Here is a 71,255-nt window from a genome sequence, read left to right on the forward strand (position 1 = left end):
GTAGTGCGTGCCCCGGCCCCCCAGATCTTTATATAGCGCAGCGCGACAGGGGCCCGCCAACCATATTGGGTTGGGCGCCCCCGATCTGGGAGCGTCAGATCTAGGCCCGGTGGGCCGTTGGGCCCACACGGTGGGAGATCACTCTAACAAAATGAACATATATCATTGATTTGGCAAGCCCCGTTGGGTTGGTTTTGTTTGCCCGCGGACAAAAACGGACGGATGGCATTGATTTGGCAAGTCCCCTTGGAGATACCCTAACTTTTCAACGGACGGCACATAATGTTTCAAGAGTTTGCACCAAACAAGTATATTCTTCCATAGAGGATTTGGAATCCGTCGAGAGATGAAATATCGCAACCTCTTAGCGGAACAGTCGACATATCGTATTTGTTTAGATGTGGAGATACACTCGGTACTATAACCAATTTGGGGTTTCTATGGCGCAACAAAGTCGTCACAGATATATGACGATTTGGACACAGTGTCACATGTCCATCCAAGGTCCCACTTTGTAACGAAAATCAAATATCGTTATGAATAGAAAATCACACAGATGGTGAAAACTCTTTTGCACCTCTTTGTGACATTCTTGAAAGTTTTGTGACACTACGTAAACTTCGTCATAAAGTTAGACCCAAAAACAAGCCAATCGACAAAATCCCTTTTTATTTTCCAATTTTTAAAATGCCGTAATATAATTTCCGGCATCGTATCGGACCCACATGCAAGGGATACTTTGGATGCTCACATGTTAGACACCACAAAAAAATAATGGGCAGAATAGCTTGTGACCGGGACCCAATAGGTAGTGTTAGAAACCACCAAAAATAATGGAATAATTGGTGCTCCACAAAAAATGAAGTTACTGTGGTTAGTTTCTAGGTTATCTATATATAGTATAAGAACCAAGGCGAAATATCCGGTGAAAACCCTCGTTCGGTGCAAACCGTGCAAACTCCACAAAAATCACGTTTAGGAGTTTCAAAAAAATTCTAAAAAAATACCATATATTGGGACTGTGATGTTCTACAAACCTGCAAAATTTCAAATTCAAAATCAAAAGCATTTGGGAGAAATTAAAAAGAGAAATTTACAATGAATAGTGTCAAACACTGAAAAACCACTATTCATGCAGAATTTGTCTTTTTCGCTGCTACCAAACGAAATTGAGTTTGAACTTGAAATTTTACACATATATAAAACATCACTTTTCTAACATATTTGATTTTTTTGAGAAGTTTTTGAACTTTTTTCGATGGAGTTTTCACAGTTTGCACCGCAGAGGTGATTTTCACCGGATACTTCGCCAAGAAACCAAATGTTATTGATTGAAAAATTACGAAGAATACCAATAAGTACGATGGAACATACAACATGGCACGATTGCCGAATGCGAAAAGCATGATATGCAAAGTAATACTTTCGAAAAGAGTTTGTTCACTATTCAGAAAATAGCGTCGGGGCTTAGGTTATGTTTTCCATTTTGCATGTTTCGGGTAGGATCTTTTTAGATGTTTTGAAATCTAGACATGAAGTCATCAAAACAAATTAAACCAAACAGGTCCTATGCGTGCATCTTACTGGTTTCGAGATGTTCTAAAATCATAAACATGGAGTTGGTTATCAAAATATTTTCTTTCAATCAAAAAATAGGAAATGCATTTTCATTCACATAATAGTACCATATTATGGAACTGGACATTATTATTTAGTCAATAGAAGTTTTTTGAACAAGTTTCATTTTTTACCAGTGCATAAAATAATTACTGTGATTATTGTATTTATTTACAAGCAATAAATCACATAAATAGATTTATAGTTCAAAAATTATCAGAACCAGCCGGGCTTGTCTAGGGGCTTAATTAAATACGAGTCCAACAAAATTGGTTGAACATTTTTGGGGGTTCTCTATAGAATATTCTGAGAATTTATTAAGCATTCTCATATTTAATAAACATCTAGTTCGAGATTTAAATCATTGCTTATAAAAGTTATACTTTCCAATTCTACAAAAATACTATTCCCTCGGATCCATAATAAGTGTCCCCATTTTGTACTAAGTTAGTACACATTTATATAATCTATAAAGTTGATCTCCACTAAGGTGCAATTAATGTTTGCAAGCTCACATGCAAGGTGTCCACACCATCATCCACATTACGCACATCATGAGCATGTAAAGTGTCCACATCACCATCCACATGTTGTGTTGTAGACCACTAGAAATTTAATATTTTGATACCTAGGATTTTTCACCTTCACGTTGGATATAAAGATTTCACCAAATACACATATTTCATGATATGTATGTCAATATTTCTAGGATTTGCAAATATTCAGATTGACGAACCTTCACTTTTTGGTTTCCCCGAAGTGTTATGAATGATAAAGTCGTTTTGTCCTACAATATTTATATTTCTTTTACATTAAATGATTATTGTCATTTGTTCCTACCATCATATCCAGATGTGCATATAGAATTTTCCGCAGCAACGCGCGGAAAATCACCTAATTTTTTTACTAAGTGAGACACTTAATGGATCGAAGGGGTTATAGTAAATTGGATGAAGATATGACGCTATGGGCACTGGTTTCTCATTTTTATGATCTTTCTACAATTACTTATGCAATACATGATATAGACAGAAAATCTAGGTTACTTGCACCGACAGGTGGGGTCCGATCCACTGACAAGATCCGGGAAAAAGAAAATGGGCAGGACGGATCTTCGGCTGGGTCGACTAGTTCAAGCCCGGTTTTGCTTTCAAACTGGGCTGGGGGAGTAGGATTGCTAGGCTGAGCCATGTGGCGGCCCACCATGGACAACATCATTTTGTTCCAAAAGAAATGTGGGAGGCGGGGGCGGCGGCTGTTCACAGGCAGCAAGCCAGCAACTGTGGCGATGGCACGGCGTGGAGGAAAAGGTGGTGCTCAGTTGCTCACCGAAGGCTCGTAAGGGAATGGATGGTTGTGGGAGAACGTGACGCAGTGGAGAGGATGAAGAATGAATATAATTCTCTACTTGCAATCTTTATACCACCATAGCCACCATACTTTATACCTCTCTACTTGTAATCTCAATTCCGATACGATCGAGGACACCGTAAGATTTCCAATCATCAATTTCGAATTACTGATCAATATAATGTCTTGTGATTCCATCATGATGCATGAGTAGTCCTTACGGGATGAGAGCCGAGGCCGATCCTCGCATCCCCATGTACACTTGAAGGTAGTATTGACGGTGTGATATATTTCATATACTTGTGCAAAATATTAGGCTCGTGTCTATTTTTCGATTGCTAGGATTTGCATGTACCCAGGCAACCGAAGATCGGTACAAGACAGAGGTAACGTCCATGAATCATTGAGAATATCAGGTGCGTCCATTTAAGTGATGAATGATGAAGGGGTTGAGTATGAGTGTTATTTGGATCTCACACACTGTTTGTGCTTTTATCAGTAGTGCTGACGGTGACGGTGATACTTGTGCAAATATTTGTCCCATGGCTAAATCTATCGGTACCGGTATACGATAAATTCTTATATAACCGAGTCAATAACGCAAGACAAAAAAAGAACCAATTTGTGACAATATATAGAATCCATGATTCTTTGACAACACGGTCGTGGTGTTACAAGGACGCATCAACCGCTTATGCTTTTGTCAATTATTTATTTAGTGTCAACCCTATTGATAATACTATAATCCATTTACTAAGCTGCAGTTGAAATATATGTTTCTCGTCCGCCAACGATGACCGGTCAAGGATGACGGATTTTGTAGTAGTAAGGACTTCTTTGATCCAAAGAATTTCTCAGTAATTTTATACACCTTATTGTCCGTGTTTCGATCCCTCAAAACTTGTTCCAGGATAGTGCACGAGGCTAGAATCAAGATGGTTACACACGTAACGAGGATTTAGACAGGTTCAAGCCCTCTAGGAAGAGGTAATACCCTACTCCATTGGTTTGCTGTTCGTATATGCATGAGAGGTGTTCTAGAGATCGCAAGTGTTTCTATGTACGCCAAGGATTGTATCGATTGGGTAGATCCTCCTTCGCCTTATATAATAAGTGGCCGGAGGTTAAGGTTACAAGGAGTTGTTTTCTAATATGTTACAATCATATTTTGAGTATTACAAGTAGGTTTTATCCCTATTTTGTACTCTAAGTCGACGAGGTGTCTCGTGTAGCATCCGAATCACGTGTAGATGACTCACCCACCCTATGTTCAATGAGTCGGCTTTGTACTCCTTGACTATACCCGGATGTTGTGTCATCGTTGTCCTCATGTATTTTTTATAATCTTGTTGGTTGGTTCAAAATTTTGGGAAGCATTTATCAAGCAGATTTTTCACTAATTCATGCATGTCTAAGTGAAGTCAATCAATGGGTGGAGAACATTGTCATTGCCACATGTCTTGATTGTCCCACTGAGTTTAGGACATTTAATCTGCCGTCTCTAGCAACGCAAATCATGGAGGATGTTTGCTTGAGATGGAGAGTTTCACCCACATAGATCAACCTCGTTGCTGTTACCATGGCATGGTTGCAAGTGTGCCGCTCAACTGAGACAGGGTAAATCCCGCCACCAAAGCCCACAGAGGAGTATAACCAGAGGCAAAACCAACCAGCAAAGTCGCTTGCCACGACGCATCTACGATCGCCGTATGCAAAGGCACGTCGTTTTTATTGTCTCCGAAGACTTGTGACACATGATAGTGGAATGTAAAATGGTGAAGTAGGAATGACAAAGCGGAAGCGATATCAAAAGCTTGAACAAGAGGAAAAGAAGCAAGCGTCGTGAAAAATAGACACACATCGAGAAGATAAAAATGATTATTTACCATACACAATCTTTAAACAAGATGCCTTTTGGTTGCTTTAATGCATGGGTACAGGAGGCCACTCCCAATGCATTTTCCCTTGAGAGTTGTAGCCCACAATAATTGCTAAGGAACCATATCCAATGCAATGTCTGTTAATGTGATATTTAAACTAGCAGTTATTTTATAGCTTTGTGTGAGAAATAGTTTTTTTAAGCCTCTCTTACAATACAGCTGTAGTATCTGAACTCACGCACACCGCACTCACACACCTACCCCTACTGTGCAAGGGTTAATGACTTTGTGTTCGTTTGCATGAAGAGATGGTCGCTAGCATAAGAGACAATTTTTCATCATTAAGAGGATGTTATGTCAGCAAAATGCGTAAGATGAGGTGCTAAGAGACTAGCATTGGGATTGGACTTACTGTAATGGTTATGGGTAACTTCTAAATAATGTGCATTATTACAAAAAAAAATTAAGCATGTAAAGTGTCCACGTCATCATCCACATGAATACACATAGAATATTCTGAGAATTTATTAACCATTCTCATATTTAATAAACATTTAGTTCGAGATTTAAATCATTGCTCATAAAAGTTATACTTTCCAATTCTACAAAAAATACTATTCCCTGGGATCCATAATAAGTGTCCCCATTTTGTACTAAGTTAGTACACATTTATATAATCTATAAAGTTGATCCCCACTAAGGTGCAATTAATGTTTGCAAACTTCACATGCAAGGTGTCCACATCATCATCCACATTATGCACATCTTGAGCATGTAAAGTGTCCACATCACCATCCACATCATGTGTTGTAGACCACTAGGAATTTATCTTTGTGATCCCTTGAATTTAATATTTCTCGACGGTTCCATCTTCAGACGACAAGTTGTCGACTCAGGCGAAGTCGATGACCTTCGGCTCCTTCCACTTCATCGCCCATCCTCTAGCCAGGCGTGCGATCTTCGACGTGCTCAAAGCCAGCGTGGATCTCGTGTTTGGGGATTTCCATCTCCGAGCCGACCGCTCTGGCATCCTTCGACTGCTGGATCCGATTGCTCCTACAATGGAGGAGTTCCTTTCATCATCCTCGCCCAAAACGGTCCTGCCGCTGGATCTGACGGGCCCGTTCGACGAAACAGAGTCGATCTTCGACGCGATCTACTCCAACCATGAAGCCAATCGCTCCCCGCGTGCAGAAAGTCCCATCCCTAGCAACGCTGGCGACTGCTCCGAGCAAGAAAGCTGCCACAGCAGCAGCTATCTCATGCCCCCGTGCACCGTCGCCCAAGTCTTCATGGCAAGCCCGGTTGCTCCAAAGTCGACGCCACCGCCGGCCACGACCAGCACCCAAACAGCGTAAGCCAGCTGCACAACAACCGAAAAGGCCCAAGTCCAAACAGTTCTTGACACCTAGGTGCCCCTAAAGGACTTGAGCCCTCTGGAGTTGCAGCTGTACATCAATTCCCGTATGAAGGATCGCCGTGATCTAGTCAAAGAGAAGGAAGAGTTCGCGAAACTGCAGAAACATGAATTCAAAAGGCTGAAGAAGCTAGACGAAACTACAGAAACACGAATTCAAAAGGCAGAAAGACTCGTCCAGAATCATTTGACGACTCGGACGGGAACACTTCCTCCTCATGGGGACTCGCATTGCAAGTCTCGGTTCCACGATCTACCAGAGGCAGACAGGACCCACGCAACCCTCAACCTCGCTTGAAGCTTCATGTCAGTTGACGTTCACGGCGACATGATACATGAGACTCTAGAAGCCGCTCTCCTTGCGGCAAACACTTACTTGCAGTCGATCCAGCCACTCGAGAATGACCCTCGCTCTCGTATCCGCAAACAGATTCTGGAAGGATTGAACAAACCAGGAGCCTCTTGCATCAGCCAAGACATGACCAATCGAAGACCACCCCGGGACAGGACTCCACCCCGTGGTGACAATGAAGCTCGACACAGCTGCCGCTCACCTCACCCGGTGTCGTACCAGTGGCCCACGGGGTCCCACTGATACGGGACGTGTGGGTAGCAACTGACGAGATCCCGCTAGGCTAGCTCCCCGGGAAGGGCAAACGCGGGAAGCTCACCCCCGAGGAAGTAGCTAAGGGGGGTTGTGGAAAGACGCTCACTGGCAAGACCATCACACGGGAGGTTAAAAGCTCTGACATCATTGACAAAGTCAAGGCCAAGATCCAGAACAGAAGAGATACCCGCCTCAGCGACTACCCGGGAACCATGGTCCCGGCAAGGTAATAGCACGTTGCCCCCGCAACGGACTGGGCGCCAGTACTCGGATGCTCCCGACAACTCGCGCTCGGGCCTACACGTGGGGACAGCAGGACAGCGGAACAGTGAAAACAGGGGAGACAGTAGAGGGAGTGCATTTAATGCACCGACAGGAGTCACATCGGCAGGGCTAGCCTTGCTCAGTAAGGCAAGAACGACTACCCTACGGTTTATTTTATTTACCGTGTACAGTGGCCTGGGCACTGCATGAAGCCCAGCGTGGATCAACAGTAGTGTGAGCTTTATGGCGAGGACACGTGGGTGGCTAAGGTGTCACACTGCATGCATAGGCACATGTGGTATCCCCTTGGCTATAAAAGGAGGACCAATGCCACCGGTCAAAGGGTTCCAATCCCAGTCAAGAAAAGAACATAGCTTAGCATTCACCCAAATAGCAAAGTTCCTTAGAGGGACAAGTATCAAGCCTGGGTACTCCCAGGCAACCTGTACGCACTCAAACTTGTAAATACAACCAACAGTAGGACGTTGGGTGTTACATCTTCGGGTGGCCCAAACCTGGGTAAATCTCATGTGTCGACACTTCGTGTCTTTCGCCACAGCAGCGATCGCCAAAGCGATCCCCTCGTCCCCCACCGAAGCAAAAAGGGTGTGTCCAACATCCCCGGTGCCAGACTTCCGTGCTTCGACATCTGGCGCGCTAGGTAGGGGGGCGTGCAGAGAGCTTCAAGTGACCACCGGCGTCATCGTCGACGTCGTCCTCGTCGGCATCGCCTTCATCCGCTCGCCATCCCGCCCAAGAAGGCAGACGAGCCTCGGTTCGACTTGCGCGACACTCTTGCCATGCGTACTCGGTCCCATGACGCCGCCAGGACGTCCCAAGGTCACAGGGACCAGGGGTCCCCCTGGCGGCAACAACCCCAGCAGCAACCGCCGCTGCCACCGCCAGCCCCTCGGGCGACGACGGACAACCATCCGAGGGGGCCCTCGGTGCCTCGCGCCGGAGCCAGCCAAATGGGCGACTTCAACGCCGCCCGAGCCAGCCAGCGGGGTCGCTCGTGGGCTGAAGACGGGCAACAACAGTCGCGTCACATACGACGCCAGTGGATTCTCGGCTCTCTCAACCGAGGGCCCCGGGGGATGGCAGCAGGTCCGAGAACCGGCAGCCTCCCGCCCAGACCCCGGCGGAGGCTATCATCGTTGTGCGTGTCATGGTGCATTATGAGCCACCGCAAGGCACGTCGGCGCATAACGCGTGGAGTGCCGATTTGGACGCACTCCTCGCGCTCGCCGCCCAACAACCGCAAGGTGACGGTGGCCCGGTCGGTTCAGGCCAAGGCCAGAACCCGAGACGCGGGGATGCTCCCCGTGCCTCGAGACAAGGACAACGTCCTCCACCCGCTGGGGGACAAGATGGTGATGATCCCGAGGATTACTCGGACTCGCCACCAACCGTCACGGCAGTTGACGCGCGTGGCGTCCTGAACGCCCGCTAGCAGGAAGACCTCCGCCCGTGCTTGCAGTGCCGGCGCCAGCGCGAGATAGAGCGCCAGCGTCCCGGGGAGAAGGAAGATGCTCCTATGGGCGCTGACGACGGCTGCACCGCATTTACCCGCGAGCTGCGCCGGGTGACATGGCCTTGCAAGTTCCGAGTGCCGGCGCGTACGAAGGACCGTGAATCCCAAGTATTTCCTCCTGACCTACACATTGGGCATGCATGCTATCGGTGCCGATGACAAGGTTAGGGCCAGCTGGTTCCCCATGGTCTGAAGGGAGCAGCGAGATCTTGGTTGCTGAACCTGCCCGCCGGGTCCATTGCCTCCTGGGTAGATCTGCGCGAGCAGGTCGTGAACGCGTTCCAGGGCGGCTACAAGCGTCCGGGAACAATGGCAGAACTGCAGACAGTGGTGCAGAAGCCGGGGGAGACGTTGCGGGACTTCACCAACAGGTTCTCCAACATCTCCTACTCCATTCCAGAGGCGGAAGCGGCCGTCATCATCAACACATACGCCATCAACGTCCGTGACCCGAAGATGCGTGAGAAACTGAACAAGCACCGGATCAGGACTACCGGGGATCTGTACGCCCTCGCGCACAAGTGCGCGATGGCCGAGGAATGGCGCCAAACCCACCCGAGGGCTCCCGGAAGCGCGGCGGGAAGCAAGTGCTTGTTGTGGAACCGGGGGCTCCCCAGAGGCCCACCAAGAAGGTTGCTTCGGCCGGCGCATCGGGGAGAAAGCCGTCTACAGCCGCTTGCAGCCCCATCCACGCCAACGCCACGCACGACGTGCAGGACTATCGCACCCTCCAAACCATGAAGGAGAAGCGCGAGCAACGCCACGAGGAACGCCGTGCCGCTGGAGCCTGCTACAACTGTGGGTATATCAGGCACCTCTCCCGCGACCGCCCGAACAACCCGCGCAACGGAGCAGGCCGCAGCGCGGCCAACAGCAGCGACAAGGGAGAGCCCGCGAGGGGTCGCGGTCAAGGCCGTGGTGGCAAAGACCGGCCTCCCCGGGGACGCGACACACCCCATGCTGATTAGCGTGAGGACGACTTCAGCGACGATGTCGACAAGCTCGGCTTCCAGGAGCCTCGCGACGTTGCCTGCATCCACGGGGGAGCATACGCTCTCACATCTCATGTCGCCGTGAAGCGGCTCACCCGTGAGGTGTGCACCCTCCGCCCCAGCATGGAGGCCCAACAGCCGTTGAGGTGGTCGCACCTGCCGATCACATTCAACTCGGACGATCACCCGATCCTTCCCTTGGGGTCAGTGGTTCTACCCCTCGTGGTGTCATCGATCATCAACAACATGACGGTGACCAAGGTTTTGGTGGACAATGGAGCGTGTCTTAACCTTCTGTCCGCCAAGTTAGTGGAGAAGCTTGAGCTGCCCCTGGAGCAGATGAAGCCCACTGACCCGTTCCAGGGGATTAACCCCGGAGTGGTGCAGCCCATGGGGCGAATCACGCTCCCGGTGACTTTCGGGTCCCGGGAAGCGTTCCGGACTGAGCATGTGTCTTTGTCATGGCTCACACCCCGTTGTCGTACAACGGGATCATTGGTCGGTCAGCGATGATCAAGTTCAGGGCGATGACTCATTGCGCCTATGGCGTGATGAAGATGCCGTCAACGTATGGGGTATTATCCATCAAGTGTGACCTGAAGGACGCCGCTAGGTGCGTGGGCGATGTCGTGAAGACCTCCGTAGTGGCAGATTCCGACGACTTCGACGTTGCCGTGAACGAGGATCCAACTAGACGTGCGCCCCGTCAAGCAGAAGGTTCGCGGGCAAGCACAGGAACGCAAAGACTTCATCCAGCAAGAAGTGGAGAAGCTCAAGAGTGCCGGGGCAATCAGGGAAGTGTTGTACCCTACTTGGTTAGCAAATCCTGTTGTAGTCCCTAAGGCAGGAAATAAATTGCGCATGTGTGTAGATTTCACTAATCTTAATCGTGCATGCCCTAAGGACCTTTTCCCTGTACCCCGTATTGATCAAATAGTAGATTCCGCAGCGGGTTGTGAGTCGTTGTGCTTTTTGGATGCTTGTTCCGGCTACCATCAGATCAAGATGGCAGTCGAGGATGAGGAAAAAACAGCGTGCATGCCTTTCGGGTTGAAGAACGCGTGCTTGACATTTCAGCACGTTTTGCGCGGGTGTCCGGGACCCCAGCTAGGCCGCAATATCGAGGCCTACATGCACGATATCGTCATCAAGTCGAGCCGTGGGGACTCACTCATCGGCGACCTGCAGGAGACATTCGACAATCTCCACAGGATTAAGCTCAAGCTTAACCCCGAGAAGTGCATGTTCGGCGTGGACTCGGGGCACTTGCTGGGCTTCTTGGTTTCTCACCGGGGAATTGAGGCCAATCCATAGAAGATCGAAGCGATCGAGAAGATGGAGGCACCCGGCAAGGTCAGAGATGTCCAGCGCCTCAACGGTTGTGTTGCGGCGCTCGGGCGTTTCATCTCAAGGTTGGGCGAGCGAGCCTTACCTTTCTTCAAGGTGATGAAGAAGAAGGGCCCAGTCAACTAGACCCCCGAGGCAGAAGCGGCGTTCCAGGACTTGAAACAGTATCTAAAGTCACCGCCGATCCTCGTCGCCCCTAAGACGGGCGAGCCGTTGCTGCTTTACTTGGCAGCGACAGACCAGGTGGCGAGCTCCGTGCTCGTTGCCAAAAGAGAAGAAGAAGTCCCGGGGGCTGAGGCGGTGGAGCAGGGGGCTACCGAAAATCCTAAGGAACCCCCGGCTACCACTGCTACCCTGGGAGCCGAGGGGCAGCCCACTCAAGCTGTCCCCCGCAAGCGGCTAGTGCAGCACCCCGTGTACTTCGTCAGCATGGTGTTGCACGATGCCTGGGTACGGTACCCGTAGGTCCAAAAGCTCTCGCGGGGGATCTTGCTCGCTTCACGGAAGCTGCCACACTACTTCCAGGCGCACAGCATCACGGTCGTGTCCGGGTTTTGCCTGGAGCGGCCCCTCACCAACCGTGAAGCCACCGGGAGGCTAGATGAAGGGTACTGGGTCATGTACTTCGACGACGCCTTCAGCTTGCAGGGCGCCAGCGCTGGAGTAGTGATCGAGTCACCCACAAGAGATCAACTCAAGTTCATGATTCAGGTCGACTTCGCCAAGTCCACCAACAACACAGCGGAGTACGATGGATCGCTAGCCGGGCTGCGTGCGGCAATCGCCCTCGACATCAAGCGCCTGGTCGTTCGCGGGGATTCCCAACTCGTGATCAATCAGGTGAACAAAGATTACGACTGTCCCCAGATGGCAGCGTACGTGGAAGAAGTGCGAAAACGGGAGTCCAAGTTCAAGAGACTGCGGTTTGAGCACGTCATGCGCAAGTACAACTTTGTTGCGGATGAGCTATCCAAATGGGCAGCGGAACGCAGTGAGGTGCCTCCTGGAGTATTCGTGCAGAGGCAGTCAAAGCCCTCTGTCGATCCCAAGTCGGTTGCTGGGAAAGCCCCTCCGGCAACTCAAGGGGATCCTGCAGCCGCGGGGCACCATGCTACTGAACTCGTGGCATGCTTGAGCCGGGTACCGCCACCTTGGGCCGCGGATATCATTCGCTACCTCAAAGATGGAACCCGTCCAGGAGAAGACCTTGCCGCGGAGCGAGTAGCCCGGCAAGCAAAGATGTACGCTCTGGTGGACGGAGATTTCTACCGGAGGCGTCCAAATGGAGTTATGCTCCTGTACGTGCTCCGAGAGGAAGGGCGCATGCTGCTAGAGGATATCCAACGAGTCACATGCTCGCATTGTGTGGCCTCCAGGGCGCTAGCTGGGAAAGCGTTTCGGCACGGCTTCTACTGGTCAACAGTATTAGCCGACGCCGAACAATTAGTCAAGACCTGTGAAGCATGCCAGTTTCACACGAAGAAGAGCAACCAACCAGCTCTAAACCCTGCAAGTCATCCCGTTCTCGTGGCCGTTTGCGGTCTGGGGACTGGATATCGTCGGCAAGATGCCGAAAGCTGTGGGCGGCTACTATTACAAAAGAATTAAGCATGTCGTATTTCTGGCAAACTAAATATTTCTGAAAACTTCATATTTATCATTGACCTTTGGTTTTCCTGAAAGAAAAACCTTGACCTTGGATCGGTGGGCGCATATTTGCCTAGGCAGTGACCATAAGAAACGGAAAGAAACAACCTAGCGGGCTAGCGGCGATGAACTGACGATAGTCATCGTGGGACAGCAGCCAACGACGAAGCGCCGACCCGGAATTCCAAAACCCCGTTGTACGATCTCAGCGGCTCAGCCCCTGCGTCCCCTCCTCCTGGTCTACCTTCTGCCGCCGCTGTCCGCTGCCGCCGCCGCCGCCCTGCGGCATCCCCGCCGGCAAGATGAACCCCTTCCTATTCTTTCTTGTCCTGCTGCTGCTCGCTCTGGTAATCTGATCTATTCCGAACCTAGGTCTATTGTTAGATCTGATCATGTCGACCCGTTTCGCTCGGCATCCTGATGCCACTCTGGTTTGCCCTCCGTCTTCCTCTTGCGCTGCAGGTTCCGTCCCAGGAGGCGGCCGAGCCCACCACACCGGGGACCCGGACGCGCAAGATTGGCCGCACCGCCGCCTCCTCGGTGTTCTCGCTCTTCAACCTCAAGCCCCAGAGCAAGTTTTGGACTGAATCCATCATGCGCACAGGTTAGGTTCCTTCATTTCCTTCTTTCTTGGCCTTTGGGATTCCTGCCTGATTGTGGCATTATGTTGTTGGTAATACTTACGGGTTTCTTGATTTTGGTAGAATTTGATGACTTGAAGGGTTCGACGTCACGGGACTCCAGCAACAAGGCGCTGCTTAACTTCACAAGAGCTGGTTGGTTCTTGTGTTGGCTCATTGGTTTTTTAGTGCCATGTCTAAAAGTCAAAGCTTTGACAGAAACTTCAGTGTTGAGTAGCTTAAATGCTTGTTTGGATTGCGTCCTGGTGCGTTCTATCCTAGCCTAAATAGCAGCCGGACATGTGCCCGCAAGGTGTTTGGTACGCGTACCGGCCAGGCAGCACGCACCTGAGTCAGGCCACCAAAATTGGTCGCCTGAGCCCGGCTGTTTCTATCACCACTATCTCGCCTGACCAGGCAGCAGTTTTTGTGAGGCATCTTGTCCAGGTTTCTAACCAAACAGGCTCTGCAACAACACTTTCTCCTTTTACCTTTGGATGTTGCTATGATTGCATGATAATTTTCAATTGGAATTTTCGCCATTCTTTCAGCAACAGTGCTGATATAATTGTTTATACAACTAAATAAGCCATAACTACCATATCGGTATCTAATAGAACTTGCTGATTTGATCCTTTTATGTCATGTAGAGTCAATCTTCCGAGCAACTCTTTCGTTTCTAAGATACTAATGTGAATTTAAAGGAAGTTTAAGTTCTACAGGTCACTAAATCAAGGTTGAAGAGAGAGAAGTAGGTGGTGGTTATCTCTGTGAAGACCTGCAGTAGAAGAACTAATAAAACCTACGGAACATTTTGGTTTGTATGTAGTCAAGAATTAGCAGGCATGGTATATGGCAAATGCAACCTAAATATCAACTTACCAGTCAGGTCCATTTTTGCTACACAATGTTAGTCCAACGGGGCCTTTGTCTTCGCAACCATAAGTTTTTAGTTTTGCTTCATGTTAAGGACTACGTACTGAAGGTTAGATTTAATTTGTGTGTGGAAGCAATCGATCGAAATACAGATAGTATAGGAGTTGCTATTGTGTCCTCGTCTGTTCATCAGGGAAGGAAAATAGAACCCTTCGCTACTGTGCTTATCCCTTTTTCCTGCTTTTGCTGTATTCAGGTAATGTTGCAAACTACATGAGCCTGGCAGAAGTTGATTCGATATATCTTTCGATCCCTGTGAACTTCATCTTTATAGGATTTGATGGGAAAGGAGGCCATGGTGAATTATCCATATGCAATAATACTAGTTTCATTAGCTGTTTGTTCATACTGAGCATTAACAGTTCCTTTATTTTTTTAGAGTTTAAGTTAGCACCTGAAGAACTGGAGCGCTGGTTTTCCAAAATAGATCACATATTTGAGCACACAAGAATCCCTCCAGTTGGAGAAGTTCTTACCCCGTTCTACAAGACTAGTGTTAAGAAACTAAAGCAATATGATCTTCCTTTAGTCAGCCATGTGAATCACAAGTAACATATCTCTTCATTTATGGCAGCCGATTCAGTTTATTGCCCAATGTTTTGTAATAGAGCCAAGGTATGCTTCCGTGAGCAATAATTCTACTATTCCACCGTTTCTGTTTGGTGCAGTTTTTCTGTGCATGCAATACACATGGGAGAAGATGTCATGTCTGTTTTTGAACATGCTATAAAAGTTCTATCACGCAGAGAAGATCTGACGGATCTCAGGTCAGATGTTCTTTGTATAGACTCCTTGTTGCAATTCTGACCATCCTGCAATTTAGCAAAATCTAATAAGAACTGTATCATATGATGATGACAATGAAATATAGTGCAAGCATACCAGAAAAAGGAACCTCAGTCCAATACCCCAATTATGATTGTACACCCAAAAGAACCTTAATATGGTTTTGCTCTTGCTGTTACTTGGAAATGGAATGTAATGCTTCGAACGAATAACAGCTTCACTGTTTTCCTTTTCAAAGATATTGCATGTTTATTATCTAATCTGATGAAATTTGCCTTGGTGTATAAAGATGAATTTACATATTACACTATAATTTATTCATATATTTTTTCTATTTTTTATATATATATAGACTTCTCTCAATACCTGCATGGAATCTAATACTTCAAACGAATAACACTTCCAATGTTTTCCTTTTCAAAGATTTGCGTGTTTATTGTCTGATCTGTTGAAATCTGCCTTGGTATATAATGAGACTTGCATATTACACTATATTTGCTTGTACTTTTTTTCTACTTTTGTTTGATATATATGGACTTCTCGCAATACCTGTATGGTAAAAACTGCTTACCATACAGTTAGTAGGAAAACCCTTCGCGCTGACCTTTGCAATTACTTCTACAATGCTACCTTTCATTAGCCATCATTTTATCATTTATAATAATAATTATTTTACTTTCTATTCTACAGAGAAAATGAGGCGGCATTTTGGCAAGTGGACAGTGATCAAATGGAACATATATTTTCAACACTTGTCGATCACCTTCAGATACAAGAAGCATACAACATCTTCATTATCAACCCCAAGCCTATTGAAAAAAGCAATCACTATGGTTATCGGTGAGTTCGCAGATTCTTCTATAGCATCATATTGTTAACATAATAGGATTCTGATAGGAGATGCACTCATTTACGTTTAGCGACAAGATTGTGATAAATCAATAGCATGATGTGTCATTTTATGGTAACTTTTGATGGTGTGAAAATGTTCAATTTCCTGCTGCGCCGCAACAAATTCAAAATATAATTGCCATCTCAATATACATGGTTGATAGTGTTACTTGGATGGCAGAACACAAGATTTTGCTAAAAAATAGGTGTCTACATGGACATGGTAATTTTTATTATTTAAATAGCTGTAGCCAAGATTTCCAGCACCTACCAATGTTACTTAATTGATCATGTATGTCCATGATGTAGATGATCACTACCAAGCCAAGTGCAGTTAGGTACTTCTACTATTAAGTCACTATCCTTTATATGTATTGAGTATGAGAATTTTACCATGGAAATGTTGATGTGGCCTTCTGTTTTGACAATATGAAACCATTGAACTGTTGTGACTAAGTAGCACTGGCGTGCATCTTAGTTACACTTTTTGTTAGTAGTCTTGAATTCTTAATACTCTACATTGCATATTCAGGCCTACATAGAAGCCTACTTATGAATCTGATTTTGGCATGTTGCATTTATCATGTTGCACACAACCTCTGTTGTTGGTCTAGTCTCATTTTCAGAGTCACTTGAACTTGGAGCTAGTTCCTTAATTTGATAGTCCATACAGAAACATGAACAGTGTTTATATAACCATTAGTTTATTACAACTTGCAAGTCGAATGGAATATTTACCACCTATTGTTCGACTGATTACAGCCTACTAGCTCCATTCTAAAATAAGTGATATTATGCAAAGCATGTGGTCAATCTTCTCTAACTTCGAGCACTACTCCACTAGGACATGTAAAATATTTACTACAGTTGCATGGAAAATGATAATAATATTTTATTTCCGTGAAGAGTCTTTCCTGATATTATAACCTTTTAGAACTTTTGCAACATACTGCATACAATTTTAGTACTGAAGTTGTACCTTGGAGACGGTAAAAACTGAAAACTAGCATTGCTTATCTTAGAACAGTGGGAGTAATAGTGAAGTGCCACTCTGGTAGCTTCAACTGAAAGTATGCATCAAAATAAATCAATTTAGTAGTATGTGTTAAGCTTACCCAGAATTATGCTAGATATATCAACCCAATACGAGAAATGGTGTTCTAGTTTAGTTTTAAATGATTTGTACCACTTGTTTTCGCATCGAAAGGTATTTTTTTGTCCATGGCTAATTATCTGGACAATTGCTCTTTTTTAAATCTTTGATAAATCTAAAGTCTGCTGCTAAGATGGAAAGGTTAAAATTGCATACATGTATGTTGGTTTGCTAACTGGGTTGCGTTTTGTTCATTTTCTCGTGTCCCATTTTATCATTCAAGTTTAGTTGTACATGTTTGGCAAACAATAAACACCATCTAATTCTTTTCATATTCATTTGTTTAGAGTTCATGTTTTGTGCCATCTGTTTTCACAGGAAGGGCTTCTCTGAGTCGGAGATCAACTTGCTCAGGGAGGTAATGCTTGCATGCTTTAGCAAACTTCCGGCCAGAGTTTGAGAAATATCACTGTGCTTATATCTTGTTGAATGTTGATTTCATAAATCTATTTGGTTTGCACTTGTTATGAAATTCCTTGTACATGATAGATCTTCAGTTGGGAGCTCTTGGCTTGGTAACATGAGGTCATCATGATTTCATGACTGCTCTTGATAATTATACCTTGTTATGTGTTCTGTGAAGTGTGATACATTATGTATGATAGGATGATAGATAGCTTAGTGACTGTGGCCCATAGATGTAGTATAGGACTGTAGGTTGGCCCATGTGGCACACTGGTTCACAGCTCTTCTGTAACAGAATAACATGCATGGTCTGTTGTAAATAAGAAGAGGTTGCAGCATTGCATGTCAATATATCATTCCAAGATCAGCCAAACAAACATATCACATACTCCCTCCGTCCCAAAATAAGTGGTGTGGATTTGTATAGATTCTTACACAAATCCACATCACTTATTTTGCGATGGAGGGAGTATATCATGCTTAACATTCTATTCAGGTTATAGCTGTGATAATCCAATTTAGATTTTCTCTCTGCTCTCTCATTAAGAGTATGGGACGATATGCATGGTTTGCATCAGTGTTTGTCCGTCAGTAGTTTCAGACAAATTTATTAGAGATCCTTTTTGAAAGGCGATATGTATAATGTGAAGGCTGCATAGTTAGTCAATTATCTAAGAAGGATATGGTAGGCAGAGGAAAATGATGTTGAAACAATATGTATGCTACTTTCTTTCTTAGTTGTATTAGTCATTAGTTGCATGTGTTTGTTCATTAAAGTTTCCTCTCACATACTAGAGAAAATGCACTATCGACATTCTGTTGGTTTGTAGTCTCAGCTTTTGTCCATACACGGTTGATTTTGCAAAAAAGTCTTGCCTGGGTGTTGTTCCATATCCTTGAGTTCTACTTATTTAATACAGACAATTTTTAATTGTGCATCTCCAATGATGTCACTGGATTATTATTCTATAGACACTAGACAGATAGTGCACAGACTTGTGTTTACTTGACGTGAATGTCCTTATTGATTATGGATGCATTTTGTTCTTTGGTGGGTAAAGCTGTACTGTGTTGGACCATGACATGTTCGTGATTGTTTTTCTCAGAATAAGACCCTGCAAGCTCAGATACTCCAATCAAAAAGTGACAAAAAACTCTATCTTGGTAATTATTGTCTTTCCTTTTTATGATATTATTATTTCTGAGTTCCTGTATCATTTAATATTGCCTCCTCAGAGGTTGGTTTATGCAAAAAAAATAGGTTTTGTCAATAAGGATTATTGCTTTAATATGGGTATACCAATTTTTGTGGATATAAGGGTGCGTTTGGTTGGCTGGATTGGGGTGGATGGGACAGGGATATCCATCTTTTTGAGGGATAGCCTTTGTTTGATTGGGTGGACAGCATGGATATGGATAGCCAGGTATTTGGAATATTCCTTGTAGATGCTGGATGAGGAGATCCCTATAATTTGCCTGGATTTGCTCATCCACCCTCTTCTCCCCCTCTCACCCGAACCGTTTTTCTCTCCCCTCGATTCTTTTTCTTCTCTCTCCCGTCGGCGCTTCTTCCCTCTGGCCCGCCGGACGCCGCTCCCTCCCTCCGCCAGCGCGTCTCCCCTCTCCTCCGCGGCCGCCGCTCCCTCCCGCCGCTCCATCCCGCCGCTGGCGCGTCTCCCCTCTTCTCTGCACGGCGCTCAGAGCAGCGCCGTGCAGGGGCCGCTCCCTCCCGCCGCCGGCGCGGCTCTGCCCTGCCGTGCGGTCGCTGCTCGCTCCCGCCGACGGCGTGTCTTCCCTATGCTCCGCCGGCGCGGCTCCCTCCCACAGCCGGCGCTGCTCTTCTATGCCGTGCGGGCGTTGCTCCATCTTGCCGATGGCGCTGCTCCCTCCAGCACGAGGCGACCGACAGAGGAGCTGGGCGAGGAGGGCGGCCTCGAACTGGTCTGTGACGGCCGAGGCGCGAGAAGATGGCCGGGGCGTCGAAGTCAGGCAGCGAGGAAGGGCGCGAGAAGATGGCCGGGGCGTCGAAGTCGGGCGGCGAGGAAGGGCGCGGAGCTGGGGAGGGAGGCGAGGAGCTGGTGGGAGTGGAGCACGGCCGGGGAGACGGGGTCAATCTCTGTCTCTGTTGATCTATGTCTCTCTCGATCTCTGCCTCTCTCTTTCTCTGTTCAGTACTGACGCCTCTCTCTTCTTTTTTGTTGATTTTTATTTCATTTTTGATGCGGCTATGCTGGTTGATCTCAAGTAAACATGTTTTTTTGTTTGACCAAATCTCAAACTACATGTTGATTTTGATTAATCTCAAATTAACACGTTGATGTTGATTGATCTCAATTTAAATTGAAAACTTCAATTTTAGTATCATAGTCATCCATCTCTTGTCCGTCCAAACCAAACAGAGACCTGGCTCATCCAAGTTAAGCGACCAAACACAGGGCAGGGATATCCCTATCCATGTCATCATGGCTATACCTGTCCACTTTGCTCGCCGGGGAACCAAACGAGCCCTAAGAAGCTGGCAAATTCTACTAAGTTAAAGTGTTAAACAATGTTGACTTGCATACGTTGGTCATGATGTTGATTAACATAATTTCTATTCAACTTCTTGCTTGCTATTTACTAGAAAAGTCATGTACTTTTTTTGAACATCCTCGTAATATCCATGTAAAAATTTGTTTTCCTCTCATCTGATACTTAATGCGTCTAAGTCTAGTTTTAACTTTACATGTTTCAACAGACAAACATGGTGTTGCTTTTACCCAAATATTTTACTTTGTGCAATAGTAATACACATGTAGAGGCAAAGCTGATCTTTTTGCTGGACTATTTTCTATTATATTTCTGTGGTTCGCTTTTCTGCTACTTAACTATGACATGTAATAGTATGGATCCCTGTAATTCTGTATAAAGCAGATATAGAGAAGGGAGTGAACAAAAGGCCCTTATATGAAAGTCATCCTCTGTCATCATTTTCGTGGACCACAACTGACAATGTGGATATGGTATGCCTTTCTTTCAGTTCGTTTTGCTTGACCATTCAAACATTTCCTTTTGTGCTATATTATTCGTGAGCTACATATACACCAAAACTGGTTGCTGTGAGTGCTTGACCTAGCGACTTTATATGTGATTGTTGGGTGGCCAGTGGATTTATCTTAATTACCCTGTCTTTTGAGGCTGCACTTAAACTTTTTGAGTTTAGTTCTTAAGTTTGTATGTCTTATGGCAGGAAAAAGTTATCTAGTCAGTAGGAATAGCCAAAAAATATTTTATTTGACCGCTAATCAGGATCCAGCCTGATGTGCTTTTTGGAACGCTGTCTAATTTCAGCATACTTAGGGTGTCTTTGGTTCATGCCATATCATGCCGTACTAAATTTTGCCAACCATTTGCTAAGCCAAAAAATTGGCTAGAGATTCCTTGGTCCTCTGTTGGCAAAAATTTTGTGCTACGAGTTGTGAAAAGATTGTGAGGTGAGTGGGCAAGTTTTCATGGGCAACCAACCATGTAGGGGCACACGGCTTGCCGGCTCAGCGCTTCTGCTCCGATCCGTACTCCACAGCAATGTGGCGCCTATCCACAACTCATCTCTCTTTTCTGCCTTCCACTTATTCTGTTCCAGTAAATTTTTTTGTGAACAAAACAAAAAGCCTGTTTTCCTCTTTCCTGACACAGCATGGCAGAGAAGATGATCTGGAGCCATGGAGCTTGCCTCGATGTCCCCCTGGTGGCTTATCACGAAGGCGTGCGACCTCCCCTCCACTGACAATATGTGGTTCGGCCTTCCTTTTCCTCTCCACCTGCTTGCAGCGGGTCATGTTCTCGATGACATCATCGCCTTTCCTTGGCATGCTCTTCTGCTTTGTGGCCCACTTGCTCCTGACTCACTGCCAGCGCCGGGGCCATTATGGCACCCTCAACGGCGTCAGCACCAGAGCCACAAGCCACTGCTCGACTGAGGGGAGGTGACCCAGGGGGTGTGGGGTTTGTCGTGGTGCTGGTGTCCTCCGTGCTCCTCAACAGGTTCTACAGTGTTCCGTTCATGCTCTAGATCATGGCGTGGGGCATTGGCCAGGAGGTGGTGTTCCTGGTGCTGGGCCATGAGAAGTGGTTCCGTGCAGCGGCGCACGGGCTCATACTCCGGCAATTCTGGTTTGCTGGGGTCACGGTCCTCCTTGCCGTCGCCATCGCAATCCCTGCGCACGTCCTCCCTCTCGCCATTTTCCTCTCCTTGCCGTCTCCAGTGCCACCGGCATCACCACCGTCACGGTCCTACCAATGGCGGCATCTCAGGGCCAAGGAGAACAAGAAGAACGTGACGCCGTACGCGAGGATGACAAGTGAACTTTTTGTTTTGCTTGTAAATTTGTTTGTCTAGAAAAAATAATACATGGGGGGGGGGGGGGGGGTTGCAGAAAAGAGAGAGGAGTCGTGGATGGGCGCTATGTTGCTGCGGAGTACAGATGGTGGGCAGGAGGGCGGAGCAGGCAAGCTGCGTCCCAAAATTTTGGCATTGCATATTTGGGCACCAAGCAAACGATATCCTTATTGTGTTGACAAGCTGTAATGTAGTCTCTATGGTCCGATAGAATTGATTATTATTATGTGTAACCCAAAGTTACATGAATATGAAAACAAACGGTTATTTTGGCAGCGCAAATTTGGGCACCAACCAAACGATAGCCTTATTCTGTTGACAAACTGTATTGTAGCCTTTATGGTCTGATAGAGTTGATTATTATTATTATGTGTAACCCAAAGTTACATGAATATGAAAACAAACGGTTATTTTGGCAGCGCAAATTTGGGCACCAACCAAACGATAGCCTTATTCTGTTGACAAGCTGTATTGTAGCAGTGTATGGTCCGATAGAATTGATTATTATTATGTGTAACCCAAAGTTACATGAATACGAAAACAAACGGTTATAATACATATAACCTAATTAAATGCTCTGTTCATGCCTTGTACAGGGGGATTGGTCAAAGACGTGCAAGGAAGCCTTAAGTAATTTTGAACTTTTGAAGGCAGGAAAGAGTAAAGATGACATTGTTTATGACAAAGCTGTTCAGGTGCCACACTCGCAGAAGTACATGAAATTAAATACCTTAACATATATATATACCTTACATCACATGTTCTTGTTAGATATTACATGGTGCAAAAGATGAGCTGCATGATGTTCTGGTGAGCGCACTCATGTCTAGTGATCTGAAGGGTCTGCATGCTGAATGCCTTACAGATATATGGATTGGCAGAGACAGGTCTGCGTTTTGTTTGCTTTTACTTTTTTGGAAAGAAGTCAATATTCTCCCCTGAACTTTGATGCTACATCTGCTCCATGCCACGAGCTACCAAACGAGCTGCTCTACCCATTGATTTTCTAAAACTGGAGCGGATCACCCCCTGAAGTGGTTTTGCCAGTGGTCAATGACATGGTGATGAACTATGAAGTGGCAACTACTTAGTGAATCAGATATATAAAAATTATATACAAAGTGGATCCGCATGTCAGTGAGGTTCCACTCTTATTCACTTTACTTTTCTCTGTTATACCCTTTTTTCTCTTCATCCTCCACTGGTCGGGGATGCTAGCAGCTATGGTGTGCACCTTGGTTGCTAACACACTCCCACGGCCAGGTCAGAAAGGGAATGTCTGCTGCGTGCTCTTGCAGGCAGCTGACAGCAACGGTACCTGCGGCTATGTCAGCAAAGACAGTGCCGGGCCTCCATTGTCAGGCTGCTCTATGGCCATACTGAGGCCCATCCATCATGTACACAACGTATGTGCCAAGACTCCTCTTTCAACTCCACAAAATAGTACAGGAGTTTCGTTCCACTCTCATCCTCCAAACCTATGCACCTGCCTTCATACATATCTCATAAGGAAGCAGCTTGGAACCTGTAGAACACTTAAAGAACTACTCCCTCCGTTCCTAAATACTTGTCGCTGTTTTAGTGCAAGTTTGCACTAAAACAGCGATAAGTATTTAGGAATGGAGGGAGTAATAGTTAAGATCCAAGTAAAAGGGTAGGCAGGTGAGGGGGAGCAAGTTCTGTCATGTCTGATTCTGAGACGGCTAGAGGAAAACGACATGGTTGCAGGAGGAGGCGAGCAGCAAGTAACCGGTGACTGGTGTGAATACAAGTGTGGCAGACACTGTAGAAAGGGATGCTTACTAATTTCAGCAGAGTATACAAGTAGATGAGAACCAGTGGTGTCCGCCTACAATGGTGCAGTAGGAGGGCGACATGGGAATATGGGATTCTGGTTGCGATGTGTAGTAAAGCAACATCACATTTGGGGACCATGGAGAAAAGAGAGGCCACGGTGAAGAGAGGAGGAGGATGGATATTTGTATTAGAAGAGAGTAGTTGCTCTGTCATATTTGCAAAACCACTTCATGGCGTCATTTTCTGTAGTTTACAAAAAGTCAGGTGGTAGCATCAAGCAAATTAATTCGGTTATGTAGCAGCCAAATCGGAACACCAAAGGCACTAAGCCAACAATGTCGTGCTGGCAAATATTCTGGCTGGAACTATTGCGTTACATCTGGAAAACTAAATCTAGTGATCTGGGTACCGTAAAAGATTTAATTGTTTGGCCCATGATGGAGCAAAAGGTGGTCATGCAGTTCATATCTATGGTGCCCCTATAAGGCAGCAATACTGATGCTTCTTGCTCCCCAGGTGGTTTCGTTCTATCAGAATAGGTTCTAGCTGTTGTGTTGCCAATGTGTTCCAAGTATTGGGCGTTCACGTGTGTTCTGCCACTTCTAGCTAGTCTGATGGGTCCTCGGCAATTATTGGACCCGCCAACTTCTTTTCTCAAATCTTTTTTTTCGATCTTTTATGTGATATATTCCTGAGACATGTATACAAGATTGAATGCGTACGAAACCGGAACAAGTCCATCCAAACACCAAACTTGAATGGTCACCCGAATAGAATTCATAAGATGGATAGAAAACCATGTCTTAGTTCAGGGACTGAAGTAGACATTCCATCAAAGTTCAGGGGGCACATTACATACTTTTTCATTTATTGCTGTTGAGGTTGGATACTCCTAATCCAAACTTTTCTCCAGGTTTGCTTTTGTTGATCTAAGTGCCGGGCCATTTTCCTGGGGCCCTGCTGTCGGTGGGGATGGTGTCCGCACAGAACTTAGTCTCCCAAATATAGCAAAGACTGTTGGGGCTGTTGCAGGTCAGTTTTTCCCCAAATTTTTTTCCATATGCTGTTTCAACACTATTTTTTTTTTATACTCCAGAATGCTTATGCATCAGGCATGCATTGCCACTATGTATATTTTAGATTTGAACATTTCAAAAATTATATCTCATTAGTTTCCTTAGCTGCTAGCATGTTCCCAACTATTATTACTCCCTCCGATCCATATTACTTGTTGAAATATTACATGTATCTAGACGGTTTTTAAACATAGATACATCCATATTTGGGCAATTTTGAGACAAGTAATATGGATCGGAGGGAGTATAATATTATTTTTCTCACTCTACTTGTTCTTAAAGCCATTAAGACACTTTTAGTCATTTTCGTTTGTTAGATTGATTGCTTTACAGTTAATTACTCATAGCAGCAAGTAATCTTTAAACCCATTTTTAGTAAACCACCTACCTGAGCTCTATTGTATTCACTTCATCATACCATTTCTAATATCGTTAGCTTCATATAGAGTACACAGGTTATATGATATTGGGGCTATTAAATGGTAATACATCCTATCTCAAGTTAAAACACGTATAAACTGGTTGAATTGATAACTGAGCTGAGGGAAAAGCATTGAGAACAAAAAGTCTTGCTGAAAATAAGATATATTATGTCATAAAGTTACAATAGATGACATGCTTGGAAATGTTTACATAGCACACTTATTATAACATACCAGGAACTGCTCGATCTACATTGCGTGCTTGATCTAGGTTTGTCCTATTATATACTCTGGCATCTGGGTATTATTCTGTCTCCAGTTTATTTCTGGCGTACCGCCAGGGCTTGAAAACCCAATAGCCAGTTCAATTCCTGCAATAATGGTGGCCCAAGAGAAAAAAAATTCTAGTTAGTATCGGATTAGTCTCACACAGATAGTTCAGGTGTAAATTCATAGCATATAGTGCTCGAGGTCTAAAGATAGCAATTCCAGGTTAACCCTTTCGGACGAAGCAGGAACATAAGGCTGAGTGACTTGTTGTGGCTTCTGTTCTTCAGCGAACTTTGGGTCTTAGGGGTGTTATGGATATTATTAGATCATGAAAATTGCTGCATAGGCACAAAATCATGTTGGCCTGTGGAGGATAAACGGTTTGGATATCTACTGATGGTGTTTGGGGCATTTCCAGTTGTACTGTTTGTTACTGAGGGCATTAGCTTTTTTGCATGGTGCGTTAGCTCCCTGGCCCAGCAGCGGTAGTCTATGTGGCCCAAGGGTAGTAGCATCGGGATTAATTTCTGACATAGAGAGTTGAGATGTAGACTAGTTTCATATAATTTTGAAGGATCGTATATGGCAACTCCGTGTTATCTCATTCTTTATTGAAGCAGGTATGAGAGCCCATGCAAGTAGCTAGCACGCAACCTCATCCAGGTGGCGCACTGAGCGTGTAGAGAATTCATACTTGAGTTTGTTTCATTTGTTTCTAATTTATATCTACGATATTTTCTGTTAAGCGAGAAATTTCTGAGCGACTGCATTTGCTCTGCACCGTGACTTGTTTGTCCAGCATGAAGTGATTGTAGTTTGTCTGATGCAGAAGTGACAGAAGAAGAGGCTGAAGAAAGACTACAAGACACAATCAGAGAAAGGTTTTCTTCTGTTGGTGAGGTACTATCATCATTCTTTCAATACATTTAAATATTGTTCTTTACTGCCAACCCAATCTCATATCAAATGTTTCTGCTCCTTGATGGCCATAGTAGATTTGTAATAAAAGGTTGTGATGCTGCTTACAAATTCCTTTTTGTCGTACTCCTGCCACTATAGAGAGAGAGAGGGAGAGTTTTGGGAGCACAACAGGAAAGAAGAGAAGGAGCAGAAAGATTTGGGATACTTGATATTATTTTCCTTTACTGTGTTACGCTGCACTTCTGACAGTCATAATTCACTTACAGCTGGTACCCTAAGTCATGAATCTCTCACATTATAATGACGTCCCAACTTCTGTTTGGTCATTACTCAAGTCCTCTCTTGTGATCTTACTTCCTTTACAGCTTTTCATGCATACCCTCATTTCCTCTTAACACCTTCTCCTTCTCTCTGTTGTGTTGTCACATCTTGAACAATGGAACAAGCTTTTGATTTGTATTTTGTTGTGTGGAATTTTTTGGTTCAGGACTACCATGCTGTTGATATCCTATTGGCAGAGATTGATGTGTATGAACTTTTTGCTTTCAAGCATTGCATGGGAAGAAGAGTAGAGCTTGCCCTTTGCAAAGGTACTTCCAGATAACCATAGATTTGCAAATTCAACTATTTGACATAATGGTAAACTTGTAGATGATATCTGTCTTGCAACTCATCCACTTACGCCACAGTTTCATCTGATTTGCTTATTTATTTGTTTTGGTCCAAAGAGTGAAAAAGCTAAATACATGCAACACCATTCATTAACATTACGTTTGGATGTCGATATTGGAGCGTGGAATTCGGAATTGGAATTAGGTTTCCTCAATTCTGATGTTTGGTTGTCCTCAGAATTCAGAGTTGGTATTTGCAGCTCATTTCCGTGGAATTGGGCTACAACTAAAAGAACCCCTTCACAATACCGAGCTCTTCCCCTCCGTATTGAGAGGAATTGGAGCCGACTGCAACCTTTCCCCGCCGTCCCGTACCATCGCCGGAGGTTCGCCGCAGCTGGCCGGCACCACCGCCGGAGGTTCGCCGCCAACCACCGCCGGTTACGCCGCAGCCGGCCGGCACCATGCCGGAGTTTCCCCGCCGACCACCACCGTTGGAGATTCGTTGCTGACTGCAGCCGCCACAGTTGGAGCGGGTGGTGCGGGAGAAGATGATGGTGGAGGAGAAACAGCAGGCGGCGTTCAGCGAGCAGGCGGCCATGGAGGACATCCTCGACGAGCTCGATTCATGAGACTAAATCAATTGATTCGTACGTGCGTGTTCGAACAAATCAATCCACCATTGGATGCATGCGGCAGAATACTAGTAGCGGTAATTGATTGATTCGTGAGTGGTAGAGAGGTGGGTGTGAGGCCAGTGGGTGGGCAGCGGCGCGGAGAGGTCTGCCGTGCGGGCAGATGGCCGGCCAGAGGGGCGGCAGGATGAGCAGCAAGCGCGGTGAGAGGAGGAGAAGATGGGCCAATTCAGCGGATAGGCACCCAAACAGAAATTGGAATTTGTTATATACGGTGATTCCAAATAACGAATTCATCGACAACCAAACACCAGAATTGACATTTGAGCCCATTTCAATACAGAGGCTGATTTGGTATTGAGCCCAATTCAATTCCAAGGCTTCCAATACATACGTCCAAACGAAGCCTAAGTATATACGCACCCACTCCCACCTGAAGAAAAAGCATGGACACGATGTTTTTTGCATCAATTACAAAAGCTACAGAGTTATCTTTTCCTTTAAAAAAAATGTTATCGATGTTTTTCTTGAGATCTTCAGTTTATGGTACAACCTGGGCTTGAGTCTTGTACTGTTCCTAATGTTCCTGTGTTTTTGTTTGAAAGATCTCTGCTTGCTATTAATAACCTTCAGTTATGTACACAGAACTCGAAGAAAGGATGCATGATCTTAAAAATGAACTGGAGGGTTACAATAATGGAGATTCTGATGAAATTAATAAGAAGAAAGCTCTTGATGCACTCAAGAGGGTGGAAAAATGGAACTTGTTTAAAGATACTTCTGAGGTTAGCTTTTTCCAACTGCTGCTACGTAGCACAGAGTGTGCTGTTTTGGCACTTTAGAGCATGCATAGTCGTATACTCCGTCCGTTCCAAAATGTAAGGTGCATTACTTTTGTTGACTGTCAAAATTTCTAAAGTTTGAGCAAACTTATAGCAAAACGTATTGACATATACGTCAAATCAAAATATTATGAAAATATTTTTCACAATGTATCTAATGATACTCACTTGGCATCATAGATGTTGATATTTTTGTTATATGGTTGGTCAAAGTTTAGAAAGTTTGACAGTAAACAAAAGTTATACGCCCTACACTTTGGAACGGATGGAGTATATGGAATGGATAATGGGAGATATAGCTGTCACGGGTCTTTGTCTGTATAAGTCAACGGTACTTGGCGAAGTGGTAGTAATAGGAGTTGCTACCATGTAGAGCTGCTAGCAAGTAAAGATTAAAGTTGCTAGTAAGTAACATAGGTCTACCACTCACTATTGACTGCCTGCATAAATCAATATTAGTTGCCATCAAATAACAAGAGTTTCCAATGGGTAACATCTGGCATGGCTGGAAGGTAGAAAGCAAGACATGCACAATAACAAAAAGCAGGGTGACGTGTCACGCTAGCAGCGGTAGCACGGTAGTCGCGTCCTGGAAAAAACTATTTTAACATGAACACGTTCTCCTTTTAATGTCAACACAACTTCCTGGAATTAATCGTATTTCTAATAGCAGAATTCAATCATGTAATGTCAGGAACATCATAATTACACAGTGGCTCGTGATTCATTTCTTGCACACCTTGGGTCAACATTATGGGGATCGATGAGGCATGTCATTGCTCCATCTGTTTCTCACAGTGCATACCATTACTACGAGAAGTTATCATTTCAGTTGTACTTCGTGACACAAGAGGTAACTATTCTGTTTCTTTTGCTTGTGTTTTGTACATTCAATAAAGTTATGCCCCCCTGCACTGTCTTTTTTTTTTTGCAGAAAGTCAGGAATATAAACCAGTTGCCTGTTAATGTAAAATCTATCAAGGAGGGCCTTAGTTCTTTGTTATTACGGTCTCAGAAGTCAATGTTTAGTCAACACATGTACGTGTTCTTCATTTTCTCAATCTTGGTTTATAGTCTTATTACATGCTTTTTGTTCATCAAGAAGGGCAAATCAAGTGCTTCTTTAGCTACAAATATGGAGGGATCATGGTAGAAAAAAAAAGATTTAACATGGAGTGATAAACTTACCACAGGGTTTAAAACTAATCAATATGGAAACAGTATGTGAAATTCAGGTGCACCTATTACAGTTTTATTCTGCGGCTTGTTTTCTCATAGCACGTTCATTTAACTTTCTTAGTTGTACTTAAAAGTGATTCAAAATAGAATTGTAGATTGTCGTGAGCATGGTTTCAAAGCGTCCAGGCGCTTTAAGGCGTTGGGGGGGCGCCTCAACGCCTAGGCGCTCAAAGCGCGAAGCGAGGCGACGCCTTAGTCAAATTTTGCAAAGCGCTAGGGGAACTAATATGGCAGACATGAGTAGACAGAAAACCTGATTCATACCTTGAATTTCCCACGATTTATACCACTGGCGGGGGAGGAGGGGATCTGGCGGGCAGCAGCCTGGCGGCGGACTGGCGGAGGAGGATGGGATCTGGTCGGCAGGAGCTCCTCTCTCTCTCTTCCCACGATTTATACCACTGGTGTGTTCCCCTCTCTCTCTCCCAACTCATTTTCCCTCCAATTTCTCTTCCTCTCCCGCCAATTTCAGTTTCTCCCGCCGATTTCTGAGTTCTGGGCCTTCTGGCTCTTTTCCCGCTGAGTTCTATCGAGGGCATCCAGAGAAGAGGGAAGCGGCGATTTCAGCGCCTAGGCGACGTTCCTGGGCGCCTTAGTCCTAATTCTAAGGCGAGAACGACGCCTTGAGGTCGCTGGGCGCTTCGACGCCTAAGCGTCGACTAGGCGACACTTTGAAAACCATGGTCGTGAGTCTAGTTTATAGTCAGTAAGCACTTGTATACGTCTCGAAAAGGTTGGAACATTTGGGTATGCCATATGGGATATCCATAGTTGAAACTTTCCGACGACAAAAACAACATTTTGGTTGATGCCATTGGTTGTCGAAACTCATTCACAAAATGGCATTCATGACATAGTTTTCTTAAAATGGTAAAAATGTTCTCTGCTCCTGCTAATTAGATCCAAGAGCATCGCCTACCTCATGGATGTGTCTGCTAACCATCTAGACCATGCATCCAGGAAGATAATGCACTTGTGTAGTGCATGAAGCAAGAAGGCTTAAGACTCCTGCAGAACATTGCAACAGAACACAATTTTTTGTGCTAATGAACAAGTATTTGATCTTGCTTACCATGATGAGCGACACATCGAACATTCAGAAGTATCGTGCCTCCTTGGCAATGTAGTGTGTTCCATGATGTCCTCTCATGAGTGGCGCACTGTGGCCTTATTTCCTCCTCCCACCACGCCATGTGCTGGTGTCATTATCCTCTCCTCAGCAACCACGTGACCGTATATGCAGCTTGCCAGTATGTCCTTACAGGCAGGAGTTCACCACACGTCCTCCCTACTTGCGCCTACAGGCCACGCCAGGTGCCTTGGGATGCTTTGTATTGCCATTTCTGCCGGTCTTGTCCATACCTTTTGATAATATTTTGGGGAATTTTCGTTTATTTCAATTGCATTTTCCCATTGAAAAACCGTGCGAAAATGCAAAGTGTTCTACAAACTCTGGCATGGATTAAAAAGCAGAAAAGTTCCTTGTTCCTGATCTGCCAGTGAATAATGAACTGCGCGGTGCCACTCCTATTGATAAAACCTATGTGATTTTGTACATTCCATCCATTCTGTTTGGGTCTGGTTGGTTCATGGAATTGAATAAAACCTTGTAAGGGCCAATCCCCGAGAATTCAGAGTCCCCATTGCTAATATTAAGCCATATGTACGTTAAAAGTTAACTATGAAAACACAAGAATATGATCTATCCATGATGTCGGCAATATAATTTTTCTTCTCATATGTACACTTGTGCATTAGACTTTTTTCTCAGAAACCTCCTAAGTGATAAAAGGCGGAATTATCTTCTTTGTTTTTTCTTTAGTATTGGATCCATTATTCTTCAAAATTGATCTCGAAATGTATCAATGTATCCTTAAGTTTTTAAGGAACCTTAATCAGTGATTGACTTGTGCGAATGACTGACATAGAGAAGAAACCCATTGCCAGCGATTAATTAGTAGGGTAGTAGCTCCGGTGACGAGTAAGAGGAAGAAGACGTGTCAAGGCAACCACCGAACTGCTACTTGCTGAGGTCACTAGAGTGATTACGTGAGTGACTGGAGGGTTATCAGAGGTGGAGAAGATGGAAAGACTAATTGTGGCTTATCTCTATAGTCAAAGAAGATAGCAGGAATGGTGGTCCATACCTTCTCTAATTGTCCATCAATTCTATGCAATTGGCCCAAGGTGCGATGAAACAGCCTCCGATTTGGGAATTTCATTTTCTGTTCCACGATTCAAGGCTCATTTCTGTGAACCCAAATGCTGCATTATATTGTTCATATATCAGAATTTTCATTGATTCCCATCATGACCTCATGTTCTTCCTCCATGGTTTCTCTCATGGCTTTCTCTCTGTTCTAAATATGTACAACAGTTCCCTGCCCTTATCACAGAAGAATCTGTATGGCACAGACTATGGCTATCACAAGAACAGTGGACAGAAGCAAAAGTAACATAGAGGGCACCAACAGTGAAAACCAATGTTCAACAGCAGCACACAGGAGAGCATATGGGCATGCGAGCACCAAATTTCAATACATATGTAGATAAATGACACAGCAAAAGAGCAAGAGAAGAAGAAAAGAGGAATCTGTTATGTGGGCCATCTGCTGTAGAGAACGAGAGCACCCGACAATGGGCCATGTATGGCGGCACACTTGTAGTGCAGGGCAAGATTGCCTTGACAGCCTTGCCACGGTTTGAATACCCAATTTAATGGCATGAACGATTAATATTTTTTAAACTAGTGGCATATTACGGAGCTTTTCATTATTCAGTGACAGGTCTGGGGCCAGGGAACTATTGAGTGGCCTGTAAGGAAATATACCTTTAGAAAAATTGCATAAAGTTTTGTCTGTGCGTTGTGTGCTTTTTAATTTTACAGTCATCTTGACATCCTCATAAACTATCTTGAGTACAGTTGTGTTTTCCAAGTCTTACGAATTTGAATTATGCATGTTGATACTTAGGCTGTCATTGTCAGAGGAACCAGCATTGATGATGGCGTTTTCTATGGCACGCCGTGCAGCTGCAGTCCCACTCTTATTGGTTAATGGTACCTATAGGTCTACAGTTCGTACATACCTTGATTCTGCTATTCTCCAACACCAGCTACAGAGGTTAAGTGAGCGAGGTTCACTTAAAGGTATATATTCTTTTGATTCGCTTCTCATGATCTAGGGACTTGTGCTGTTTGGTCTGGAGAATGCCATTTGGTTCAGGCAGTGTTTCTATATTTAAAGTTTTATTGACCATTCACATGCATGCTTCTATTGAGTGTTGCATGGAGTTACTCACTTTTTGTATATGAACCATGCAAAACAATGCCTTTAGATGCCAGATACACGTCCTGCATCAGATTATTAACCATATGATCATGTATTCTTTAGACACCACCTTGCAACACATGGATTTTCGTGTGAGGGTTCTGTGCTATTGATCTTTTGAGGCTAAAATGGAATTGGTGATTTTGTTGAGGAAATATAGGTGGGAAAGTTCATGGGTCTATCTTTACAATACTACCTCCATTCTATTTTACTTGTTTCGGACATTAACACAATTCCCAATACTCGCCTTTGTCCTTTCTTTTCGAAATATATATTTGCAAATATTGAATTAATTTTTTTAATTATTATTTGCAAAATTAAACGTACATTAAAAGATGTTTTTGTTGACAAAATGCACCGGTAACATTTTGTGAGATCAGTACGGGGGAGAAGGGGGAGCCTTAATGTTTTTTAATTAACAACACAAAACATTTACGTGAAGAGCCCACAAAATCTAAGAAAATCAAGAAGGTTTAAAGTATATCATCTTTCTCTTGTTTTTACCGTGCGCTAAGGTAAGCACAAGTCTTACAGACCACAAGAACATTCCCATGTAAATACTTTTTTTTGCTTGTAATGTTGTAGGTTATATTGTAGCCCTACTGTCATCATTTCCACAGCACTCCTTATAGGTCAACATGTATTTGACAACTGATGTAGTATCATCTCTAGGATTTTATGATGAGAGAAAATGAAGCTAGTGTTTACTATGTTGATGTGCACTGTATCAAGCATGACTTCCCAGGCCACTGTCTTTTGCTACTGTGTGTTGAATTATCGTAAACGAGGCTTTGTTTCTATGCGCAGGAGAACATTCAAACCACAGGTCGACGCTGGAGGTTCCAGTATTCTGGTTCATACATAGTGAACCCCTATTATTGGATAAACATTATCAAGCTAAGGCTCTTTCAAACATGGTTGTCGTAGTTCAATCTGATGCCAATTCCTGGGAAAGCCACTTACAATGCAATGGGAGGTCAATCTTATGGGATTTGAGGTATGATTGTGATTATTATGCACTCCCTCCGACCCATATTACTTGTCGAAATATTACATGTATCTAGACGCTTTGTAAACATAGATACATCCATATTTGGGCAAATTTGAGACAAGTAATATGGGTCAGAGGGAGTAGTAGTTTCATGAACATAATGATGCTTAGATCCGAGCGACCGTTCTAGAGCTCAGACATGTGGGGTTGGTGTCTGGCCCCCATCTGAATTTACAATATCCTAGCCTCCTTTTCAGTTACCAAATCTTAACCAATCTTCTTTTTTTAAAAAGGGGCTGGTAAGCATATGTTAACTTCCAATTTGAATTTTGTTTGTTGACTTCAGTCATTTGAATATAGACCGGAATCTGACCTGCAATACCTATTTCTCCTTAAAAACTCAAACTGTTCCCACATTTAGGGCGTGCTTGATTTGAGACCACAGGTGGGACTGTGAGAGTCATCCATAGTCATAGTTAACTGTGCTACTGCGGCAGCTAACTTTTCTTTGGCACACAACACCTAAGAGCCATCGTGTTATGGCACTGTTTTGTTTGTGATCTCAAGTAAACTTCCTAACACTAAACTCCATTGTTTTGTTTGTGATCTCAAGTAAACTTTCTAACACTGAACTCCATTGTTTTGTTTGTGATCTCAAGTAAACTTTCTAACACTGAACCCCCTTGTTTTGTTTGTGATCTCAAGTAAACTTTCTAACATCGAACTCCATAGCTTCATTGGAGTCATAAGATCAAGCACATCTAACTTTGTTAGGATTTGGTAACTGAAAACGAGCAAGTCCCAGTTCCCAGTTCCCCCGTTGTCATTAAATATGTCTTATGATTTTGAGTTTGATCCTACTGCATTGATGGTCCTTGTAACTCATTGTGAACAGGAAACCTGTTAAGGCTGCTATCGCTGCATCTGCTGAATATGTGGCTGGTTTACTTCCTTCACATCTAGTTTATAGCTCAGCTCATGAAACTGCATTTGAGGTTTGTTGCGCCTTCATTCCTATCAATTTCAGTATTAGTTGACTAATGGGTAACATATGTCTCTTCTGTGGAACGGCATAATATACAAATATTTCGAATTGCACTTTCATTCCTATCAATTTCACTTCAGGAATTTTTTTTAGAATAGCCAGCAATGATTCAAAAGATGTACCAATCCCCTAGCAGCATGCTGTCTTTACATTCCCATGATTCTTTTGCTATGATCCACCATCCCACGCAAACATACTATCTTTTATGCTGGGCTAACTTGATGTCACATCTGGAATGGATTACCTTCCTCTGGTACATGGCACTTGATGTTAATTTTCATGATCTGTACGGCTTTAATTCAATTAGTCTTGTAGGTTTTATAGTCACCGAACAACTTTCATAAAGAAGGGGGTGGATATGGTACATACCAGTGTAGTAAAGTTTTCTTCATCTATGTCAGATATTGCTGAAATACTTTTCATTCTATCAAGTCACTTCTGCTTAACAAGATAACATTAGAAAAAGAATATTACTAAGCTTCATAGGTAAGGAATACTTTGTACTCCGTAGCATTTATTGTCCTTCTATCCGATCTGGAGGTGCCTTTCAGCGAGAAGGAAATCTAGCAGGTCATATTAAGCAGCAACAACCAGACGAAGCTCTGAGCCCAACGGGTTTACTGCAGAGTTCCGGCGATCTTGCTGGGGGATCGTCAAATGTGATGTGGTGGCTGCATTCCAGCAGCTGTTTGAGCTGCGGGGCAGAGGGTTTCATCCCTTAACCAGGCGCTTCTTGCGCTACTGCCAAAAAAAACAAGATGCTGCTGAGCTGCGGAACTACTGTCCCATTAGTCTGATTCACATCTTCACGTTGGTCTTTGCCAAGGCGCTGTCGCTGTGCACTCTGGTTTCTTCCAACTAAAGTGCTTTCTTCTCCGGTCGTTGCTTGCATGATAATTTGTGCTTGTGTGGCAAACAGCTAGGCTGCACCACCAAGCAATCGAACGTCCTTCTCAAGCTCAACTTGACGTGGGCATTAGACTCTGTCTCCTGGCCATTAATCTTTGAGGTTCTTCGTGATCACTTGCTAGGACGGCTGGCGATCCAGTTCTCCTCTGCGAGCACCAGGATCCTCCTGAATGGCAAGCCAGGCCCTCCTATTTGGCATAGTGAAGGGCTCCGACAGGGAGACCTCTTGTCCTTGAAGCTTTTCTCGCTGGTTGTCAATACCCTGAGCTGCCTCCTGACTTATGCCTCCAACTGTGGTGTATTGGCTCCCTTCGTCCTTGCTGCGTGTTGCCTCGCATCTCCCTTTATGCTGACGACGTTGTGCTATTCTGCAACCTGACGCCTTATGAGCTGCTAGCTGCGAGGGAGATCTTAGCGCTGGGGATCAAGAATCGGCACACGAAATTTTAGCCATGTATGGCCCCTCCGCATGGAGTCGTGTGACCTGCTTGAGAATTCCTTTCACCCTGTGCAAACCTACTAGCGACCAGATGCAGGTCCTTGTGGACCGGGTTGCTAACAGGCCATGATCAACTCCACCTTGACCACCATCCTGGCTCATCAGTTGATCATGATCGACCACAGAAAAAAATCATTAAGGCCATGGACAAGTTACGTCATGGTTTTCTATGGGAGGCGCCTGCTTATGTGAACGGCGGCAGCTGCAGCATGAATTGGTGCCGGGTTTGCGGCCATTGAATTATGGTGGGCTCGGCATGCAAGACCTTGGGTGCGTAAGCACGGCTATGAGTATGCGTTTGTTATGAGTCGACTGCACGGACACGTCCGCAACGACCCCAGCCGGCCTTAGCATGGGATCGATCTGCGGTTCAGTGTGGCTGGTATGGCTCTGTTCCACGCCTCCACTGCAAGCTGCTGAGGGCCTTGCTGCCTGCCGGTGGGTGCTCGACATCCAGGGTACCCTCTGGGCATCGGCGATCTTGCAGTTTCTTGACCTTTTGATGGCCATCGCCCATGTCCGCCTCTCTGATGTGCCAGATAAGTTGATCTGGCGCTGGAGCGCTACTGGTTCATACTCTACCCGCTCTTGCTACCTGGCTTCCTTCTGCAGCGCCGTATGTTGCTACTACTCCCTCCGTTCCAAAACACAACTCATATAGATTTGTGCACTTGGACCAAGGCAACTCTCGTTTCTAGTGCCTGACCACTCATATTGGATCAATAGTAAATGGATGTGAGTAGTTATTGGCCGGGTGCGGATACCAAAAAAAAATGAGGTGTGTTGTGGAACAAATGAAAAAAATCTATGTGAGTTGTGTTTTGGAATGGAGGGAGTACTGGAAACTGAACTGGAAGTGGCACAGTGAAAGGTGAAATTCCTTTTTATGGCATGCCAACCTAAATGTTGCCAGACCGCCAAGAGATTCGAGCAATGTAGTCTGGACCATGATCAAGTCTGCCCTCTCTGCGATCAAGAACAAGAGACCATGCAACACTTGCTCGTTGACTTGCCCTTCTCACAGCAGCTTTGGATTGAGATGCTGGCTAGGATCAGGGCAACTTGCCAGCCACCGATGCGTGGAGAAAAGATCACCGAGTGGTGGCATGCTTCGGCTGCCGCACTCTCAACCAACTGCACAAAGGGTTGGGCTCCATGACCCTGCTCACTGCTTGGTTGATCTTTTTTTTTTCCTTTTTTTTTCGAAAGGAGGACCTGCTTGGTTGATTTGGAAGCAGCGTAATGAGTGCACCTTTGATAACGTCAGGCCTTGCATTCGTTCGCTGATTGCAAGGATCAAGGATGAGGCGAATCTCTGGGTGTGCACTGGTGATTTTAGGCTTTAGGCTGGTTTTGCCTAGGTCATGGGATGGGCATTAAGATTCTCTAGGCACTTGTACTTGATCATTTTTTTTGTCTGCTTTTTGACAGCTTGTGGCTTCTACTGTGACACTTCTGCCTTTTCAATGAAGAAACACAAGGCTTTTGTGTTTCCTGGAGAAAAAAATTTGCTTTGCTCTTATAATATACTCCCTCTGATCCATAAAAAGTGTCGCCCATTTTGTACTAAGTACAAATTTTGTACTAAGTGGGCGACACTTTTTATGGATCGGAGGGAGTATATACCTTTAGTTTTAATTAATTATGTTGAGTTGTCCATTATTACTTGTTCATAACTTCTATATTCTCTTCCACTGCAGTATATCAAACTTTGCCGTAACCTAATCGTCTTCTCTGTCAGCATTCATTCATTATTTATTTTCTGACCTATTCGCCATTGTAATTTGAAAACCCCTCCCTTTTCTCATCACCTTCTTTGTTTTTCTCATGTTTCTAGGACTGGACGTGGTCTGTGGGTTGTAATCCTTTATCTATTAATTCTAAAGGATGGCGACTTTCTGAGTTTCAGCAAGATGTAATTGCTCGGAACTATATTATTACTGCAGTCGAGGAATCCATACAAGTAGTCAATTCAGCAATACAACGATTGATAACAGAGAGGACAAGTATCCTAATAATTTTCTTTAGTTCCTCATTATTCAAGTTATTGAAAGTTTGCTATGGATAATATTGTTTTGAGAAGAGGTAGACACAAGGGACATAGTTCAACCTTATTCATGTTTTCAATTGAACTAGATGGACCAGAAGTAGTATGAACTTTACGTATTCATAGTTGCAACCAGGAGCACATGCTCCCAGTTGACAAAAACCACATGCACATTTGAAAAATTGCAAAAACTAATCCTGGGTGTTCGTAAATACATTTTTTAAGCTTTTCGCATCATAACCTCCTTGGTGGTCAGTCCTAGCCTCCTGTGGATATGCATGATGGTTGTGATTAATGAAGTCCGCATGAAGCAGTATAGCAAAGTGCATCCTGTGACAGCCAATCGGAACCCAACTTGATATATTGGAGAATTTGGGTCAAACCTAGCAAAGAGCGCTCTTAGGGCATGTACAATGGTTGATGAGGTGTTCCACGTTATTAAGAAAAGACAACAAAACATGTTGTACAATAGGTTAACTCTTAGTGAGATATCTTACTATTAATGCTTAAATAAATAAAATTAATTAAATAAATGTTAGGAAAAGGTGAAATCTAGTACTCCCTCCGTTTCATAATTGTTGTCTCAAATTCGCCAAAAAATGGATGTACCTATTCCTAAAAGGTGTCTAGATACATGTAAGATTTCGACAAGAATTATGGAACGGAGGTAGTACAATGGGAAATTTGTCTTATTTTTGCCTTATCTTTCTTGTGAAGAGATCATCTCTAAGTTAAGAGAAGGCTCAAGCCTTTCTTCATTCCTCTCTCTTTCACATCAGCAATTATCATACGTGGCATTGCTAAGAAAAGGCTGGCATCACCCCATTGTACATGTCCTTATGACTTCTGTCGAAACTGTTGGCTGCCTTTAATATGCATGTTTGCGCTGTTTGCTCTCTTTGTTTATTTTGAGGAACCTTAACAAGCTGCAGCTGAACAAGGGTTTAAAATTTTCAAGACTCAAGAGGGAGTGATGGTTGAGAAGTACAATTCTGTTGTTAACTTGTGGAGAAGGGTAAGTTTCTGTCAGATATGCCTTTTTACCGATGTGCTTTCAATGCTTGGGCTTAAGTTCTCTTTGTATTTAGGTGGCGGTTATGTCTAAAGGGTTGCGCTATGGTGATGCAGTAAAGCTTATGTCGTTGCTCGAGGATGCTTCTAATGGGTGAGTAGTCCTTGGGCTTTGCACACACATACAATATTTGTACTCCCTCCGATCCATATTAGTTGTCGAAATATTACATGTATCTAGACGCTTTTTAGGCATAGGTACATCCATATTTAGACAAATTTGAGACAATTAATATGGATCGGAGGGAGTATTTGTTTTCTTATGTGAAGTAGAATTTAATACTACATTTGTGTGAATATGTTTAGTTATTGTTGAAAAAAATGCAATTAGCTGCTGACATATGATACCGATCTCGTTCATCTAGAACACCTTTATTTTTAAAAATGCAAGTTCTATTGCCTCTGGCATCTGTATCATAGATGCACACGACCAACGTTCTTTGCAGAGTTATAGCGATGATTTCATAGAACTCGGGTATGGCTAAACATGCCTAACTCGGCCCCAACAAACAGACATAGGCGAACACTTCGGAAGGTGTCCGGCCTCCACCGACTTTAGGCTGGTTTTGCCTAGTCCCAAACCGCCTTGGAGTAGCTACCAAGGAAGCTCCCTGATATTTTAGGGGCACACTAGTCTTTTTGTATAGGGAATGTTTCTTTGTAAACAACTGGGGCCACCAAACACGGGAGTAGGGTATTACCTTGGTCCTGAGGGCCTCAACCTGTCTAAATTCCTGTCTCTTGCGCTACCATCGTTGATGCACTGCCATACACTACCTGGGAACAAATAGGAAACAAAGCGAGTGGGTTTACAAAACCGGCCACCAAACACAATCAAATTGTAAGGAATCTAATATGTACTCGCCACCCAAACCTTGACATAAATTCCCGCGTAAGCCATTCCAGTCGCTTGAAACCATTGCACTGCGTCTGCTGTAGCAAAGCCCATGACGCAACCAATTGTTACATGAGTATAGTACCGGCATAAGGGAGCCAACCTTTTCTTCTCAAACATGATGTCATTCCTACATAGCCAAATGGACCTAAAAAACGACACGGCGCCAACACAAATGAGAGATCTATGTATGTACCACCTGCCAAACAATGCTCGCAAAAGTACAGCCAAAACCCTGATGCTGAATCGTCTCTTGTTTATAGCAAAAGCTATAACTAATCTCCCTGCCAGTGTTGCTAGCCTAAATTATCTTTAGTGAGAATGACACCAAGATAAATTAAGACACAAAAGAAATTGTTTTATCTTAAGTGGAAGTTTGAGTTTGCCAGTTTCCACGAGCATTTAGATCTTGAGTATCCCCCAAAGCAGAGTACATAGACTTACCATTTTGGACTTGAAAAGATCCAAACTGGATGGATCCAAAGCAGAGTACATAGACTTCCACCATTTTGGACTTGAAAAGATCCAAACTGGATGGTGGCTTTGATTTTCATTAGGCCTTTCCAGAAATGAATCAGTCTATAACTCAGTAGTCATTAGGGTGCATGTTGCCAAGAACATAAAGATGGTATCTATTTTGACAAGTCATGTTATGTCCTTAACTGGAATTATTAGCTATCTGTCTGGTATTCATATGTTTTGTCATTCCTTTCAGATTTTCTCGTGCTGTGAACTCAACCATTTCAAGTCTACACCCTGTTCAATGTGCCCGTGAAAGGAAACTTGACGTACAGCTAGACTTAACTACGCTCCCTGCTTTTATAGCTGTTTTTGGGTTGCTTTGGTTTCTTCTGCGACCAAGGAGGCCGAAGCCCAAGATCAACTGAACACGCTAACATTTCAACCAGGGTACATAGTTTTGTTTGAAGAGATGGTCCTTGTAGATGCTTGCGCCATGGGGGATAGGTTCTGCTGGAGATTCAAATAGCAGACAAAGATGAGACCCGAGCAATCGGTCCGGCTGGGTCCTTGTTATATGAAATATTCCGAGGAGGCTTCTGGGCTCTTCATTTTGGAAAGCAGACAAGGGTGTAACCAACATTTCCTGACTCCTGAATTTGTTTGAAAGCGTTGTGAATTGTCGAATTAGAGATAATTGATGTTTACAAATCTTTTGGTATTGTTGAGGTTTCTGCATAGGGATTTTGATTTACTTTTTATGTATTTACTCGGAGTTTAATCAAACCCATCTTACGAAACCAAGTCGATTGTGTTATCATGGTCGAATAATTCAAGGAGTGACCAGGTACGAACTTTTCCCTTGGTTTAAGTATGCCGTGTAAGTTCGAATTCATCAGCCCTAATGCACATATTGGTTTCATCTGTGAATGCTACTCCCTCCAGTGTAAGGTTTAGAAGTATTCTAGGTATACGGTTGTGTGCATCAACCAATGCAGAGACCGGGTTATCCACCTTCAAAAAGAAGTACTCTAGGTGTGTTTGTATTTATTTTTTCTATGCATGTGATTTGATACTATATTTAGCTGTTGTTATGGTAAATTAAATACAATGCGATATTTTGCAATTCTTTTATGTATTTGTGAAACATTGGTGGATCAAAAAGTTGGATGTTCAACATGAGCCGTGTTAGTAAAGCGTTTAATGGCGGTGTCGATTCCATGAAAGGTCACATGGCGGATGTGCATTAAGTAAGCAGGAAAAGTGTTTTTCTTTTTAACTAGAACAGATTCGACCATGTCTGATTCGAAGAGTTTTCGAGCGAGAACTGATATGGCTCGGGGATGGCTTATCTTTTGGTGAGGTTGGTAATTTTCGATTTGGGTAGGAGGTGACGTTGATAATCCGACTAAAGAACAAGTAAAAAAATAAGATAAATAGCAAGTACAATCTCAAATTGCGAATATTCTGTAATAAATCGACGTGTCAACGAAACGATAAGTTGGATTCTTGATGATGGTAAAACAGGTGGTCTAACCGACACATGTGATTACACGAAAGTAGCAAAAGTTAAACTTTATCTAATCACTAGCTAAATGTCCATGCTCTGCTACGAAATTAAGAATTTGTATTATGATTGAATTGTTTAAATATGTGTCATTCATATTTTTAAAATTTTCTGATAAATAGGAATTTTGTCAAATACTATTTTTTTAAAGAATTATCTTGAAAGTTATGAAAACCAATCAAGTATAGTCAAAAGATCGTGATATGTATAGAATGAGTGGCAATTAGATAATTTCATAGCCATTAAGGGGTAGTCTTGTTGGAGTGAACTCGCGACCACCAACTCAGATTTTTATAAGTGTAAAGAAAACTCAAAGTTCCTTAGCGGAACACATGGAGTATATAAAGGAGTAGTGAGAGCTATTTTCGTCCACCTTGAGGAGGAGGCCGAAATTCAAATCTATCTCTAACTTTCCTAACAAATTACAACTCATTTGGAAACATAAAAACAGATCTGTCAGTTTGTTTTGTCCGCCATAGTCAGCACGCGTAGAATCTCTTGATGGGGCCAGATCCGTTGGAAAGTTCTTGGAATTACCTTTCCAACAAGTACTTGTTTGCTTGATTTGGAGTCCGGATGCGACTTGGGTGATTAAAACAAATTCGGGTCTCCTGACAGCACGGACCTGAATCAGATTCAACTTGAATTCGGTGTATCTTTCAGTAGCAAACTCCGAACATGTGCCGTTTGATTTGTTGGAAAGTACACTTGGAAGGCTTCACTTTGCATCTTCCTTTGCAGGCTATGACACTTCATCTTCACTTTTGACTTGAATAACTCCACAAGGTGCCTACATTATAAAATGAAACAAGATAGTGGTAGCTCTTTCTCTCTTCATGCATTTGACATTGAAACTAATACTACTTGACTTCAGCTGATTATAAATGTTATCGAATGCTCTAAAATTGAGGGTGTCCAAGGTCGTATTCATGATTAGCATGTCTATATCAAGAACATATATGCCGGACCACATGTAGCTCCGTAGCTCCTCCACTGCCGAGCAAAAAAAAAGCACTGTTAGGGGCTCGTGATCAATGAAGATAAAAATATTGGGAAAGATCAGCAGATGTGCTTCCAATATTGAGATCCTGGACGATGAGAGGGATACTATGCATGAACTATTTTTCTAGGGATATACTATGCGTGAACCTGATCATGCATTGTGTGATGCAGAGGAGAACCATGCCAGAATATCGTAGGCAGATGAATATCGTGAACTGTAGGATCAAAGGTGCCGTCAACCAGACACATCATAGAATACGAAAAAATTGTAAAGATTAGCTAATGCAATTTTATGTATAAGTAAAATGCATCGCAAGTCTTATAACTATAGGAAGTGTGTCGAGCGAGTCCTAATTGTATCAAACTGTATATTTGGATCTTAATTCTTTTAAAGTTTTTTTTTATGAAAGGCTGTAAGGAAAACCCTACAACATAATTATGAGCACCAAGATATAAAGCAACTATAGAATCAATAGAGTTATGCACCCACAACTCCACCACCACAAAGAGATATTTCTCACAATTATCTTATATATCTAAGTAGGAGAACCCCACTATTTGATTTCCCCCAACATGCAAATATGCCATCATCACATTATTAACTTGTTCACACCTATTTAGTGGAAAACTCTTTTTTTTGCACCTGCATGCTACTTTTCATCAAGCTATCCACACTAGGTGAAGAATCTACCAAACAATTTCATTCTATGTTTTCTATTCTGGATACTATTTCATTGCTACTCAATTTCACTCCCGGAAGTTCATTTCCGCACCAATGTGTGTGGCATCATCTCGCTCACGTATTTTAATTAAAAATTTCTGTAACAATGGGCATCATCTAGTTCTTTAAAGTTGTACATGTGCAGCCCTAAACTCGCCTGAGAAGGTGTTGACGGCCAGCTGGCACGTTGGCTAACTACCCGGTTGTTGCAATATGCAAAAAAAATATACTTAAAATTGTTCTGCCTCTCATTTTGTGATCTTTCCTCCTAATTTCCCCACCTGCACTGAGAAAAAGATGACACGACTGTCGAATTCTTATTGCCTCTCTTCCTCTCCGCGGCAGACGAGCTTGCTGTTGAGATCGAGCCGGACATGGTCCGTTTAGGTCGCGAGGTCGCGAGGCGGACACAAAAGGGCCCGTGTACGGTCTGAATCGCTTTGGGTTGCAGAGTGCGCCCAGCGGGGTGACCTATTTGGGAACCTTGGCAAGCTTAAAATTCGATGAACTTGCTATAATCCATTGATAAAATCTGATATACTTGCTACAATTCATTGACAAAATTTGATAAACTTGCTACAATACTCCGATGAACTCTAAAAGTTAACTTCGGTACACACTTTAAGGACAACCACTTTGCCCACTGAAACACCAAACTGATGGCAAGGTGAGTTTGGTACTTCAGCGGGAGGGGAAGAGCAATACATGGGCCTGCCAGTTGCGATGCACGCCGGCTCACAACCGTCCTCCTCGTTGGATCCCGGGACGAACGTCTGGAGTAGCGCCGCCTTCGCGCATCCCTCCCCCATCCTCCTCTGGTGTTTCTTCTCAGCTTCGAATCCCCGCTAAAGATCCTCCAATTTCTAATGCCACCTACCGCGCGCTTCCTCCGCGCTGGTCTACAACGATTCCTTGCAGACGTAGGCGACCAAACGCTCCTCATCTTGCTCGTCGGATCTATGCGCTCGAAAATGGTGGAGGATGCTGGCGACACGGGAGCTCTCCGGGAGCTCAATCTCCTTCTCCTCCTCCATGATCTCCATCGCCTCTTCGTCCTTCATCTCAGGCTTTGGCCGACGACGCGCGAGCAAGTAGGGAGCGTTGCGCCTTGGGGTTGCATGAGTCCGACGGCCCGCAGGCACAGCTCCCCGGGTAGCAGGCAGTGCTCCCCAGCCGGGATGGGCAATCCAGTGGCCGCACACGTTCGTGGAGAACGCAGAAGGAGGCGATGATAGTGGGTTCATGGGCGCGGTGCTTCTCGTCGGCGAAAGGAGGCGACAAACCCTAAGGTTTTGGGGACTGGGAATGAATGTTGTGCGGTGGGGAAATGGGGACGACAGGTCCCCGTTTAAGAAGACCCGGGTGGGGTAGATGTGCCGCTGACGGGTGAGACAGGCAAAGCCAAAAAAGTTTTGAGTCAGAGAGAGACTTGGTACATTTGTTATTGATGGAACGCAAACCCGGACCAGATTTGTGTTAAGAATGAGTCCGGCCGGATCGAAAACCGAACTGCGTCGCCGTTCTGGGCCGACGTCAATCCGGCATAAATGGGTCGAACCACTGGAGTCACCGAGCTAGAATTTCATCACCTGTGATAGTTCCGTGCCTTTCCTTTGTATGGGAGAATCACATGACGTACAGTCTGTGCAGGGCCCCACGGCACTTTAACGTTCTTTTCTTTTTCTCAAAAGGGACCGCCCATAAAAGTGGTCTTTGTTGTGCAACCTCTGCCGGCTGGCCGGTCCCGGGGTTGCACACCAAAATCGTAGTCGAAGGAGTCAATCACACACAGAATCACGAAGTATAGTAAAGTAGATGAACACCAGGGAGTAGAGAGGAACATGAACTCTTTAGTAATTTTTGATCTCAACAGTACGTACAAGGGGTAGCCTCCTCTCCTTTATATAGACTAGATGGTCCAACTGGGTCAAAGGGATAAAGCCCAAAACTTAACGTTAGTGGGGGAACGATTCCTCCGGGGGTGGAGGGGGGCGCACGTTTTGGTGGCCCTCCCACCCCAACGATCGGTTTCCCAACACTCCCCCTTGGGCCGATACCCGTATATCATATGCCTCAAAAACTCCGGAAAAAAACCAGTGGGAAAAACACATGGAGAAAGAGCGCATGGGATACGTTGCTATGTTGTACAGATTGCCTCGTTAAAAACCTCATGCGAGAAACATGAGAAAACTCGCTGAGGGAAAAAGAGTACAACCTACTCAATCTCCAAGATGAGTACTTGATCGCCATGATCAAGATTTATCGATGAGTATGTGAAGTATCTCCCACTGAACTTTGCATTTCCCTCAGTCTCAACATACCGATTCCACGCACACACCTTTCAAAGGTGGATGCCGGTAGTGACTTAGTGAACAAATCAACAAGATTTTCACACGACTTAGTATGCAAGACCTTTACCTCGTTCATCTTTTGAAACTCATGTGCATAGAAAAACTTAGGATTTATATGATTGGTGAGATTACTCTTCACATAACCTGTTTGTACTTGTGCAACACAAACTGCATTATCTTCATAGATAATGGTGGGGGTCTGGACGGTGTTCAGCCCACAGGTCTGCTGAATGTGGCAAACCATCCGTCGAAGTCATACACACTGACGTGATGCTTCATATAGTGCTATGATTTCCGAGTGGTTCGTCAAAGTCGATACAAGACTTTGCTTTGACGATTTCCATGTAACAGCAGTTCCACCACATAGAAAAATATATCCAGTCTGAGACTTAGATGTATGCGGGTCCGACAAATACCCAGCATCGGCATAGCCTATCAAAGATAGGTCTTGATTCCTTCTATAAAATAGCCCAAGATCTTTGGTCCCTTACAGGTACCAAAAGACATTCTTAACACCTTTCCAATGCCGTTTGGTAGGTTCAGAGCTGTACCTAGCTAGCAAATTGACGGCGAACGCAATGTCCGACTGTGTACAATTCGCGAGGTACATGAGTGCTCCAATACCACTCAAGTAAGGAAATTCTGAGCCCAGAACTTTCTCCCCCTCTTCTTTCGGCCTGAAAGGGTCCTTGTCTTGCTGTAATGACCGCCCAATCATGGGAGTCTTTGAAGGATATGCCTTGTCAAATCCAAATCTTTCCAACACCTTTTGAGTGTAGGTAGACTGGTGCACTACAATCTCATCATGGGAATGTTCCAGTTGCAAACCTAAACAGAACTTGGTTTTACCCAAATCCTTCATCTCAAATTCCGACTTCAAGTAGGAACTTGCTTCCTCAATATCCTCGGGTGTACCGATGATATTCAAATCATCTACGTACACCAAGATTATACAGAATCCATCTTGGGATCGCCGTATAAATACACATGGGCAATCTTCATTGCTCGTGTAGCCCTTTTCATGTAGAAAATCGCTCAGGCGATTATACCACATTCTACCTGACTGTTTAAGTCCGTACAGTGACTTACTGAGTTGAACATTGTATAGACCTCTGTTTGATCTGTCTTGGTTCGGAACCGGGAGACCATCAGGCATCCTCATATAAATGTCTGAATCCAAGTTACCATACAGGTAAGCAATAACAACATCCATCAATTTCATTTTTAAGTCCATATTAACTGCCATTGAGATCAAATATCTAAAGGTAATTCCATCCATGACCGAGGAGTAGGTTTCCTCATAATCGACCCCAGGTCATTGAGTAAACCCCTGAGCAACTAACCTTGCTTTGTACCGTACTACCTCATTATTTTCATTTCTCTTGCGGACAAATACCCACTTATAACCGACAAGGCGTACGTGGGGAGGGGTTAGACACACAGGTCCAAAAACCTCTCTTTTGTGCAGAGATAATAATTCGGTAGCTATTACCTTCTGCCAATCTTTCCAATCCGACATCTTCTTACAATCAGTGAGCGAGTTAGGCTCGGGGTCAAGATCGATGATTGTGGCAGTTTTCTTAGCAAAGTTTATGTCGACATTAGCAGTCGCTCGGTTTATTGACTCTCCCGTGTTAACATAATCTATGGCCATTTCGTCATGGGGTGCATCATGCGCATCCTCTGTTTCAACAGGATTTCCCATTCCTGGAGCGAGGTCCTTTAGTTTTTCCGCGCCAACGTGTGCGCTCACATCTCTGTTGGGTGCTTCCACTGTTGGAAGATTAAAGTACGGAATTCCTTGCGCTGGAGATTCCGTACTTGTGCCAGGTCTCAATGGGCTCCCCTCACTCTCTCGGGGCTTTTTAGTAACCGAGTGTGATAAATCCCCCTTGTCCTTTCTCATCGGGCGTCCCCGAGTACTTGGGATTTGAGGAACCGGATTTCTCGTCCTTTTAGGCCTTTGGACTCGAGCGGGTAAACCCACAGGATCCTTGGGTATCTCTACCCTTTCCGGTACATTGCGCGCAGGCACATGTGATTTTGTCACACTTCTCAAGTCACTAAAGTGATCAGGCAGTTGATTCGCTAAAGCATGCAAATCTATTATCTTTTGGACTTCTCTATGTGTCTCACTTGTGCGCGGGTCATTTGCGTGGATCCCCGTGGCTTGCCACGTCAATTCTCGACTTTTCTCATCAAGAGTTTGATTTCCTCCCCGTAAAATCGGGAAGAGATCCTCGTCAAAAATGCAGTCAGCAAAGCGGGCCATAAGACAGTCTCCTGTCATGGGGTCCAGATACCTGATTATGGACACAGTCTCATAACCAACGTATATCCCCGACTTATGGAGCGGTCCCAATGCTGATCGCTGAGGGGGTGGAATCGATACATATACCTGGCAACGGAACCTACGAAGGTAGGAAATTTTCAGTGCCGACCCTTGCGCTAGTTGGACAGGTGAATAGATGTTGTAGGCCGTGGGTCTATAGTTGATGAGATTTGCGGCATGCAACACTGCATGCCCCCAACACGTGGTTGGTAAATTACAACCCCGAAGGAGTGGTCTGGCAATGAATTTAATCCTCTTAATCAATGCCTCCGCTAGTCCATTTTGCGTATGGACATGTGGTACAGAGTGCTCAACCTTAATGCCAAGTGCCATACAATAATCATCGAACGCTTTTGAAGAAAATTCTCCAGCATTGTCCATTCGAATAGACTTTATACGATGATCCGGGAAATTATTCCTCATTTGTATGATTTGCGACATCAACTTGGCAAAGGCATGGTTCCGTGTAGACAACAAGTTAACGCAGGACCATTTAGACGAATCATCTATGAGCACCATGAAGTATCGAAACGGCCCCGAAAGGGGCTGAATCGGACCACATATATCCCCTTGGATGCGTTCAAAAAACGCAGGGATTTCATCCCTCACTTTCAATGGTGATGGTCGAATGATTAATTTCCCCGTCGCGCATGCCGAGCACACGAAATCATCATGATTCAGGAAATTTTTAACATTCAACCCATGCCCATTTGAGTTGTTAATTATATTTCTCATCATTCTAATACCCGGGTGGCCTAATCTATCATGCCATAAGCAAAATAGTTCAGAGCTTCTAAATATAGTCTTTAAGGTAGTGTACACGGGCGGCGCTACAATCTTAGTGTAGTAAAGCCCCGTGTCGAATGAAGGGAATTTTTCAACAACATGCTTACCGTGGGCATCGCGCTTTGTGATAAGTAGGAACTCTTTGCCATTATCATCATCGGTCTCCACATGGAGGCCGTTTGCACGGATGTCCTTAAAACTCAAGAGAGTTCGAGTTGACTCTGGGTTGCTTGCTCAATGAGCAAAGTTGTTCTCATGGGGAGTATGATAGTAGCTCGTCCAGAGCCTACTATTTTTGACTCGCCCCCTGCGATAGTCATGATACTCCCCGGAGTCTTTTTAATGGACTCGAAATAACGAGTTTCTCTCAAGATGGTGTTTGTGGTACAACTATCCACAAGGCACGTTTCCTCCATTCGAGCGCCACGTGTTCTAAAATATAGCATCTAATTAATTCATGAAGTGAGGAAGTAGCAACATAATTAAGTAAACGCGACATACATTTCAAAACATAACAAGCCATCCGTATTAAATAAAGGAACTAATGAATGAACCAGATATCATCCAATCACTGTAAAGAATATGGTTTGCTCTCATAGAGCTTACAACCCAATTGTATCAATGAATAAACTAAAACATCAAGGAAACAATAATGACTAGGCCATTTTTGCAATCACTCCATCAGGCTCAGCCTGGACTTGCCCGCTACTCATATGGCGCCATAAAAGGCCCCAAAATGGAAGTTGGCGAGTTGGTCCTCCTCGAACCGCTCCCTCACGGCAGTCCCAAGAGCCATGGCGGTAGTCTCAGCCATATACTCTTCCTCCAGAATGGTGCAGAGATGGCGCCACAAAAACTGCAGCCCTCATCATTTTCCTTAGGCGTGGTGGTAGTGACCTCGTGGGTCGAGTGACCGACCGCCCCTAGGAGTCCCTTTGACTCGAGGAAAAACTCCACATCACAATTCCACTGGAGGTAATTGGCGCCGCTCTCATGAAGCGCGTCAAATTCCCGATGGATTATTCCATCCATCTGCATTTTTGCAAGTAACCATGAGATTACAACAGCAATCCCTTGCACAAATGCGATGGTGATACAATGTATTCACTAAGACAACGTTCCAATATTTAAAACACGCGAGTTCATGTCTTACTTAATCATTAAAAGCAATAAGTCATAATTACAATTAATCAACAACGGTAAAACATGGTAATACAAGCATGTGTATAGAGATGGCAAGGTAAACATTTCCTAAACGTGAAAATTAGCCCCAAAAACACATTCCCGAAGTCATTTTGAGCATAAATGTGCAGTTTCAGCAAAAACTGACACTTCCAGGGACTTATGCGCAAAAACGCAGCACATCAAATATTTGTGCGTAATTACGGTAAAATCCAGGGGCTAAAACACAAAATTCCTGGCCCAAAATGTAATTCGGGTTGCCATCCCATTCCCACCTCTCTTTTTTTCAGCCCAGAAGCCGGCCCACCGGCCCGTCCCTCGCGGCCCAGTTGGGCCTGCCACGCCAGCCCCTAGGGTTTCCCCTCTGGGCGGCGGCTGTTGGCGGCAAGGGGCGGCCGTGCTCGCACGCCCCGCGCAGGAGGCAGCGGCTGGCGCCCGGGGCGGCAGGGGCCTGCGCGCACGCTGCGGCGACCTACCGGACGGCGTCGACGCACGCTCATGCCCGGCGCGGCGGCAGCCTGCGCCCAAGGCGGGGGCGCTCGCTCGTGCCCGGCGGCTCGCGATGGGAAAAATTGGGCGGCACGGCTCGCGGCCATTCATGGCGGCGGGGGCCGGCGGTGCGATGCTCGACGGCGTGGTGCCGTCTCACCCAAAAATTGGTCAACAAGTCCCTCGTACGGCGGGATCGATTGGCAATTGTGCCGGCGACTTGGTCCGCAAGCGACCCGCGAGGAAAATCTAATTTTGAGGTGAAATACAACGAAAAGAAACTAATCGCAAAAACTGAATCGTAATGCAAAGAGGAATCCATTTTTAATAAAATTTCAGATCTAATAACTCCGTGATTTTTGTCGAGAACCTGCTGGGGTAGGCTCGATGAAGGCTCGGGGTAAAAGCTCGTGTTGATAACGTGTTGTGCAACATCTGCCGGCTGGCCGGTCCCGGGGTTGCACACCAAAATCGTAGTTGAAAGAGTCAATCACACACGTGGTCGTGAAGTATAAGAACTAAAACTTAGGTGAGCAGGGGAACGATTCCTTAAGGCCGGAGGGGGGCGCAGCTTCGGTGGCCCTCCCACCCCCAACGATCGGTTCCCCAACAGTCTTTACGCTGCGCTGCTGCCTTTACTCACACTCTGGTTCAGTATGGCCCCTACCACCCCCACCGCCGGCGCCCACCTCTCGGCCAGGCCGATCGCCACAACCGGTGGCGTAGGAGGCAATGGGCCTTCTGAGGAGGCGATCGACGTCAGCAGCAGCAGCAGCACGGAGTCAGACTCCGGGAGCGCCGGGAAGAGGCCTCGGTGCCGGCTGAGGGTCGGCCGGGCGGAGAAGAGGGCTAGGGTGCTAGCCGCCGTGCCGCCTGGATTCCTCGAGCCGCTTCCTCCACCGCCGCGTAAGGCTGTGACGAAGCAGTTCTGGAAGGCCGGGGAGTACGGTGGCAATCGGCAGCTGCTCGGGAGTGACCCTGCGCAGCATTCTGGTACTGTCCGTCATGAAGCTTCTAGCGTTATCTTTCTCCCAGTTGCTTCAGATCGGCAGAAATAGAGGTTCTGCCAGTGGATTCGTATCATCTAACATTGCTCCGTACTCTGCCAGTGCATTGGATTTAACTGTAGAAGCCGGGGACTACAGCTTGCTTCTTTATTGAAGGAAAATAATGTTTTTACCTCGGAAAGAAGGAAAAAACATATTTTCCTGAAGGTTTTTTTTGCGATGAATAACTCTTACTCTCTTAGGGCCTGCTTGGAATAGCTGTACTTTTTGTGCCGGACCGGTATTTAGTTCTGGTAGCTCCCACTAAAAATACACCCAATCCAAGCAGGACTTTAGTCCATGTGTATGTAAAAAAACTTTGAATCCAGTGCAACTAGAAGGATTAATACTTGGGATTGTATAAATTGTTTGAGATTTTGGTAACTCTTACTCTTTTAGTCACCTTTGTAGGCCACTCATACCACTAAAATTTGGAATACTTAATATCAACATTTAATAACACAAACTGTGGTCTAAAAGTTATAGTAGAGTTTTCCTAAAATTCGTATTGCCAAGTCTGCACTTTTTACGCACAGCAGGTAGAGTTAAGGAAAACAAATTTGAGGGGAAAAGTTGACAAAATTTTGGGCAACCGGGAATGAGCAAAACCTTTAATATTTGATACGAGATCTTTGCATGTGCTAGTAGTATGTAAGGGAGACTAGCCGGCTAGAGCACTAGGCAGTACCAAAAATTTGCGTCGATGTAAAAGAGCATCCGGTTTTCTTAGACATTTGCGCATGTGATGACTTGGGTCAAAGAAGTTTTGATTGGATCATTGATGCTCTGTTTCCTGAAAGCCTCTGTTTCTTGTGCACTGCCGCGTGTCTTATCTGAAGTTCTTCTGTGCAGTACGTATTTCAGTTCCTCTGATTCTTGTTACTCCCTGAAGTTCTTCTGCCTATTCCTGCTGCCAGATTCAGGGATGGAACATGTTCGTGTCCATCCTAGATTTCTGCACTCAAATGCGACAAGCCACAAGTGGTCTTTAGGGGGTATGGTCTGCCTTCCCATGTATATATCTTACAATGCATGTCTAAGCACCCAAACAATTCATTTTTCTATCCTTGTTAAATAAGTTGTGCTGATGTATGACCTTATTAACATGTCAGCTTTCGCTGAGCTTCTGGACAACTCTCTTGATGAAGTATGCTTGGCTCAAAGAAAACATTGTTCTAGTTTACCGTTTCAAATCCTCGTGAGCTCACTCAGTGGTGTTTGTCTGCAAGGTTTCAAATGGAGCTACATTTGTGAACATTGACATGTTGGAAAATAAGAAAGATGGATCTCGAATGCTGCTTTTTCAAGGTATGAAACTGTTTTACTCTTCATGGTTACTTAACGAGATCTAACATCGCGTACAATCAGATTCCAATATTGAAATGAATGGCTTTCCATTCTTCTCATCCTGAACATCAGTGAATGTTTATACTCTAGTGGTCTTACCTTATCATATTCAAATTGTTGCACAGATGATGGTGGTGGCATGAGCCCAGAGAAAATACGGCACTGCATGTCCTTGGGTTATTCAGCAAAGAGCAAAGTTAAAAATGCCATTGGACAATGTATGTATGGACGTACAGCTACTCAGCCAATAGTAAATATAAGCTCTGAAACCACAGTTTCTGGTTTTTTCATTGAGATACAAAGATTCGTTTTGCTTCAATCTCTCTTTTTCAGATGGAAATGGTTTCAAGACAAGTACAATGCGACTTGGTGCTGATGTTTTAGTTTTCTCACGTAGTTGTAGTAATGAAGAAAGAAGGTTGTTTTCTATCATCTTGGTTACTGCATACTTTATGAATCATGAATTCTCCATTACCATTTTACACACAAGAGTATTCCCTCCGTTAAACGTATAATGCTTTAGAACACATGCGGTGTTGTGGTGAGAGATTATTAAATTGGACAACCAATTGGATTGCTTGTTTGAAAATCAGTTAAATTTTCATGCACAATACTTTAAGAGTTCTGGGTTGAAAACATATCTGTTCAATATGTCGAGGCTGCTGTTCAAATGGTTTAAGATTTCGGGGTTGAAAAGTGATCTTTTGCTAGAGTTAAGGGTTGAAAAGTGGATCTTTTTCCTCGAAATAATGATACTCCCTCGGTCCAGAAACAACTGACTTGGATTTGTATAGAATCTATACAAATGCGAACCTGAGGTTAGGATAAGAAGGGTGCTATCTGGGCTGTTGAGGTTGATAGTTTTATGCTAAAAATTAAATATATATGTATATATTCCTTAATTCCCTTCGGATGAATTGGGACAGACTGGGGCTAAAGCTCTCCAAGCCCCAGCACCCCTAGGCTTCCCCTAACAGCACATATAACTAGTGTGTTATTCCTGTTTACTACCTGCAATTCTAATAAACTATATTTGGATCAGTTGGTTCTTTCCCATTGTGTGACTACATCACTACATATAATTTTTTTATTGCCTATTTTTCTGTAAGTTATTTCTTATTCTCCATGCACAAGGTTTTAATCTTTTTTTTTGTTCCCTGGGTGGCATAAAAGTCTTACACAGAGCATTGGAATGCTATCTTATACCTTCCTGAAGAGCACTGGTAAAGATGACATTATTGTTCCAATGGTAAGCTCAGTCTTCTCTTGATGATACTGTTACCATTTTACTCAAGTTTAGTACTCCCTCCGACCGGGATTACCTGTCTCAAATTTTCCCAAATACGGATGTATCTATCTGTAAAAAGCGTCTAGATACATGTAATATTTCGACAAGTAATTCCGGCCGGAGGGAGTAATTGGTTTTCCCCAGTAAGGATAGACCACTAGGAAAAATCTAGTGTGTCATTTCTCCTGATCAATTCATTTTTTTTGTTAACTTAGTATCTCTCTTATTTGTGAGAATAGCCAAAGTGGCAAGTTGACCACGAGTTTGGCCTGATCTTTGTATGGAACTTGCAGATTGATTATGAAAAAAGACAAGCTTGGAACAGGAAGGTGCGGACAACATTGGGTGACTGGTATACGAGCTTGCAGACGATAATCCAATGGTCTCCTTATTCTAATGAAGCAGAACTTCTTCAGGAGGTAGTATATGTTACTCCCTCCAATCATAATAAGTGTCGCTAATTTAATACAATTTTAGTACAAAGTTGTACTAAATCAGCGACACTTATTATGGATTGGAGGGAGTATTGTAGACCATTGTTAATGCTGTAGATAGTTGTATTTTTCTGTTGTTTAAGAATCCTTGTTTTCATGAAATCTATTTATGACAGGATGTGGTTTTGCAAATTCAAACCTTCCCTGTGCTCTGCACTAGTCTAGGATCATGCTAGTGCATAGTTGCAATGTTCATTATCTAGGATCATGCTGGTGCACACAGTTGCAATGTTCATGTTCTAGGGTCATGCTGCACATAGAATCTATGTTTAATTGTAGCGTTGAATATCTTTACGCTTCTCTTTCATTGTGTGCATCGTGATCTTTTTTCTAATCATGATCTTAAACGCCTTTTGCCTATATGGTATTGCAGTTTAGCGCAATTAATGAACAAGGAACTAGAATCGTTATATACAATCTGTGGGAGGATGAGCAGGGGCAGTTGGAGCTTGATTTTGATGCTGATGTAAATGTATGTGTCAAATAACAAGATCTTATTGCCATTAATACAAGATATGTCTAACCATGAATTCGGTGACTTTTTGAGATAGCAGGATATTCAAATTAGAGGGGTTAATAGAGATGAGAAAAGCAGCCTGATGGCAAAGCAGTTTCCAAACTCCAAACACTTTTTTACCTATAGACACTCTTTAAGGGTATGTTTCAGTTGTACTTGTATATTTGTGTCAAAGCAACTGTACTATTTCATTAATATAAAGAATAATTATTATTACTATAGCATGATATAATAACGCTATTCCGCATAGGATGATTGGTTATTTGGTCCGTCATGCTACTAATTGCTAGTCCAAAACATGCATAATTATACTGCAGTAAAAAAAATTAGATAAACTTCATATAAGGAACAAAACGCACATGCACTGGAGGGGTTGTTACAGTTGTAGAAACATTACAGTAGTTACATGATATTTCAAGGAAAAAACTTCTCTCACATGCTAGTCTATTTTGCTCCTTTCATGCAGACTTATGCATCGATTTTATATCTCCGAGTCCCATACGACTTCCGGATGATTTTACGGGGAAAAGAGATTGAACACCATAATATTATCAATGATATGATGCTAAAGAACCAGGTTACTTATAAGCCAGTCATGAGTAATGGATATCCGAATGATACAGATGTAAACCTAAGCTTTTGTATACACCATTTCCTGTATAATGATATATCAGCATTGCGATAATAACTTAGTTTTCCCTCATATTTTGAATGCCAGATGGTGGCTAATGTTACAGTTGGTTTTGTTAAAGACGCGAAACATCATGTTCCCATTCAGGGATTTAATGTTTACCACAGGAACCGCCTAATAAAGGTACCCATGAACTTTTTCCCTTTTTATGTTATGAAGATAGTTTCTCTTTTTGCAGAACTTTGCTGTGAAATGTCTAACAAGCCAGAGTCTAACCAAGATAGAGTATCTTTTTTAGTATTTTTGTGGTAGCAAGTGGCACTTTCTCTATTAATACATTGATCTAAATACCTCGTTCAACTGAATACTTCTTGTTTTAAACATGCTAAATATTTGATGGCAACTCTTTTTCTGTCTTATTGGGAATATCTATTATGGAATTTGTTTATTTCTTCTATGACGAAGTCCCATTTTTATTTTAGCCTTTCTGGAGGGTATGGACTCTTCCTGGATCTCAAGGCCGTGGTATTATTGGTAGGTAATCATGTTGCATGTAGGATTTTAAGGGTATATTTTTCATCTTAGAACTGGCGATTGTTTTTCTATGCAGGTGTACTTGAAGTCAATTTCGTAGAGCCAGCTCATGATAAGCAGGACTTCGAACGCACAAACAGTCTCTCAAGACTGGAAGCACGATTAATTTTAATGCAGAAGAAATACTGGTTTGTTTTCATGATATTAGGCAGGACCATTTTGTGGTTGATTTAGATAGCAATTTATTGGAAAAGCAAATTTCTTATCTTAAATTCTTTTTCAGGTCCGAGAATTGCCATCGAATAGGTTACGGTGGTAATCGTGCTAAGAAAAGTTCTGGGACAAGAGATACAGGTATGAAGGGTCTCCATTTGGTTTTTTTTTATAATAAAATTATAGTGCATCTTTTGTATTATTAATACTCAAACCATACGTAAATACATGGCTTCCTAGAGAGTGCAGTCAAACTTTTGTAGCTTTGATTATCAATGTATAAGAAATATTTAATATTTTGGTAAGGTGAAAAATAGTATCATTAGATTTGTCATGAAAAATATTTATAGGAAAGAGAGGAAAAGAAATACTTTTGCTTGACTAAGCATATTTTTTTGTTCGGGATAGGGAGTTCACCTGAAGATACCCCCCACACAGTTCCATCATTGTATCGACCTTCGAAAAGTTGTGAGAAGTCAAATTATTTGCAAATATCCCAAGATGCTGAGATATTACATTCTGGGTCAAATCATAAGATTAGGAAAACTAGAATGTCACCCTTGGATATGAGCACGCAATTCTCTTCAAGACAAATGGCCCAGCAGACAGCTGAGAAGTCCGCAAAGACTGTAAAATCTGCAAGATCAGTACGGCGTAGTCTGTCATATATAAGCGATGATAGTGATACTGAGATTGCTGGCACTGCATCAAGACCAATTTATAATATCATAAATACACCTGAAAGAACATTTAACAATACTAGTTTCCATTTACTTCCATCGAATGGAGTAACACGGACTGAAAGGATGACAACCAGATCCAAGTCAAAGGTAATCATACTTCCCATTTTTTATGATTCTTTTTGCTTCAATCATGTTTGGTTGGGTAGATGTGCCACATTTACAGACAATCATTAAATAAATAATTGACCCACGTAATACATGCAGCAAATCACAAAGCCTGGACTATGTTTGGTAGTTCAGAGACTTCATTCTGTAAAATTGTCTTACTGCCATTTGAAAATAACACTAGTGCCTCTTGAAAAATACACTGGTGCCTCTCTTAATTGCTGTTGAGGCCATGACAGACAGGTGTACATATACTGGTGTGCCCTTTTTGCAGTTTGCAGATTTTTTTGATTTGTTCAATACATATGACTAACCATTGGCCATCCATCCACTGTGTGCTTCCCAGGAAGAAACTGTAAAAAATAATGGAGATGGGGGAACTATTGAGGACCCTGAGACTATTATCAAGCAATTGAAGGATGAAAATTCATCATTAAAGGAACGGTAGATATTACTAGTACTTCATGCACTTCTTTTGTTTACATTTTACAGATAGCTGAATGGCCATTACTAGTCATGATCAATCAAAACATTGTCAAACCTTCACAAACTTTGAGTTAAAAATTTGGGTATTTTATGCCAGGACTTGCCATCTGCCACTTGTTTTTTCTTCTTCTTTTACTACAATTGGTATGTTATTGTTTTTGTATATAATTTGAATTTAGAAGTGGTTTATTCAGTCAAGTGGAGAAATAGAGAAACATGGTTACAGGAAAAGGCTGTTTGCTCCTGAAAACCGGTGAATTGCTCCGATTTTTGGAGCCTTGTGAGTGACCAAATGGTAGTCGTTTAAATCCAAGTTGGCCTAAACTCTTAACCTAATATGAATCAAAATCATAACCTAGATTTCTGTAGTTAATCTTTAATGTAATCAACCATGGTGTCATCGGTAGTTGGGTACCGGGAAGAGTTCATGTGCCAGTGTATGAAGGAGGCATGTCAAGGGCCCTCCCTGTATGGCAGCAACCAACTACTAGGTGCAGCACAAGGAACCGATGGAGTCTGGTGCCAAACCACTAGAGTGGATCACCAGGGAGTTTATGTCACGGTTTGGGTGGCATGGTAGCTCTAGGCTTCTTAGTCCGTAGATCGGTTCTTCGTATGGCCTGTCACACTTGTGGATGTGGTCATGTGTTTTCGGTTGTTCAGAATGAGGTAAGACTTGAGGCTGTATGAGGCCGGGGATAATAAAGCTTCCATTATCCAAAAAAATATCCCAGTATCCCTTCTATGACTGTCATCTCCAGCACCATGGCTTACCAGCGCTCCCCGGAGCCATTCTCCCAACTTTGTTTTGTCCGTCAATCCTAGGACCAGTACCAATTTCAGCTTATATGGTTTGTCGATACGAGGTTTTGGTGCGGGCATAGGCATTGGTTCTCCATGGTTTACATGAAATCAGAATAAGAACGTGCAATATTAATTCTCTTCTTGATTCTTGTTCTTTTTACTGTGATAGTATGTTGAAGATGGAGGAGTCGATATTGAAGGAATTGCAGGCAGAGCAAGAGAAGAACAAGTGTCTGCTTGAGAGAGTAAGCAGTACTAAAATTACCAATTGAGCTCTTGGTGTTGTTTTCCTATCTTATGTTCATTTCCGGTTACCTTGAGTATTACAATAATGTGTCGAGGAGGCGTTTCTTATGTGAATTGGTAGGTGTAATAATTATACAAGTATAAATCTTCTTGGTAGCCGTAAATAGATGGACTGAACAGTGAACAGTGGATGTAATTTAAGCAGCTAGAACTTGAAAAATATACAGATTGGATCACAATAATGTATTTCCAACATGGTTTTTCTTCATTTTGTTTTCTTTTTATGATTTTTAACACAATTGTTGACTTCACCAACTACATATTTTTGTAAGTTGCAGTGCTTATGTTTTGTCTATCCCATCTCTGAACCATGTGTATCTATGGGCACAAAAGGCTACTGTTGAAAAGCCTTGAAGGCCTGAGGGTCAGGTTGCATTCTTTGTGAAGTAACCAAATTAAGTTTATTTCCTGTTTTTGTTTCCCAGGCGGAGAATGCACAGGCGCAGCTTGAAACTGCAAAAAAGGCGCTTGAAGCATTGAAGAATGCCTTTTCGGAAGAAATAAGGCGTCGGGAGCAAGAAGAACAGGATTTGAGAAACAAGCTGAAGGTTAGCTGGAATGCTGGATCTCTGCGGATGCAGCGTCTTCATTAATTTACAAAAATAATATGGAATTCTCTCTAATTAATTTACATGCTTGCTCTTCTCCGTTTGCGTGACCTTGGCTCTCCCCTGCTTGCAACGCAGGAGGCATCTTGTACCATCCAGGACCTGACGGAGCAGCTGAGTGCGGCAGCTAGGAGAAACTGTCGACGGAAGAGTTAAAAAGGAATAGACGTGCGGAATAAATAACCTCGCCGCAGCGGTGTGTCACGACTGTCATCGTCTTCTCGTCCTAAATCAATAATCGACGCTCTGGTGCGTCTATGTCCAGGACTCCTCCAGGCTCCAGGTAGTTAAAAGCTACTATACAACGGAACTGTGTCTCAGTCCTGTTGTATGCTGTGCATATGCATGTATCAATTATTCAGGCGTGGAGGACGTATACACCTGTACCGAATAGTTTATAGAATCTAAATCGAAGGAAAACTGAATACCAGAGGCAGAGAAAAAAATAAAATAATAAATAATATTAAATAGTACGAATAATAAGATCCATCATCAGCATGCATGTAAGATCACAATTCACAAATGCATCGAATTCTATGATTTGTGCAGACATGTTACTGTTACAAAGTGTCGTACTCTCTCTGTCAATGTGCAGACATGCACAGCCTTATAAATTCCTTTTCTACCCCTGGCTGCACACCCAATCACCTTGCAGATAGCCCTCCATGACCCTTGGGCCAACCACAGGTGCTGCCGGAGCATGACAAAAGATGCAGGCAGCAGGTTTTAAATAGTACGTTCCAAAAACTAGACGGAGGGAATAGATATCATCATTAAAGCATAAGAACGCTTCCAATACGAAGGATGCCACAATGCAACCAAGATGGCAGTATTTCTTCATGGAACCTATAAATAGGTAGATAAATAATTAACGGGAGCACTATTGAAGCCAGCTCTCCTGCATACATAAGGAGTCTCTCGCAACGATGGAGGACACATAACATTTCAGAGCAACACAATTAGAGCAAACTACCTACTCTCTGTAATAAAGCAGCAGCGGCAGTGCCTCCTCTTACTTAATAAAGCCAATATCAAGGCAGCCTAACATAAGGTCAGGAATGTAGTAAGGAAATTACTTTATCTTTGTGTAAACCCTTCGGAGTTTCCAAAAAGAAAAATTGTATGTAAGCTATATTGTGAAATGAACTAGACTAGTATTTCTCTCGGTCTTGTTAGCATGTTTATACAGGATGAGTGCTTATGCTAATAAGACTGAGGGAAATACTAAACTACTTTGTTCCACAATTTGGCTTATATACAGTTTTCCCTATCGGGAACCCTCGAAGGATCTACACAAAGACAAAGTATATACCTTACTACCTTCCCGACCTTATGTTACAATGCCTTCATTATATTGGCTTTATTACCGTGGGAGGAGCTAGTGCTGCTACTACTATCACTACTTCTACCACTACTGCTTCGACCAAGTAAATTGTTGGCTAACTGTCCTAACTCTTTTGCCGTTGATGGCTTGTGTTGTTCTGAAGTGTTGCGTGTATTTCATCTCTGCGAGAATCTCCTTATATAGGCAGGAAAGCTAGCTCCATAGTGTTCTCGTGAATTATTTATCTCTTCTTTCTTCTTGATCATGATACACCTTTTTATAGGTCCCTTAGCCTTTGTAGATTTTCTTTATAGGCTCATGAGTGCATGCATGAAGAAGATACAGATTTTGGGCTCCCATCTTGGTTGCATTGGAACGTGGCATCTTTCATATCGGGATTGTTCTTGTGCTTCAATGATGGTATCTACGACATTTTGTAGTAGTAACATTGCGGCCTTCTTTTCTGTTTCCTTAGCAATTTTTCGTCGGCGTACCACAAATCATAGGACCTGATCGCATGCGATCTTACATGCATGCTGATATTGGTCTTATTATTATTACTATTTAATATTATTCATTTTATTTTATTTATTATTACTATTATGTTTTTTATTTGTTTCACCACAAGCCTTGGTGATGGTTGGTCCGCCCCATGGGGTTCATGTTCGCCGCAAGCCTTGCTCTTCGCTCCTTTGAAGCTCGCCATCAAAATCGACAACACTGGTCGGTGATAGGGGTGCTGGATTGTTTGGCATGCGCCTGCGGAGGCATAGGCCCCGCTCTTGGTCGGTTGTGGGGGACAGTCGGAGTCGCAGTTCGGGAGGTGTGTTGTGTGATGGCGATGACTTCTGTGTGCAACCTCGGCACCAATCTTCTTTCATCAAAGTGTGTCAAGTGCGTACGGGTGGCCAGATCGGTCAGTGTGGTCCCCTTATGTTGTCAATTTTGTATGGCATTGAGAGGTTTGTTACGGGATTTTTTTTTCCTAATTAACTAGGAAACTCTCGTTTTCTATATTAATGGATTGAGTTTTTCAGACTACAGTTCAAAAATAAAATAAAATAACTATCCTAGTAATGATATATATTGTTTGTATGGATTTTAACAAACAAATATAGAGTTATAGATGTTGGTAGATTTTTCCATAAACTTAATCGTTTAAAGTTTTAACTTACAACAAAACAAGAACATCCTATAATTTAAAACAACCTAAAGGCTATCTAGTACATTGCACTTTCCATATCCGTCATTGCCTGGCTAAGATTAACCAGCTAATGACCAACCCCTACCATTATCCTTAAAACAAAGGTATCATGTAGAAACAAACATCTTCTAAATTTTATTTCAACGTTACATATGAATGGCACGTGATGAATACGCAATAAAAAATGTTTGAATCCGGAGAAATCTAAATTTCTGAAAAGCAAATACACTGACGGTGCAACAACTTGTAAATCAGGTTCACTTTGGTTCATCAACTCGGAAATATAAACTTGTCCATTTTGTATTTGTTTAGTCCAAACAAATCGCTCTTTTAAGTCACCATGCATGTGTGTCTTGATGTGACACCGGAGGGGCTCGGGTTGGGCGGGATGGTAGTTTTGAAAAAAAAAACCATTTAGCACACATGAGGAAGGTAGGGAGTCACCAAGGACACCCCCCCCCACCCACCCACCATTTTTTTTTGCAAACCCACTTCTTCCACCTCATACATCCTCATAACCTGCACCTCTTCTATCCTCTATCTCTTCGTCCGAGTGAGGGAGACGAACTCAAAGGCGATTGTGCGTGATGACGGTGACATTGGGCTTGCGAGATTGATGGGGCGCAAACTCCCTTCTGTGCAGAGTATTGCACTATAGGGTCAATGCCAATTGGCATAAAAAATATCCTTGTACTCGTGATCCCACTTCCAAAAGTCACAACCATGGCCATGATTCTACCAACATGAACAAAAACCAAAGGGTGAGCAGCAAGAGGAAAAAAGGCAAAACCAAATAGATTTAGGTGTACATACCACACATTTGTAGAAATCTTTGAGACAATGCTCTTGTGTCCGAGAGGTGTATATTCTAACCCTCCTGTAGTTGTACTACGTGCACATCACGAGCGGAATGCGAGGCCGCACGCTCTTGCACCAAGCTCAGTCTTGCCTTCCGGCTATATGACGTCAACATGAATACACAGAAAAAAAAAGACAAAGAGTAGACGAAGGGGTCCGACAAGAATCGGGGGCAGGGGCTTAAAAAGAGTAGTTTGGACTAAACAAATACAAAATGAAAAGGTTTTGGCTACGGATTTAAGGATTTCTATGTTGTTGGACCAAAGTGAGCGAGATTTATAAGTTGTTGTACCATGGGTGCAATTTAATCAAATTTGATTTTCGAGATCTAAAAGAGGTGCTACAGTATATTATTTGAAAACAGAGACCACAAAAGAGAGAGGAGATTTCCAGTGGTCTGAAACTCCAAACGCCATCCACTCTGACTCCATCGTCACTGCGCACCACTAAGCCGAGCGCGCGCAATGCAACCCCCAACCACTGCCACCGTCTTCTCCAAGCCTCTAGTTCCTGCCGCTGCCGCCTCCGCCCATGCCTTTCCGGCTCGGACCAACCCTAAACCCTGCAGGATCCATCTCCGTCTCCGCCTCCGCCTTTCCACCGCGGCCACCTCCAGATGGGTCAACCCGCGGGTCCCGCCCCGCCGCGGCGCGGCCAACGACCGGCTCCACCACTTCATCCGCCTCGGCGACCTCGACGCTGCGCTCCAGCTGGTAGGATCCATGTCCGAGCCCCCGGCCGTCGTCCCCTGCACGCTACTCATCAAGAAGCTCTGCGCCGCGGGTCGCCTCGCCGACGCGGAGGGCGTGCTCCGGGCTTCGGAGGCCGCCGACGCCGTCGACCACAACACCCTCGTCGCCGGGTATTGCCGCGCGGGTCGTCTCGCCGACGCCGAGCGCATGCTCCGGTCCCTGGCTGCCTCCGGCGCAGCCGACGTCGTCACGTACAACACCCTCATCGCCGGGTACTGCCGCGGCGGCCGGCTCGAGGACGCCCGCCTCCTCGTCGCCTCCATGCCCCCCGCGCCCAACTCCTATGCCTACAACACCCTGCTCAAGGGCTTGTGCAGTGCCAAGCAGTGGGGCGACGCCGAGGAGCTCGTCGAGGAGATGACCCGGAATGATTCACCTCCAGATGATCTCACATTCGGTATGTTGATCCATTCCTTCTGCCAAAGTGGGTTGGTTGACCGTGCAATGGGAATTCTGGATCGAATGTCAAAGTGCGGGTGCACTCCGGGTGCCATCGTATACAATGAAATTATCAGTTGCTTTGCAGAGCTAGGGCGTGTGAAGGAGGCCCTTCACTTGTTTAGCTGTATGCCGTGCAAGCCTGATATCTTTAGTTACAATGCTGTTTTGAAAGGACTGTGTCGAGCTGAGCGCTGGGAGGACGCAGGGGAGCTTATCACTGAGATGGTTAGAAAGGATTGCTCTCCAGATGAAGTCACATTCAACACAGTAATCAGTTTCTTGTGCCACAAGGGGTTGGTTGATTGTGCACTAGAAGTTGTCGACCAAATGCCAAAGTACGGACGTAAGCCTGATAATTTCACTTACAGTGCTCTTATCAATGCCTTCTCTGAACAAGGGTGTGTGGAAGATGCTCTTGAGTTACTAAGAAGCATGCCCTGCAGTCCTAACACTGTTTGCTACAAATCTGTATTGAAGGGTCTGTGCAGAGATGGTCAGTGGGAGGATGTTGGCCAGCTTATAGGTGAGATGGTTAGAAACGACTGCGCCCCTGATGAAATGGTATTTGGGTTAATCATTGACTGTTTGTGCCAAAGAGGGCTGGTTGACTGTGGACTTGAAGTTCTTCAAGAAGTTCCAAATTATGGATGCTCCCCTGATGTTGTCATGTACACTTCTCTTCTTAATGGGTTTGCTGAATATGGGCGTGTGGATGATTCCCTCAAGTTATTTAAAAGCATGACGTGCAAACCTAATACAGTTACCTATAACTATGTGTTGATGGGTTTATGTAAAGTTGAGCTATGGGAGGATGCTGGGAAGCTTATTGACGAGATGGTTGGGCAGGAGTGTCCTCCAAATGAAATGACATTTAGTATCCTTATCAGCTCCTTGTGCCAAAAAGGATTGGTTGAGTGTGCAATTGATGTTTTTGAGAAAATGCAAATGTACGGATGCACACCTAATGTCATCATTTATAGCACACTTAACAATGGTCTTTCTGAAAAGGGATGTGTTGACAACGCCCTCAAGTTACTAAACAACATGTCGTGCAAGGCTGACACCATTTGTTATAGCTCTGCGTTGAAGGGCTTGTGTAGGGCTGAGCTGTGGGAGGATGCTGGGGAGCTTATAGTCGAAATGTTTCGAAAAGATTGCCCCCCAGATGAGGTCACATTTAGTATAATAATAACTAATTTGTGCCAACAAGGGTTTGTCGAGTATGCAACTGAAGTCTCAGATCTAATGCTAAAGTATGAATGCACGCCTAATATTGTAATTTACAGTTCTCTCATAAATGGTTTCTCAGAACATGGCCATCTGGAAGATGCTCTCAAGTTACTTAGAAGCATGCCATGTGAGCCTGACACATCTGTTACAGCGCTGCCCTGAAAGGTTTGTGTAGATCAAAGCGATGGGAGGATGCCCGGGAGCTTATAGCTGAAATGTTTAGAGAGGAGTGCCCAGTAGATGAAGCAGTATTCAGCATACTCATTGATTCGTTATGCCGGAATGGATTGCTTGACTTGGCGACTGAAGTTTTTGAGCAAATGCCAAAGTACAGATGTACTCCTAATATGGTGATATACAACTCCGTTGTTAATGGCTTTTCTGAGCAAGGACGTGTCGATGAAGCCTCAAGTTATTAAACAACATGTCATGAAAGTTTAGAACCATTTTCGGTCAGAAAGCATTGAAGAGCTTAGAGTTGAGAGAATGCTAATGGCCTAAGGTATTATTCAGGGAGGTATGCATCCCTGATGAGATGAAGTGGCATATATCATAGTCACTAACTGCTTGTGACAGAAAACTTTGGGCCAGGAGTGCAACTGCAGTTCATGAGCATGGATAGAATCTTCACGGTGTGGTTCTCATTGGCTTTCTAGCTTATATGGGTGAGTGATACGGATACCCCCTCCTCAATTTACTGCCCTGGAAACTGGGTGCTTGTCAATGGAATTTCTCATTAGACTTAGACATCAATATTTCTACCATGAGAGCTGATCAATATATTAAATTCGAGTGAAAGAAAACAGATCGGTGAAGGACTACATCCAATTGAAATGAAGGCCATGCTAATTCTAAGCGTAAGATATTTGTTGTGTTTACAAGTCAATGGTCTTGCTTGGTCAGAAATATTGTTAAGGTAACGACAAATATCTCACCATGTTTTGATTGTTCCTGGTGTTCCTGTTCTTGCGGTTCATTGTTGAATTATCATTGAGCTATTCGGTTGTGCATCTGCTGAGTGCTACTGCTTGACTGTTTTGCAGGAACGAAATATAGTGATCAGTAATGGAGATTGCTGAAATATCGATTAATTGCAGCCTCTTGCCAGAGAACCAATTGGATGAACATTCAATCAAATATAATCAGGGGTCAGTTGCAACTTACAAGGGGCCTAGCAGTTTAAGAACAGTGCCTCTGAGAATCACTAAAAAATAGGCCAGACCTTCACTTAACAATTGGGTGGCCAATACAGATTGAATTTTTCAAATAGGTGGGAAGGGTGACTTATGCCAAGAGCTAATTCTGTATAAGTTTACTGGAATTTGTGTGAGATATGTGCATGTGGAAGATGCAGATTACGTCTTTGATGAACAGAATATAAAGCAGTTAGTTTCAACTTCCAGTTAGTGGAGACTGATTGCGCCCAACTTATTGTTCACGGGCGAAGGGGGAGCTGGGATGATCCTAAAAGACAGCACTGGAGCAACGTTTAGTGCTGTCCGTTATTTGCCGTCCTGCGGAGATGCTTTTGAGGCCGAATTGGCTGCATGCACGGAGGGCTTGCCCATAGCCGTCCAAGCTCCAAAGGACTGAGCTGCAGTTCACGCCGAATTGGCTGCATGCACGGAGGGCTTGCCCATAGCCGTCCAAACTCCAAAGGACTGAGCTGCGCCAAAGTTCACGGTGACTCCACCGCTATCTTGCCTCCCATGGATACCGATGGATCTGCATCGTGTATTGATCAGACGGTCCGGGAAAATCGTGGGTTCTGAAGCCTATTTGACTAATTTTCTAGGCCTGCACAGAGTCTTGTCATGTCGGGCTTGTCAGATGGCCCACCTTTTTGCCAGGCCCGGCTCAACGAGTCTCTCCTCTCGTTCTTTTCTCTTCCTCCCCACCGAAGCCCTCCTCTCCTGTACCTGCCGCTACCGAGCCGCCGTTACTCCTCCGGCACTGAGGGCGGCCGCCGGCCGGTCGCCTCTCCCGTCCCCTTCCCTGCTCCCGACGCTTCCCCTCTCCTGCGCCCTGGACCTGAGGCCGTCGGTACTCCTCCGCCACAGAGGGCGGCTGCTGGCCGGTCGCCTCTCCCGTCCCCTTCCCTGCTCCCGAGGCTTCCCCTCCTCTTGCGCCATGGCCGGACGGGGCCAGATCCAGCCGCCCTCGGCCCTGCCAACGCCGGATCCAGCCTTCCTTGGTCCTGCCGACGCCGGATCCGGGTGAGTTCTCTCTCCCCTTCTCCCTCTCTCTCCCTCTCAGACTCTCTCCATCACACTCTGTCCCTCTCTTAACTCTGCTGCAGACGAGCGAGGAGATACGAAGTAGGGCGCAGCCGCCGCCGGCCTCCGCCATCGCCGCCGGTCCCTAGATGTTCTTGACTTCTTGTACGTGTATGTACTTTGTTCCCAAAAATCTTGTATTTTTCGTCATGTACTTTGTTCCCAACCATCTTGCATATCATGTACTTCCTTCCCAACATGCTTATATATATATCATGTGCTTTGTTCCAATCATGTACTTTGTTTTTGTTCTTTGTCCTACTCTTTCGCAAGTATTTTCATAGCCACATTTACTTCATTTTTGTACTTCTGGTTTAGCATATAATTAGAGCTCAATACGAGTACTGCTACTTGTATTAGTGCAAGTTTTGTTTTTCAAATGTATGTGCTATTTACCAGATTGGACGATATGTACCTTAGGGCTTCATTTGCCACATCATGTACTTCGGATGTACTTTAGGTTTATCATATAATCAGTGATTTGAGTACGGGTACTTGTGTTAGTGCGAGTTTTTCAATATATGTACTTCAGATTGTGGAAGTAGTTTCCAATTTGTACTTGATATATTCCATGAAGTAATTAATTACCTTCATGTACTTGGTGTACCTGGATTAACCCATGAAGTAATTAATTACTTGTACTTCATATTGTACTTAGCTTCTGTTTAACCGTCTCAGTTTTTCAATAAATCTACTTCAGATTGTGAAACCATCATGTACTTGTACTTAGCTTCTGTTTAACCCATGAAGTAATTAATTACCTTCTTGCATCAATTAAGATTCAAATTGTACCTGGATTCTATTCGTCCAAACCATCATGTACTTCATGTACTCTACTTCATAGTTGTTGTCCTCTGCCTTTTATCAAATGACATACCAATTACTTGGTGTACTTCTGATATCCGCTACTTTTTCTGCAATCCAGTAGCAATGGTCAGTTCTAGGTCACACATATAGTTACTTTTCAACTTCATTGCTTTAGTCCATGAGTACTGATGCTCTTATAGTTTTCATATGTAATGATGATCATCTAGAAGTTTACACACTTGACGAAATGTGCATATTGTGCTGACAATTAAGTACCAACGAGGTTCATGAAGTGAGTGTGGAGGCTGAACCAGAACGTGCCATGGTAGAGAAAGATGCATCAGGTTGGAACACATAATATTGGTTGAAGTACTGATTTGGTTGTATTGTGGAGATTGGTAATTAGCTTGGTTCATCGTTATGTTTGCAGATTCTTCGGTTCAACTTCAAGATGTGAAGGTGTACCAAAGGCCTAATATCTCGACTAAGATGTACAACAGGATTGCAAAGAAGCTTCGGTTCAACTTCAAGATGGAGTCCCATCTTGATGTACCACAGATAGAGGTGGAGTCACCATGAACTTTCTGAGTCTTATAGTTTTATACGTACCGTCTCAATCTCGAAAGAATGTATGTACCGTCTCTTCTTGGTGTTGCCTTTTCATTCCATCAAGTCTTCTGTCAAAGTACTTCATCAAGGGGAGTACTTTCTGAGTCCATTCACACATTAACTAATAACATTATATATTATATGGGCTTCATGAATTTGAAACCATCATGTACTTGTACTTAGCTTCTGTTTAACCCATGAAGTAATTAATTACCCTGTAATTGCATCAATTAAGATTCAAATTGTACCTGGATTGTATATGTCCAAACCATCATGTACTTCATGTATTCTACTTCATAGTTGTTGTCCTCTGTCTTTTATCAAATGACATACCAATTACTTGGTGTACTTCTGATATCTGCTACTTTTCTGCAATCCAGTACCAATGATCATGTTTTGGGTCACACATATAGTTACTTTTCAACTTCATTGCTTTAGTCCATGAGTGCTGATGCTCTTATAGTTTTCATATGTACTGATGATGATTTCGAAGTTTACACACTTGACGAAATGTACATATGCTGCTGACAATTAAGTACCAACGCGGTTCCATGGCAGAGAAAGATGCATCAGGTTGGGACACATAATATTGGTTGAAGTACTGATTTAGTTGTATTCTGGAGATTGGTAATTAGCTTGGTTCATCGTTATGCATGCAGATTCTTCCGTTCAACTTCAAGATGTGAAGGTGTACCAAAGGCGTAATATCTTGACTAAGATGTACACCAGGGTTGCAAAGAAGCTTCGTGGCGGACGGAGATGCAACGACTACGGTTATCAGTGAAGGCGCTAGTACTATTTAGTTGTTTCAGAATGGAAGAATGTATGAAAATGAAATGGTACTTGTTATGTTTGTGATATTTTGAAGGTACCTGTAGGAAATGGTAGTCGGTGACAGGTTGTGTTTCTTAGTACTTGGTGAATTCTGGAAGGATTTGATGGCAGTACTAGATTGTCATGTGGACCATAATTATTCGTATGTTATCCGTAATATTTGTTACGGACTATTTGTTTTCTCAATTGAGGCATGTGCTTGGCATTTTGCGATTGTTGAAAATATGACGGATATGTTGTGGTACAAATAATCGTTGTGGTATTTTGACTCAAGTACTTGTGGTACTTGTGGAACAGAAGTACTTGTGGGACTCAAGTACCTGTGGTACTTTAGGTACGGTTGCTAGTGGAGGAGATGAAGAAATTTCTTAGTTGAGCGGTGGGATGAAATGAGCACAGTGACCAGATATTTTTCTTTCTCTCTCCCCACTAATTTCTCCAACCCCGGCCCCACTTTGTCCTGACTTTCTCGCTTTTGTGTCAGAA

General features: G+C 43.8%; 2 protein-coding genes and 2 long non-coding RNA genes across 20 annotated transcripts; all 4 read left to right on the forward strand.

Annotated features, from left to right (window-relative positions):
- Positions 1-12,730: 12,730 nt before the first annotated feature.
- Positions 12,731-41,808, forward strand: LOC100835558. Of its 2 annotated transcripts, XM_010237120.3 has the most exons (25): positions 12,731-13,002; positions 13,118-13,259; positions 13,360-13,431; positions 14,408-14,509; positions 14,591-14,759; positions 14,880-14,978; positions 15,688-15,837; positions 17,360-17,399; positions 18,553-18,610; positions 20,360-20,448; positions 22,421-22,519; positions 22,596-22,711; positions 24,535-24,653; positions 26,219-26,289; positions 26,798-26,900; positions 28,202-28,341; positions 29,093-29,251; positions 29,333-29,436; positions 32,610-32,785; positions 33,774-33,963; positions 34,853-34,952; positions 38,248-38,416; positions 39,390-39,472; positions 39,546-39,622; positions 41,139-41,808. In XM_010237120.3, the coding sequence occupies exons 1-25, from the start codon at positions 12,958-12,960 to the stop codon at positions 41,308-41,310; spliced, it is 2,844 nt and encodes a 947-aa protein (XP_010235422.1). In that variant the 5' UTR covers positions 12,731-12,957; the 3' UTR covers positions 41,311-41,808. The 2 variants fall into 2 exon arrangements, with proteins under 2 accessions (XP_010235422.1, XP_014756464.1); XM_014900978.2 differs by lacking the exons at positions 14,408-14,509; positions 14,591-14,759 and having other exon boundaries at positions 12,733-13,002.
- LOC112271564 lies at positions 30,049-32,502 on the forward strand. The gene is made up of 2 exons (XR_002964688.1): positions 30,049-31,824; positions 32,015-32,502. It is a non-coding gene; the product is annotated as an uncharacterized LOC112271564 (long non-coding RNA).
- A 10,063-nt stretch (positions 41,809-51,871) lies between the features above and the next one.
- LOC100841444 (protein MICRORCHIDIA 7) lies at positions 51,872-60,986 on the forward strand. 4 transcript variants are annotated; one of them, XM_010237124.3, is made up of 20 exons: positions 51,872-52,305; positions 53,276-53,353; positions 53,471-53,505; positions 53,588-53,666; positions 53,831-53,923; positions 54,039-54,123; positions 54,879-54,954; positions 55,287-55,412; positions 55,861-55,959; positions 56,039-56,143; positions 56,471-56,629; positions 56,723-56,818; positions 57,118-57,169; positions 57,246-57,357; positions 57,453-57,523; positions 57,791-58,212; positions 58,577-58,674; positions 59,690-59,765; positions 60,252-60,374; positions 60,513-60,974. In XM_010237124.3, the coding sequence occupies exons 1-20, from the start codon at positions 51,969-51,971 to the stop codon at positions 60,588-60,590; spliced, it is 2,400 nt and encodes a 799-aa protein (XP_010235426.1). In that variant the 5' UTR covers positions 51,872-51,968; the 3' UTR covers positions 60,591-60,974. The 4 variants fall into 4 exon arrangements, with proteins under 4 accessions (XP_010235426.1, XP_010235427.1, XP_010235429.1 ...); XM_010237125.3 differs by having other exon boundaries at positions 56,042-56,143; positions 60,513-60,914; XM_010237127.3 differs by lacking the exon at positions 56,471-56,629 and having other exon boundaries at positions 60,513-60,986.
- Positions 60,987-64,209: 3,223 nt separating this feature from the next.
- Positions 64,210-70,974, forward strand: LOC100835866. 13 transcript variants are annotated; one of them, XR_731718.3, is made up of 7 exons: positions 64,210-67,159; positions 67,287-68,459; positions 68,543-68,630; positions 69,527-69,670; positions 69,757-69,890; positions 70,399-70,508; positions 70,595-70,974. It is a non-coding gene; the product is annotated as a pentatricopeptide repeat-containing protein At1g09900 (long non-coding RNA). The 13 variants fall into 13 exon arrangements; XR_002964756.1 differs by having other exon boundaries at positions 70,429-70,508; XR_002964748.1 differs by having other exon boundaries at positions 64,210-66,908; positions 67,050-67,159; positions 69,757-70,508.
- The last annotated feature ends 281 nt before the right edge of the window (positions 70,975-71,255 follow it).

This window comes from Brachypodium distachyon, chromosome 3, assembly GCF_000005505.3.
Source record: "Brachypodium distachyon strain Bd21 chromosome 3, Brachypodium_distachyon_v3.0, whole genome shotgun sequence".
Taxonomy (NCBI): Eukaryota; Viridiplantae; Streptophyta; class Magnoliopsida; order Poales; family Poaceae; genus Brachypodium; species Brachypodium distachyon.

Excerpts from the sequence above, each read along its gene's own strand:
- LOC100835558 (XM_010237120.3), top strand. The coding sequence starts at position 12,958 with ATGAACCCCTTCCTATTCTTTCTTGTCCTGCTGCTGCTCGCTCTG. Across the intron at positions 26,290-26,797 it reads GGTTTTCTTCTGTTGGTGAG|GACTACCATGCTGTTGATAT; the intron begins GTACTATCATCA and ends TTTTTGGTTCAG. Across the intron at positions 32,786-33,773 it reads TGAGCGAGGTTCACTTAAAG|GAGAACATTCAAACCACAGG; the intron begins GTATATATTCTT and ends TTCTATGCGCAG.
- LOC100841444 (XM_010237124.3), top strand. The coding sequence starts at position 51,969 with ATGGCCCCTACCACCCCCACCGCCGGCGCCCACCTCTCGGCCAGGCCG. Across the intron at positions 56,630-56,722 it reads GATATCCGAATGATACAGAT|ATGGTGGCTAATGTTACAGT; the intron begins GTAAACCTAAGC and ends TTTGAATGCCAG. Across the intron at positions 56,819-57,117 it reads ACAGGAACCGCCTAATAAAG|CCTTTCTGGAGGGTATGGAC; the intron begins GTACCCATGAAC and ends TTTTTATTTTAG.